Source organism: Lepidochelys kempii, chromosome 21, assembly GCF_965140265.1.
Source record: "Lepidochelys kempii isolate rLepKem1 chromosome 21, rLepKem1.hap2, whole genome shotgun sequence".
In the NCBI taxonomy this organism is placed as follows: Eukaryota; Metazoa; Chordata; order Testudines; family Cheloniidae; genus Lepidochelys; species Lepidochelys kempii.
The window spans coordinates 15,324-73,148 of NC_133276.1; the positions used below are offsets into that span (position 1 = coordinate 15,324).

Genomic DNA, 57,825 nt, shown 5'->3' on the forward strand with positions numbered 1-57,825 from the left:
CCCTCCACGGAACAATGTGACACAGTACCAATCTGGACATGTCTGCAAATACAAACAAAGAATCACTGCAAACCTACTCACAAAGCACCCAAGTACACAATCTGAAACATGACCTCACCTGCATACTGCTTCCTGAAGAGAAGACACACCTACTAAACATTAAACCCCCCCGAGAGAAGCACCCACCGACCCCAAACACACTCATCCACATATTGGTGGCCCTCCCCATGTCCCACCACAACAGGGGCCCATCGCTAACTAGGATGCTCCCATCCTCCTCAGAAAACCAACACCCAATAGAGAAGAAAAGGATGAAGCAGTGACCTGTGATGCAAACCCAGTGCTGTGTAAGAGAGGACATCTGAGAATGGAGCATCTCTAGTTACAGAGAGGATAATCCGCCAGCAATCAACCTTCCTCCCATGGAAACACAAGCTCCCTCCGTACAACAATCTCCTGCCCACCCCTCACATGCCCATTAAGAATGGGCACAGTTTAGACGACTCCTACCCCTAAACAAGAAGCTTCAATGACACAAATACTTCTGACCATCAAACCCTTCGGCAGATACTTATTTCACCAGGATGGGCTGCAATGGTGTCCCTAGCCTCTGTTTTCCAGAAGCTGCAATCAGGTGACAGGATGGATCACTTGATGATAACCTGTCCATTCATTCCCTTTGGAGCACCTGCCATTGGCCACTGTCAGAGGACAGGATACTGGGCTTGACGGACCTTTGGTCTGACCCACTATGGCCATTCTTATGTACTCAACTTTGACTGCCACTCCCAAGATCTTCTTTTCCTTTGTACACGGGCCTTTGCTCCCATACATCAGCATCCATCCGGCACCAATACACAGCTATGCCGTGACAGAACTAGTCACGACCCTCCACAGAATGAGGCAACATGGTACTGGATGTGGAAGCATCTGCAAATACAAACAAAGCTTGACTGAAAACCTACTCATGAAACTCCCAGATACACGATACAAAAGATGACCCCACCTACATACTGCTTCCTGAAAAGAAGGAACACCTACTACACATTATACCCCCCAAGAGAAGCACTCACCCACCCCAAACACACTCATCCACATATTGGTGGCCCTCCCCGTGTCCCACCACAACAGGGGCCCATCGCTAACTAGGATGCTCACATCCTCCTCAGAAAACCACCACCATGTAGAGGAGAACACAAAGTGGAAGCAGTGACCTGTGATGCAAACCCAGTGCTGCGTACAAGAGAAGAACTGAGAACGGAGCATCTCTAGTTACAGACAGGTCACTCTACCAGCAATCGACCTTCCCTCAGGGGAAACACACACTCCCTCCATACATCAAGCTCCCGCCCACCCCTCACGCGCTCATTCAGAATGGGGAGAGTTTAGAGGACTCCCACCCCTAAACAAGGGGCCTCAATGGCTCAAATACTTCTGACTATCAAACCCTTCAGCAGAGACTTAACTTTTGACAGCCACTCCCACTCTCAAGATTGTCTTGTCCTTTGTACACAGGCCTTCGCTCCCATACGTTGACAGCCGTACCGCAATGTCATGACAGTCACAGAGAAGTAGTCACGACCCTCCACAGAACAACACAACACGGTACCGGATCTGGATGCATCTGCAAAGACAAACAAAGCTGGACTGCAAACCGACTCAGAAAGCGCCCAACTACACAATATGAAACATGACCTCACCTGCATACTGCTACCTGAAGAGAAGGAACGCCTACTACACATTACACCCCCCTCAGAGAAGCGCCCCCCAACCCTAAACACTCTCATCCACATACTGGTGGCCCTCCCCGTGTCCCACCACAACTGGGACCCATCACTAACTAGGATGCTCTCATCCTCCTCAGAAAACCACCACCATGTAGAGGAGAACACAAAGTGGAAGCAGTGACCTGTGATGCAAACCCAGTGCTGCATACGAGAGAAGAACTGAGAACGGAGCATCTCTAGTTACAGACAGGTCACTCTACCAGCAATCGACCTTCCCTCAGGGGAAACACACACTCCCTCCATACATCAAGCTCCCACCCACCCCTCACGCGCTCATTCAGAATGGGGAGAGTTAAGAGGATTCCCACCCCTAAACAAGGAGCCTCAATGGCTCAAATACTTCTGACTATCAAACCCTTCAGCAGAGACTTAACTTTTGACAGCCACTGCCGCTCTCAAGATTGTCTTGTCCTTTGTACATGGGCCTTCGCTCCCATATGTTGACAGCCGTACAGCGATGTCGTGACAATCAAAGAGAAGTAATCATGACCCTCCACGGAATGAGACTACTCGGTACTGGATCTGGACGCATTTGAAAATAAAAACAAAGCTTGACTGCAAACCTCAGTTGTAAACTCTACTCACAAAGCTCCCAACATCACAATATGAAAGATGACCTCAACTACATACCAATTCCTTGAGAGGGAACAGCTACTACACATTACACCCCCCACATGGAACACTGTCATCCACATGGAAAATGGCTACACTTCTACATAGTGGTGGCTCTCCCCCTTTCCCTACACCACAGGGGCCCATCGCTAACTAGGATGCTCACATCCTCCTCGGAAAACCACCACCATGTAGAGGAAAACGCAAGGTGGAAGCGGTGACCTGTCATGCCAACCCAGTGCTGTGTAAGAGAGAAGAACGGAGAACGGAGCATCTCTAGTTACAGACAGGTCACTCTGCCAGCACGCTAAGGGGAAACACACTGCTTTCTCCATACAATGAGCTCCCGCCCACCCCTCACAGGCCCAGTAAGAATGAGCAGAGTTTAGAGGACTCCCATAAGTAAAGAAAGAGCCTCAACATTGGAAATGCTTCTGACCATCAAACACTTTGGCATATACTTATCTTTGGAAATTGGACAGGTGCTCTCCCTCTTGAGATCTCTTTCCCCTCAGTAGACAGGCCTTCACTCCTGTATGTTGAAATTGCTTACAAAATACAGCACTTGTGTGACAGACAAAGAGAAAAATATTCACAACCCTTCACGTCACAATGCGACTCGGTACCGGATCTGGACGCAGCTGCAAATACAAAGAAAGCTTGACTGCAAACACGGGTTATAAACTCTACTCACAGGATTCCAGACAACTGAGTAGGAGAAAATAGAGGAGGAGAATGCAGTTGAGGTTAAGACAAGAAACTCTTACTAAATACTACAGTCTCCTCAGACCAGTCCCCTCCTAACCCAGACAGGAAACTTCTATGCTTCTACAACAGTCCAACACGATGGACACGCTACCAATACCAGATGTGTGTTTAACAGAATCTCTGTCGGAAACAACCTCCAATGTCTTCCCTCCTAATGAAAATACAAATGATAACACATGAATCAAACACACTATGAACAACCTGAAATGAAAAAAACCACAATACACAAAAATAAGCACAGAAAAATAGTACACTAACACAAATACATGTCATCATTACCTCATATTAATGCTCACCATGACCATAAACACCCCTACAAGTGCCTATGCACATCTCTTTGAACCAACACAAAGCCGAATGACTTACTGTGACAAGACCCCAGCTTATATACTGCCTAAGCTCCACCCCTCCATTTCCCAGCATGCTTTAGAAGCCAAAGGCAGCTATAAATACAGACTCAGGCAACACAGAAACCCTTTAGTTCATGCCCAGCTTAGCAGTGGCAAGCACTGTTCATCTTGATGTATTAATCAGCCTTCCTTCTTACAATACAAATTTGCAGAAGACTTAACCTCTATCACCAGGTAACACTATAATTACCATGTTTCAGCTTCCTAAAAAGAAAATGCTACCTAGAGGGAAGAGGGGACTCCACAATAGGTCCAGTTGGAGGCTGCTGAAAGAGGTACCTCAACGGTGCTGGCGGGGTGCATTTGTACTGTGAGAGGCTATTTAGGGGGTAATGGAAAGATTATTTAGCTGATGCTTGAGGGCATACCACAGCCTCAAGCTCAAAATGGAGGGCAGTGTCACTCCCTGACACACTGCCCGGGCAGCTGCCACAAGCCAGAGAAACTGCACCATCCCCATGACCAACTTTAGGGAAAATGGCAACCTGTGCAAACTTGTACTTTGCCCCTAGCTACCTCCCCCCATCCCCTGCACACCCCACTGCCTCCTCCAAGTGCTTAATTTACATAGACAAAGGTCACAGAGCTCAGGCCCAGCATAAATTAAGCACTGTATGGGCAGCCAGAGAGCACTGGTTGCCAGGTAGGCACCCGGCTCTTAGGGCAACACCACCACCCCCAGCAGAATCACAGACGTAAGGGTCGCATAGTGTATTGCCACCCTGACACCGCCATTGCTGCTGCAGCTTGTGGTTCCTGGCACTCAGCATGCAGCTCAAGGTGGACTTTGTGCTGTCACACAGGGCAGACAGCACACAGCCCTCTGGCCACTCCCAGCTCACCAGAGGCAACATTTATATTTGGGGGGGGTAAGGCAATTTTAATCATGATTCCAGGGGCTATTTGAGCACCTGAAAACTCCAGGTTTCTTGCACATGATAACGTACATATAGTACTCTTGTCAGCTAAATCCTAATTTATATAGTTTAGAACAATCAGGAGACAATACAGCAAGACAGTCCCACTCCCAAGCCTGAAGGTGTCAGTTCTGGAGCTTTAACACAGATATCAGAAACACACATTTGCTATTTTGTACATTATCTTTAGTACAGATATATATACAAAGTGAGCAAATAAGCACATTTTAAGCAGACTTTATTTAACACACACTTTGTGTTACTACCATTATCTACTCAAAATTAAGTAAATGCTTTTTAGTGGAGTGAAAAATGATTCACTAAAATAAACATACATGATTGATGTGGTGTTTTCTCTTTTATTAAGAAAGAAAATTCATTTCTCTAAATATTTTTGCATTTATGTTTACCGATCAATCAAAATCATGTACATGACTCACTAACATTTGACAGGTTTCAGAGTAGCAGCTGTTAGTCTGTATCCATAGAAAGAAAAGGGGCACTTGTGGCACCTTAGAGACTAACAAATTTATTTGAGCGTAAGCTTTCATGAGCTACAGTTTATGCTCAAATAAATTTGTTAGTCTCTCAGGTGCCACGAATACTCCTTTTCTTTTTACTAACATTTGAGTCCATCATGGTTATTAGTATCGTACATGTAACCACATTTATTTCCATACAAATGTTAAGTTATTTTACAGATATCACTAAAAATACGATTTGAAAATAAGCGACCTTCAGCTGCAGTGGCTACAGTTGTGAGTAGATGCAGAATTTATGCTCTAGCAGGATACTATTATTTGATTGTCTGACTTTTATCATATTGTGCTTTATCATCGTTATTTTAAATAATTAATGACAATTAAGTAATTACAATTACCAGCCAGGACAGGTTAGGCATTTTAGCACTCATTTCTACCTTACATTTAATTATTTGAGTAGTAAAATTATGAAACGTACAGACCACAGAAAAAATAAACAACCAGCATTTTAACCCTTAAACTTTGAAATGCACCATGCACATACAGTCTCTGCGATTTTATTCTTTCAAAGGAAGTAATAACAAACAACAACAGTACAAGTGTGTATGCAAGAGAGAGGCTGTGTGTATTTGGAGAGTGAGAGACAGCACACTCTTACTTTAAGCTGAGACCTCACTAATCAGAAGGCTTGTTCAGTCCAGCAGCAAAACTCAGCATCGCCCACTCAGGACCCAGAGGCAACAGCACAAACTCCTCACACCCCACCCCCCCCAAGCTCAGCAGAGACCAGCTACAAAGACAGGGGGATTGTGACACCACAGCATCAGACTCTGCAGAGCGGACAAGAGGTTCCCAGGACCAGCTTGGCCAAGGGTTGCTCCAAGTGTGGGTAGGGGGCAAGAGCAGGGGCACTGAAACAGAGGGCATCAGGGAGCCATGCCCCATTACTTTTAATATTACTTTCTACAAGCCATAAGGGGAAGAAACACCTGTGTTTCTCGACAGGACAGTATTCAGGGCACACCTCATGTTCCCATGAGGAATGCTATCGATGACACACCTCTTGTTTCCAGAGGGGACAGTATTTAGGACACACTCCTTGTTCCCAGGAGGAGTGCTATTGTTGACACACCTCTTGTTTCTGGTTCGGGGGACGGGCAGTATTCATGTGACACCTGTTGTTTCCAGAGGGGACACTTTTCAGCACACACCCCTTGTTCCCAGGAGGAGTGCTATTGATGACACACCTCTTGTTTCAGGGGGGACAGTATTCAGTACACACCCTTGTTTCCAACAGGACTACAATTCATGACACACTCCTTGTTCCTGGATGGGGCAGTATTCAGGAGACACCTCTTACTTCCAGAGGACACAGTATTCAAGACACACTCCTTGTTTCCAGAGAACATTGTACTCATAATATATCTCTTCTTCCCAAAAGGAACGGTGTTCAGAACACACCTCTTGTTTCCGGGGGAGTATTATTGATGACACAACTCTTGTTTCCGGGGGGACAGTATTCAGGACACACCTCTTGTTCCCGCTAGGAGTACTAATGATGACACACCCCTTATTTCCTGGAGTACCACAAGTAATGACACACCCCTTGTTCCCAGGAGGAGTACTATTGATGACACACATCTTGTTTCCAGAGGAGACAGTATTCATGGCACACTTCTTGTTTCTGGAGGACACTGTACTCATAACACAACTTTTGTTGCCAGAAAGGACAGTATGCTGGACATAGCTCTCGTTCTCAGGAGGACTGTTAATGACTCACCCCTTCTTTTTACAGGGGACACTATTCGAGACTCACCCCTTCTTTCTGGAGGGGGCACTATTCAGGATAAACCCCTTATTCCCAGAGGGGACTGTACTCAGAACACACCTCTCCTCTCTGGGGAACAGTCTTCGGAACATACTTCTTGGTCCCTGTGGGGACAGTATTCGTGACACACCCCTTGTTTTTATGAGAAGTATTATTGATAAAACACCCCTTCTTTCTGTGAGGGGACAGTATTTGTAACACACCTCTCCTTTCCAGAGAGAACAGTATTCAGGACCCACCTCTTCTTCCCAGAGGGAGCACTATTGATGACACACTTCTTGTTTCTGGGGGGCACAATATGCAGGACACACCCCTTGTGCCCAGAGGAGACAGTATTCAGAACACACCTCTCGGTCCCACTGGGGAACAGTAATTGTGACACACCTCTTGTTCCCCTGAGTACTATTGATGAGACAGCTCTTGTTTTCAGGGGGGACATTATTCAGGACTCACTTCTTGTTCCCAGGAGGAGTACTTGCTGACACCGCTCTTGTTTCAGGGAGGACTGTATTCAGGACACACTGGTTGTTTCTGGGGGACGACAATTCACGACGTGCCCTTTGGTTCCAGGGGGACTACAATTCATGTCACGCCCCTTGTTTCAGGGGGGAACAGTATTCACTGATCACACCTTGTTCCCAGAGCAGACAGTATTCATGACACACCCCTCGTGTCCAGAGGACAGGCAACCCTAAGCACATCTTTTATTCCTAGAAAGGACAGTACTCAGGATACACCTCTTGTTCTCAGAAGGTGTACTATTAATGACACCTATAGTTTCCATGAGTAATACTGTTAATGATAAAAAGAAAATGAGTACTTGTGGCACCTTAGAGACTAACAAATGTATTACAGCACAAAAGCTTATGCTCTAATACATTTGTTAGCCTCTAAGGTGCCACAAGTACTCGTTTTCTTTTTACAGATAGAGACTAAGACGGCTGCTTCTCTGAAACCTGTCATTAGTAATGATACACCCCTTCTTTCGGGAGGAGACTCTATTCTAGACATACCTCTTGTTTCCAGAAGCGACTGTATTCAGAACACACCTCAAGGTCCCAGTAGGGACACTATGTGTGTCACACTTCTGGTTTCTGCAGGGTCAATATACACGACGCACCCCTTGTTTTTGGAGGGGACAGTATTCCTGACTCACCCCCTTCTTTCCAGGTAGAATGCTATTGACAACATATCCCTGGGGTTCCCAAGCACTGAGTCAACCCTGCATGGGACATTTTTTTGCTGCAGGAATGTGACCAAGACGACATTGAACACATCTTGTCACAGAAACAATTATATTGGGGAAAACTGAAATCACACCATCTGCAAAGCAGACTGCTACAGCAGGGAATTAAACTACTTCCTGTGTTACTGACTAACCGTAGATCATTATTGGTTTCTGAGAGGACAGCAGGATACTATTTGAGTGTTGCTATTAATATTTACTCCAGAAACAAGATGGCTGGGGCTGCACCCCAATGCACAAAGTTTCTAATAACTGCAGCCCTCCCACACATTTGAATCCTGCATGGAGAAACGCACTCTCTAACTAATTGCCTCCCATATGTGCCCCCCCTGGACTGGGGCAACCTCTCAGATCTAGGTTTCGGAGTAGCAGCCATGTTAGTCTGTATTCGCAAAAAGAAAAGGAGTACTTATGGCACCCTAGAGACTAACCAATTTATTTGAGCATAAGCTTCCATGAGCTACAGCTCACTTCATCGGATGCATTCAGTGGAAATACAGCAAGGAGATTTATATACACACAGAACACGAAAAAATGGGTATTATCATACACACTGTAAGGAGAATGATCACTTAAGATAAGCTAATACCAGCGGGGAGTGGGGTGGGGGAGAAAACCTTTTGTAGTGATAATCAAGGCGGGCCATTTCCAGCAGTTAACAGGAACGTCTCAGGAACAGTTGGCGGGGTGGGGTGGGGTGGAATAAACATGGGGAAATAGTTTTACTTTGTGTAATGACCCATCCACTCCCAGTCTCTATTCAAGCCTAAGTTAATTGTATCCAGTTTGCAAATTAATTCCAATTCAGCAGTCTTTCGTTGGAGTCTGTTTTTGAAGTCTTTTTGTTGTAATATTGCGACTTTTAGGTCTGTAATCGAGTGACCAGAGAGAATGAAGTGTTCTCAGACTGGTTTATGAATAATTCTTGACGTCTGATTTATTCTTTTACGTAGAGACTGTCCGGTTTGCCCAATGTACATGGCAGAGGGGCATTGCTGGCACATGATGGCATATATCACAGTGGTAGATATGCAGGTGAACGAGCCTCTGATAGTGTGGCTGATGTGATTAGGCCCTGTGATGGTGTCCCCTGTATAGATATGTGGACACAGTTGGCAACGGGCTTTGTTGCAAGGATAGGTTCCTGGGTTAGTGGTTCTGTTGTGTGGTTGCTGGTGAGTATTTGCTTCAGGTTGGGGGGCTGTCTGTAGGCAAGGACTGGCCTGTCTCCCAAGATTTGTGAAAGTGATGGGTCGTCCTTCAGGATAGGTTGTAGATCCTTGATGATGCGTTGGAGAGGTTTTAGTTGGGGGCTGAAGGTGATGGCTAGTGGCGTTCTGTTATTTTCTTTGTTGGGCCTGTCCTGTAGTAGGTGACTTCTGGGTACTCTTCTGGCTCTATCAATCTGTTTCTTCACTTCAGCAGGTGGGTATTGTAGTTGTAAGAATGCTTGATAGAGATCTTGTAGGTGTTTGTCTCTGTCTGAGGGGTTGGCGCAAATGCAGTTGTATCGTAGAGCTTGGCTGTAGACAATGGATCGTGTGGTATTGTCTGGGTGAAAGCTGGAGGCATGTAGGTAGGAATAGCGGTCAGTAGGTTTCTGATATAGGGTGGTGTTTATGTGACCATCGCTTATTAGCACTGGAGCATCCAGGAAGTGGATCTCTTGTGTGGAATGGTCCAGGCTGAGGTTGATGGTGGGATGGTGTTAAGGAAAAGTTAGTATATGTGACTCCATTTTGGTTTGGGGCCCACCATTGTCTAAAAACAAGCACATCATGCACCAGGAGGAGTGTTCCTTTGATACTGCATTCCTGTGAAAATCTTCCCCCCCCCCCCCCCCCCCAACCTTGTTTCCAGCCTGTTTTAACTCCCTGTTTCTGTTCTTTGTCTGTTCCTAACTCCCTGCCTCCTGGCCTTGATGTGGGCCTCCCATCCTGAAAAGAAAAGTTACTGATGCATTGCTTTAGGACCATGTAATGTAGTTGAAGTAATGGTTTAGCTTGAGGAATGTACCTAGCAGGGATAGGTGGTAAATAAGGGAAGGGTTTGTCTATTGGCTAAGGTTTCCGATGCATGAGGGCAATATGCTTTGCTAAAAAGTATATAATCTTTGTGTAACCTGCATGCGGGGTCCCGTCCTGATTAGCAGGGGGGCACCACGCTCGAGCGTAATAAACTTAGTATCTTTGGGAATTCTGCAGTTGTGGACTTTGTTCATGTGCCTCAGCCTTATACCTATCGGGTATAATTCGCAGCAGTTCCTGTGCATGACCTATCAGGTATAATTCACAGCACTTTGTGTGCGTGACCTGTCGGGTATAATTCGTAACAGATGGAAATAGTTGAAATCATGGTGGAATTCCTCAAGGGCTTCTTTTCCATGGGTCCAGATGATGAAGATGTCATCAATGTAGCGCAAGTAGAGTAGGGGCATTAGGGGACGAGAGCTGAGGAAGCGTTGTTTTAATCAGCCATAAAAATGTTGGCATACTGTGGGGCCATGCGGGTACCCATAGCAGTGCTTCTGATTTGAAGGTATACGTTGTCCCCAAATGTGAAACAGTTATGGGTGAGGACAAAGTCACAAAGTTCAGCTTCCAAGTTTGTCGTGACATTATTGGGGATACTGTTCCTGACAGCCTGTAGTCCATTTTTGTGTGGAATGTTGGTGTAGAGGGCTTCTACATCCATAGTGACCAGGATGGTGTTTTCAGGAAGATCACCGATGGATTGTAGTTTCCTCAGGAAGTCAGTGGTGTCTTGAAGATAGCTGGGAGTGCTGGTAGTGTAGGGCCTGAGGAAGGAGTCTATATAGCCAGATAATCCTGCTGTCAGGGTGCCAATGCCCGAGATGATGGGGCATCCAGGATTTCCAGGTTTATGGATCTTGGGTAGCAGATAGAATACCCCAGGTCGGGGTTCCAGGGCTGTGTCTGTGTGGATTTGTTCTTGTGCTTTTTCAGGGAGTTTCTTGAGCAAATGGTGTAGTTTCTTTTGGTAACCCTCAGTGGGATCAGAGGGAAATGGCTTGTAGAAAGTGGTGTTGGAGAGCTGCCTAGCAGCCTCTTGTTCATATTCCGACCTATTCATGATGATGACAGCACCTCCTTTGTCAGCCTTTTTGATTATGATGTTAAGAGTTGTTTCTGAGGCTGTGGATGGCATTGTGTTCTGCACGGCTGAGGTTATGGGGCAAGTGATGCTGCTTTTCCACAATTTCAGCCCGTGCACGTCAGCGGAAGCACTCTATGTAGAAGTGCAGTCTGTTGTTTCGACCTTCAGGAGGAGTCCACCTAGAATCCTCCATTTTGTAGTGTTGGTAGGAAGGTCTCTGTGGATTAGTATGTTGTTCAGAGGTGTGTTGGAAATATTCCTTGAGTCGGGGACGTCGAAAATAGGATTCTAGGTCACCACAGAACTGTATCATGTTCGTGGGGGTGGAGGGGCAGAAGGAGAGGCCCCGAGATAGGACAGATTCTTCTGCTGGGCTAAGAGTATAGTTGGATAGATTGCCAACATTTCTGGGTGGGTTAAGGGAACCATTGCTGTGGTCTCTTGTGGCATGTAATAGTTTAGATAGTTTAGTGTCCTTTTTCTTTTGTAGAGAAGCAAAGTGTCTGTTGTTAATGGCTTGTCTAGTTTTTGTAAAGTCCAGCCAGGGGCCAGCTGTGAGCTGTCCTCTTTCCCCAACTTCCCAAGCCTTTGAACAAGCAGGTACGGGAAAAAAAACCCTCCTCCCCATCATGAGCTTGTGTGAAAAACTCATGTCCCCAAAAACCGTCTCCTTGGACTAGAAAATGTTCCTCATTCCATCACTAGTGTTCCCTACCCACCCAATTAAAATGGTTTCTCTTCCATATAAACAGGAAGTAGCCCTCCTCCCATAACCACATTTATCCCCAGCCTTTAAGTGCCATACATTCCAGCAATAGTAACCTGTCTGAACATAAAATGCCCCAAGTCCCGTCAAGGGTGTATTCCGTGAAAAACAAGCAACACCCCAAATCCACTGTATACTGTCCCCCACAGAAACAAGCAATAACCCACATACTAATCAAAGTGACCCCCAGTGACATTTCCCAGGCTAGAACCTGAACCGCTCAACTCCTGTGTCCCTTTAACTCTGCTTTGCTAGTGAAAAGCAGCCTCTCCACACTGTGCTCAAACACATACATGAACATGTACAGTCGCTCCCAGCCACTCAGGAACAACATACAGGGTGACATGCACACATTTTCAGTCTTGGCCTTGGACCCCAGAAATGTGCATCTTTAACTGTCCAGCACACTACTGCACAGAAGCAGCTCATTATTAGTCTATCACGTCATCAAAGGAAATGATGATGCCCAAGCCTTCGTTAACCTAAGTAGAGATTCCCCAAATACATCGACCACAACACGCTGCTTCGACTCAACACAATGCAACGAGTTGATTAACTAGGAAAATATCACTTACGAGGATAAAATCACAAACCAATTCTGAATTTTATGGCCTTGCACATTTTATTTCTTTTGTAACCAATTCCTAAACTTCACCAAGCTAAATACCATTTCAAAGCCAAAAGATTTCTCACCCAACAGCTTTCATACTAACTGGAAAGACTTCCAGCCACGACCGCCCTCCCCACAGTTCAGTGATGCTCCTATTGTCCTGCAACCTATCTTGTTGCCGTGACTACAGACTGAGGAGGACAGCTAATGATGAGGTTGCTGTCTCTTATTTTTGGGTCCTCCTCCTCTCTTTGAGAAATATCCCTGACTGGGGTGCAGACAATCCATCACTGGCATAACTGAAATGCGAAGGATCTGTCACGTGAACTGTACACTTCTTATTTGCACCTTCTGTGCTCATGAAGTTTGAGACATCTTTGGGGATCACATGCAAATCCTTTGTTTACAGTCACCCCTGATCGCAAATAGTTGCTTCGGTACTTTATAGTTTTCCAACACCTGTGGCCAGTCCTTTATTGACATGGAGCAGCTCTTCTGTGGACATTCCCCAGAACCACAACGTATTTCAGTGACAAACATTTAGTAAAATATCACATCTTTACCCAGTGTTGTTCCACACATTGTCCCAAGGACAACGATCGACATTTTTCAAATGATACCTCGCAAACCACACTTTGTATATAACATATCCATATAACAGTGGTGAATATGGGGGTACAGGGTGTTACATAGGATACAATATTCCCCCAAAAAACAACTAGATTTCTACAAGTGATTTGACCAGGGGCTTGGACTAGATGACCTCCTGAGGTCTCTTCCAACCCTAATCTTCTATGATTCTAAGTCAATAGCGGCCTTCAAAACAGAAAATGGCCCACATACCCTCAGTAATGTTCTCCCTAAAACATGAAACACTCTGCCTTCTGTCACTGCCTTGGTTCCAGGGGTGGGTGGCCATGGTAAATCCCTCATCCCATTATTAGTGTCGCTCTCACAAAACCAGCAATATCTATTCAATAGCATCCCCCGCTTTCAAATCACGATGGCCACCATATTGTGTTACGACCATTTCCCCCAAACAAACAAAGGTCCTTGTGCCTTGCCAATTCAGTTCACCTAAAATAGGCAGTGTCCCATAGCCTCATTCCCATTTTTGAAAGACACACTGAGCCTGTGCTGCCACAGAATCAAGCCCCCATCCTCTACTCAATATGAGTCACATCTTTGGATCTAGGACAGAGGTGGGCAAACTACGGCCTGTGGGACCGTCCTGCCCGGCCCCTGAGCTCCTGGCCCGGGACACTCGCTCCCACCCCTCCCTCGTAGCCTCAGCTCACTGCTCCGCTGGCGCAATGCTCTGGGCGGGGGGGGCCTCTCCTGGTGCAGCCGCGCAGCCAGCCACCGGTGCTCCAGGCAGTGCGGTCAGGAGGCACAGAGCCAGGGGGTTGGATAGAAGGCAGGGGAGTTGAGGGTGGCGGTCAGGGGGCAGGGGTGTGGATGGGGTCGGGGCGGTGTCCCAGGGGACAGTCAGGAAGGAGGGGGGGTTGGATGGGGCGGCAGGGGGCAGTCAGGGGTAGGGGTTCTGGGGGCAGTCAAGGAGAAGGGGTAGTCGGATATGGCAAGGGTCCCGGGGGGGGGCCAGATGGAGTGGCGGGGTCAGTCAGGGGCAGGGGGTCTGGGGGCAGTCAAGGAGAAGGGGTGGTTGGATGGGACAGTCAGGAAGGAGAGGGGAGTTGGATGGGGTGGCGGAAGGCAGTTAGGGGCGGGGAGTCCGGGGTTTGTCAGGGGACAGAGAGCGGGGGGTGAATGGGGCAGGGGTCCCTGGGGGGCATCAGGGAACGGGGGGTTGGATGGGGCAGGAGTCCCAGGGGGACTGTCAGGGGGTGAGAAGCAAGGGGGGTCGGATAGGGGTCGGACCATACCTGGCTGTTAGGGGAAGCTGTGCCTCCCCAAACTGGCCCTCCAGACAATTTCAGAAACCCGATGCGGCCCTCAGGCCAAAAAGGTTGCCCATCCCTGATCAAGGAGCTAGAACCAAGGCAGGGTAACTGAGACAAGAGGAGTTATGTGAATTTTGATGATATAAACTAGCCCACACACTTCAAAACTCTACAATTCAATCCAAATTTTGTGAAATAATTACTTGAAAAATACAAAAGAAACAAAATGCATCCAAACCAAAAAGCACAGAAATTGAAACAGACAGTTGTTAAGTTTGTGTTGTGTAGCCACTCAAAGTCCCCTTTTCAAAAAGACAACATTGATTGCAGTTTTTTATGCTCTCAATCACTTTTTTCTTGGTGTGGAAAAAAATTAGTTCTTTCATTTACTTGTGAATCGTGGCATGCTAAGACTACAATTGGAAAGCAAATTGTGAGAGTCCTTTTGCTTAAACAAATTGAAGGGTTAACCATTTTAAATTATTTTTTCATATGTTAAATGCTTGCTTGTTTTTCTTTTATTTTACGGTGTGTAATTTTTATAACTGATAAAATTTAGTAACCCTAAAATGTTTTAAAATGTGATTAAGGTTTACTGCAAAAGCATTAAAAACCCAAACTTTACTTGCTTAACCACATGGCTTTCAACTTAGCTTAAATCAGAACTGATATTACACTACTGTTTTGTTAGCTACCTATAATTTGTCACATGACCTACAAGGATAGTTACAGAACCACACTTCTGTGTGTTGGTTTCATAATGATATTTTTCTTTCATGCACTGTTATTTTAGCATTGGGTTATAATTATTATTTTTTCCACTTTTTTCCTGTTAATGGCTTTTGGGTGTAGAAAATGGCAAGTAACTTCAAAAAGTGGTCCCAAAAACATCAGCTGACTGCTGACGGTTAAAAAAAAAACAAACACCTCAAAAATTCCACAAGGATAAATTACGATGCCAAATAAGCAAGTTTAACCACCGGTGCATAACATGTTAATAGTCTGTATGAATATGCAGCTTTAAATATGCAAGCGGTGAAACAAATGATGATCTTTACCCATTTTCAGTTTACAGCCAAAAATAGCTAATAAAAGCTGATGCACTGCTAAACATCTTACAACTTAATATCAGTTTTTAGTTTATAGTTACACATAAATTATGTCACCTCAAATCTACAATGTTTCTTGGAATTTTCTACTATTTAGTCAAATCAAATTTGGAAAGTCAAAGTTTAAAGAAAGGAGCTTTGCATGAAGCACCCTGATTGGAGAACTGTTACACAAATTGTGACTCAAAGCCATAATGATTAGATTACGTTTTCTTTTCTACAAAAAGCAAAATTTGTCTAATACATGTTTATTACATATATTATGTTTTTGCTCATATGGCGCTCCAGATACGGTTGACACAATTTTAAAGGTTGAATCAGGTTTGTGTATCATCTTTGATATCTGTAGAGACCAGGCATTTTACAAGGCGAAGGTGGGACAGATTTGTTAGTAATGGTCAAGTATACCTTCAATCCCCTCATCAAGAATAAGCAAACCTCAAAGACACAAAAATAGACCCTAAGTAAAAAGAACAACAACAACTGATATAAGACAGATACAGCCAGTGGAAATGAGAGCAGGGAACACATGTGCTTGGAACCAAACAAATCAAAGCTAGCTTAAGCGGGCAAAGTAAAAATGAATTTCCCTTGCATAAATCACAGTGAGTCAAACGTATAAGGAGAGAGGAAAAATCACCTCTCTCCTCCGCTCTTCACCACTCATAGCAGCAACAGCACCTGAAGAAACACAACTGGTGGACGGGTCCTAGCCTGCAGGCCTCTGGACAGTACAGACTGTGAAGAGCATACGGTAAGAAAAAGCTTAGCTTTGAATCCATTCAACTTGCTAAGTTAGGTATTGCTGTGCGTTTTATCTTATTTTCTTTTTAACCAGTTCTCACTTTCATGCCTCAGCACTTCTAATCATTTAAAACAGAGGATCTCAAACATTTTGGCCGGGACCCCTTTGAAAATATTGCAGGCTGTGACAACCTTCCTCCCCATACCGTGCCACCCTTACTTACGCACTGCCTTCAGAGCTGGGCAGCCAGAGAGCAGCAGCCGCTGACCTGGCATGGCATGGTACTGCCGCCCGTACTTCTGCACTGCTGCTGGCAGCGGTGCTGCCTTCGCAGCCGGGCGCCCAGCCAGCAGCCCCCACTCACCAGCCCCCAGCTCTAAAGGCAGCGCACAAGGTAGACTGGCAATGCCGCAACCCCCCTTGTCATCAGGACCCCCAGTTGGAGAATCGCTGACTTTTAACTACAGAAAGAAAGATTAACAATAAAACAATTTCATTAGCTAACCAGTGCATTTGGGACCTTCTACTTGAGATAACGTGGCTTGTGCGTATCATTTTCCATTAATGAAACAACAGCCTTTATATGAGCTCACACTGTCCACTCACGTCCCGGGCAGTACAAGATGCACATTGCAGGGGGTGGGGGGAGTCTGAGACTGGGAATTTGCTGCTCTTCTTCTGCAGCGTAACATGCGCGTGGCTGGTTGCCGGCATTCACGCTGTATAGCTGGGAGTAATTCACAACCTGGAGGCTGTGTACGAACTGACCAGTAGTGGTGCTTCTCACAGCAAAGCAGTGTAAAAAGCACTCCAGGTTGGAGAACTAAGGGGACGCATCTGTTCAACAGTCTAGATCAGGGCTTCTGCCCCACTGCGCAGGGGGCTGTGGGGGGCTCCAGGCTTCAGCCACCAGATTGGAGGGCTGGGAGCTTCAGCCATACAGGGCTGGGGGCTTCTGTCCCACAGGAGGCCGGTGCTTGGAGCTCCCAGCTTTAGCCCTGCGCAATGCCAGGTCGCACCAGGGTTCACAGACCCACAACTGAGAATTCCTGGTGTAGATTGTACGCTGTGGAATGTCACACATGGGTAAAATGTTTTTTGCATATTTATTAACTATGTGGCTAATGGCTTAATCTGTTAATAAAAAGTAAGTAACCTTTACAGTTGTCAGTTTTTTAGAAACCATTTGTTTACTAATTTGCTGTAATTTAGCTACAGGCCAAAACTGTTGTTCTGGAATGACTGCAACAACGGTGCAGTTATTATTTTAGACAGTTTTATGTTCTAAGCTTTAATAATTTATAGCAGTTTGCTCACGATCACAGGTCCTTGTACTATTTAAAGCAATCTTAGTTTTACTAACTAGTACTCTAAATGAAAAAGTATGTATTATCAAGACTTATAGCAAACACCACAAAGAAATGCTGCTTGCTTTGATAAAGGATAAAGCTCACTCTATATCATCCCCACACACAGAATGAAACAGAGAAGCTGACCTGACAGCTAGAGAAGAAGGCATGACAGCCTCCCTGGAGGAGGCGGGGGAAGGATTATAAAGCAGCGTTGCCCCCATGAGTGTTACTAAAACACACTGGAATAATTTTTTGATGTAGCATCCCTGTAAAAACAAGCTACAACTGTACAAAAACCCATTGGTTGCATGGGCTTCATGCTTAGTACAAAGACTCTACTAAGGGGAATACAAAACCCCTAAAAAAGATATATATAGCTCAACCCGCTAATACCTAACATGGATTGTTACATCAGCAGATATAAAAAGAACCCTTAGCTTATGTTGCAAATTTGCATTTTTAGGTAACGGTTTAATGAAGTTAAAGGAAACATTTCTATAGCTGCTTTTTCCTACCCATTTGGGTAGAAGCTATTCCTATGAAAAATAATGGAGCAGCAGCACCAGCAACTGTTACTGTTCTATTAAAACAACTCTTGAGCAAATGGAGTTTGCTCCCATACATCAGTGGTTCTCAACCTGGGGTACACAAAGTATGTCCAGGGGATCCACAAAACGTTTAGACTGAAAACCGACTGGAAATTTATTTTCTGTATATATAGTTGAATTCTGTTCAAAGGGGCCACACCTCCACTTGAAATTTTTTAGGAATCCACAAATGAAACAAAGGTTGAAAACCACTGGCATAGCTAACAGACTGAAATCAAAATGCACACTTTGCATTATAAGAAATTTCCACAGTAATTGCTGTGACAAGTGTACACCAAAAATTTCATATCGCCTATCATCCCAAGTCTACTAAATAATTCAACAACCATACCTTTAGATATTTTGTCAGCATTACTTTTAAGTTAAACAACAAGAACTTGGATATGAAACTGCCAATATTACAAAAGGCTTTGCAAGCTACCCCTAGTAAAGCTATAAGGATAGCACCCTTTGTAACTACAACTGGGCTTAAAATGACACTGCCAGAACACTTACTGTGCACTAGCATCAATTTAGTACAGCAAACCCTCCCCCCCGCACCAATGGGTCTTACAGTTAAAGGAACAACTAAAAAGTTTAATTAGGGGTAGCCAAAAATGTAGAGCTGCAACGGCAAAAGGGAGACCAACCATTTGAACTGTAAAAAACAACTGAAATAGCATCATAGTAAAAGTACATATTTAAAAGGGACACACCTTGCAACCTAGCTGGGAAAATCCCTACAACATTATTTAATAAAACCACCAACACCCACAGCCCTAAGGTGTTCTTGCTGCACATTAATCAAGAAAAAAAAAGGGGGGAACAATCGTCTCCACATTAAGCAATTAAAAATATTGAAAGAAAGAACATATATTAATAACAGCAGTATTATTACAGAACACGTTTATTACTGGAGTATTTTTCTTTGTTGTACTATGCAAATAAAACCAACAATGCAGAACTCCCAAACAACAGATTCTGCAAACTCACAGACTACACGTAAGTGGTCAGGCAAAGCAGAGGCCAACACAAGCTACTACGCCTGCCACCTACACACTCAGAACTACAAAACAATGGGGTCGAAAAGCTGCGTAATAGCATGTCAATACAATTACACTGGTAAAACAGACTTCACAGTATAATACTCTCAATGTTTAAAAGACATGGTACGTTTCTATTTCCATGTAAATGCAAGAGAGTAAAATAGTTAAATCCTGTAAAATCGTGGTACATAATCTTTTACTAACTAAAACTCAACAAAACCAAATCTTGGGAAACACTCCAAAATGCAACCCAAATGTAGAACATCCAAAAAGGAATACTGAAATTAACTTGGTTCCTTAATAGTGCATTAATGCCCATTTTTGAAAGATACAACCTCCCAGGAATATACATTAGAAGAGCAAGGACATTTCAGTGACTTATTGGCAGTACTGGGTGTCAGTCTCTGACTTGCAATCCTCTGCTTCTCATATTTACAATCTAGCTCACCAAAGACTTCATCTAAGGTTTCTATTTGAATCCTGCATCACTTTGCTTATCATAATCTTGAGTGTGAGAGAGTGAGTGAGATATGTGGCGGTTCAATACCTAATTGAGACAGATGAGACAGAACACAGCTTTATGCAAGCAAGCAGGCTGGTCAGCTGAGATGGGCTGTTCTGCCCCCCCCGCCTTCCACCTTCTCCTTTTATTATATTTCTCCCCCCTAAGCATTACACACTGCTACCGCAAAAAGATACACAAAGGAATGTATGACGTTGATTAATATACTTATTTATCATCCTTTATCTACTACAATCCTGGTTCTCAGGCCTTGAGCCCAGGCTAAGAAAGCTTCCCACAGTTGCTGTCCCAACAATCAAGTTCTCATGGTTCATATCTAGCCCTTGTCCTTGGATAGAGCAATGTGTGCATTGCTTCTACAAAACAGTCAGGGTGTGCCCTGCCTGCTTCCAGGTGGAATAGCTAAACATGAACCCTTCAGAGATATACCAGAATCTCCTTACATATCATTTTCTAAAGGCCATGTAGTTAAAAGCAGGCCTAAAGTCAGGATCCACCAAACAAGTGTTTCCCATCTTCTGTATCTAGGGTTCCCAACCATCTAATCACACAAACCCAAACACCCTTGCCCCGCACCCTACCCTGCCCCTTCCCCAAGGCCATGTGCCTGCCCCGCCCCTTCTCCAAGGCCCTGCCCCCACTCACTCCATCCCCCCTTCTTCCTTTGTTTGCTCTCCCCAACCCACACTCACTTTCACGGGGATGGGGCTAGGGATTGGGGTGCGGGCTCTGGGCTGGGGCAGAGGGGTTTGGAGTGTGGGAGGGGGCTCTGAGCTTAGCCTGGGGCAGGGGGTTGCAGTGCATGAGGGGGTGCGGGCTCTGGGAGGGAGTTTTGGTGCAGGAAGGGGCTCAGGGCTGGTGGTTCAGGTGCGGGAGGACGTTCGGGGTGCAGGAGGGGGTGCAGGCTGCTGGCTCCCGGAGGGGGCTCAGGGCTCCAGCCAGGTGGCGCTTACCTTGAGCGCCTCCCAGTCGGCAGCACAGTGGGTGTATAGCAGGCTCCCTGCCTCCCCTGGCTCTGTGCGGCTCCCGGAACCGGCCAGCACTTCCCTGCGGCCCCTAGGGATGGGGAGGCAGGTGGCTCCACACACTTCCCCTGCCTGTAGGCACCGCCCCACAGCTCCCACTGGCCATGGTTCCTAGGCACTGGAAGCTGTAGAATCAGCGCTCGGGGCGGGGGTGTTGGATCATATTAAAGAAGTTCTGAATTAAAATCACAAATGAGTTTGATTCCCCATAGTTCAAATTCCAGGGTATTACTAATTAAGAGGTCTCTTGGTTTTTGGTACTCTTTCTCTCCCTCTATGTGTGAAACTTGCAAGCTGCTAACTGTGTTAGTACATTCTAAGACAGAGTCTGTTCTCAAAGCAGTTCACAGAGATAGAGACTCAAAACAATACTCTAACAACAGAAACAGCACCCAGAGACTTTCATGCCCTTTTGTTGTATTAACAATTGTGATTAAAATAGAGATAGAGGATGTATGTGGATGGATGCTTGGTGTGGATAATAACTGAATGATCAGGGAGGTGCCAGCCTAAGAATCCAGTGTCCATCGGCTGAAGAAGGCGTCAAGTGGAAATAACCAGACGACCCCCCCGGAGGGCAGACTGGAATCCACCCAACAGCCTCAAGGATGGGAGAACCAAAGAACAAGATAACATCTTGGAGCCGTCAGGAATGTGCTATCTGCTGATTGATTCAGCAACAGCATGATGAAGCAATTCCCATAGACTGGCATAGGAAGAAATTCCTATAAAAATAGACTCTAAAAAGTGAGAACTTTGGGGGTCTGATTCTGCAAACCAACTTCCACGAGCATCAGATGAGCATCTGACAAGGCCCTGCTCCCTCCTCATGTCCAGGCCACCTGGCCAGTGGCTTGGCATGAGCAACTCTAAGGCTGGTAACTATGATAACAACCTTGCAGAACCTGTGTGTGTGGGTGTGTATGTGTGTGTATATGAATGAATGTGTGAATAAATATGAGATTGAATGGAATGTTATAGCTATAACTAACTGCTTACTATGATTCTTTCTGTATTCACAATAAATGTGGTATTTTGCCTTTTTCCCTTTAATAAGATCCTGCTGGTTTTTATTTTATTGGTACAACAGGGGCAGCACACCGAGACCCCCTGCCCACACCCGCCTAGGGGCCGCAGGGATGTGCCAGCCGCTTCCGGGAGTCGTGCAGGGTCAGAGCAGGCAGGGAACCCTGCCTCAGCCCTGCTGGACTTTCATCAGCAGTTTAAAATCTCTCAGACTGGCTTCAGTAGCCTCTGGGAGATTAAGCCCAATTCCGGGAGACTCCTGGCAAAACCAGGAGGGTTGTCAACCCTATCCATATAGTAACTCCTCACTTAACATTGTACTTATGTTCCTGAAAAATGCGACTTTAAGTGCAATGATGTTAAGCAAATCCAATTTCCCCATAAGAATGAATGTAAATAGGGGGGGGTTAGGTTCCAGGAAATTTTTTTTTTGCCAGACAAAAGGCATTATACACATTTTAAACAAGCACTTTAATACTACAATCATCACTGTAGCAAGACAGCAAGGCAGGGCCTCTGCTGTGCACCACTGCAGCTGCTTTGCAGGCAGCTGGTGGCCTCGCGAGCGCTTGGGGTAGAACCCTATTCCCGAGCAGGGCCATTGGGCCATAAAGCAACAGTGGATCACTGGGGGTGGGGGAGTAGTGTGCACGTGTTGTGTGTTTACAAACATACGGTACATACAGTACAGTACTATAGTTGGGAGATGCCCCCGCCTTACCCCACACAGGCACAGCCCACTAGCACTGGAGACAATGAGGCAGGCAAGGAGGCTGAAGGTGCTGTAGTCTAGGAGAAGCATGTTGCGCAGCAGCAGCGGCAGCTTCCCCTACTCTGCAAGTACCGGGGGCGGGGGGCTCAACCCTTGGCCCACCCACTCCACCCCTTCCCCCAAGCCCCCACTCTTAACCTGCCTCTTCTTCCCCCCCCGCTTTATGCCACACTGCCGCATCCTCACTCCTCCCCCATCCCTCCCCTGCCTCCTGCCTGCGGCAATCAGCTGGTTTGCAGCATTCAGGAGGCAGGGGAGGGAGGGGGAGCCTGCATGCCGAGTCCTCACTCCTCCCCCCTCCCTCCAAAACGCCACAGGCCAGCTGATTGCCGCAGGCAGGAGGGGGAAGGCGCTGATCCCTGCCGGCGGGCAAGAGGCACTGTGGGGGAGGGCGGGGGGGCATAGGGGAGCTGCCAGCTGTGGACCAAGCTTCGCACAACGAAGCATTGCACAACTTTAAATGGAGCACATTCTGTAATTGAGCAGGGACGTAAGATCGAAACAACTTTAAGCGAGAGGACATTAAGTGGGGAGTTACTGTATGTGTATTGTCTGTCTTACAACCTGAATCTATTTCCTTGCATAACTCAAATGCTCATGAGGCAAATTAAACATGAACGGCACAGCAGGAGAAAAGCCTTCATTAGAGATGAAAAACAAAAGACTGGTCTAGTAGATGCAGAGGAGGGGAAGATAAGCAACCCACAGGCCTGGCCTGACAAACTACAGATTTCAACCAGCTGGATGGGAAAATGTTGTAAGAATAATTTTGGGGTAAGAAATATGTTGCCAAATAGGAGTTGAGTTTAGAGGCTACACTGCAAGTTACATAAACCCAAGTCCAGTAAATCTTTAAGTTTGTTTCCAGTATTTCTGTGTAAATATACTTGCTTTCTCTAATCTCTGCTATCATATGAACCTCTATAAAGAAACCTAAGTACAGTGTATTAGGCAGAAAGGTGCTCTAACCTGTAACTAGTAAACTAGGGTGTACAATTCCTTTGTAAATGGCCGCCCTGGTAATTCAGTGACTGTCCAGTACATAAGGGCCTGGGACACTATAGAGAGACACTCAGAGCACCTGGGGTGTGGAGTATGCCTATTGCTAGACTGCATCAAGGACAGCAAAGCACACACGGACTGCAAATGAAGTGCTTCTATTTCTTGGGGCTAGGAGAGGCAAGGAGCTGACCCCAGACAGGCACATACAAGGCTTTCTCCAAACCCTGTGTATCCCTGAGAAGCATCACACACGATTTAAAATGTGCAAAATGAGACAGAGAAAAAAAATCATACCTTTAGAAAACATGACCTATGACAAAAGGGGAAAGGTTTAATCTAGACAAAAGACAGCTCAGGGGAGGATACAGAAAGTCTTCAAATATATAAAAGATTCTTCTAAAGAGGACACTGATCAGCTGATTACTTGTGCTCCTAGCCTCTGTGGACATGGAGAGCAGGTGATTTCCAACAAGGCAAAGTGAACTCACCTATTAACAGAAAACTTTCTAACTATAAAGGTAGTTAGCACCAGAATAGCGTGCGTGAGGATGTTGTGAAATGCCCATCACTGGAGCTTTATAATGACAAGTTAGGTATTTGTCTACCAGGAATGGTCTAGATATACTTATTCCTTCTTCATCATAGTAGAAAAAGACTGTGTTACCTCCTGAAGGTCCTTCCAACCCGACATTTCTAAATGTCTGCAATCTGCTTTCCTATAGCACCATTGTGCTCTTCTAGAAACATTGTAAAGAATGCTTTGCCGATTAAATTCTTGACAAACTGAATTCTGCCCTATAATAACTACAAAAACGATATACCTTGCCCAGCATGCTAGTGCTGAGTTTAGAGGTAAGCAGTAGCAGCTTAAATCTTCAAAGAGCACTAACAGCCTAAACTTGTGTGTGTTATGAGATTAAATAGTTCATGGCGTAAATATGATGAATGCAGAAAATCCAGTTCAAACCTGCTTTGCACATGAAGGAACCTGTTGACAGGGATGCGGTGTCCCATAATCCTTAGCCTAACCCCATGCAGAGCACAAGGAATACCAGCCATGCCACAGAAACAGACACGGTGTAACCTCTGAGCAACAGAAACACACTTCTTTGATAAAATCTAGCACACTATCCCTTACTGAGCAAGAAGTCCATAACCTGGTCTGCCACCTCTTAACCCTCACCCTTTCAAACTGCTTTGGGATACTTTGGATACAAAGGAAATTGGCGATTTAATTAGGACTCCTTCCCCTCCCTAACAGAGGCTATAGAGGCTTTCATTTAAGCTCTGAAACACTGCAAACATTCTCTCAGCACTTCCACGTAGGATTCATACAAGGTTTATGTGCTTGGCAACATTCAGGGTACACCCAGAGTGTTGTGCTGGACCTGTGCACACACAGCTCCTTTCAAGGGCATCAACCTTGGAATCTTGCCCAGATGTCATGAATCGTGGGAAGCCTCCCAGGACTGGGCTCAAGGCCCGAGAACAAGGAATGCTGTAGATAGAAACTGGTAAATAAGAATGTTAAACAAAGCCAGTGTATTCCTTTTATCTGTTGGAGAATGTAATGCAAGGGGGGAGAGAAAGAATAAAGGGGAAGGTGGAAAGCTGACAGGCAGAAGCCTGTTAGCAGACCAGCCACTTGCTCGCTAAAAGCTCTGTGCTGTCTTGTCATTGAACCGCCGCAACTGGCGCCCAACATGGGGCCCTCAGCACTCACCTCACCCGGCAAGGGTTTCAGACGCGTCACTCATCCGCTTCGTGGATCCCGGTGAGTATTTTTCATTGTGGTAAGTATGGGAAGCTCCCTCTCTGCTTTGCAAGTGCAACACCACAGTGAGCTACAGTATTTGCTGTGTAAGGCTCAGCATGATTGCCCCACTCGAGAACTCACTCTCCTGCTACAGGAGGTGAGTGCCCAATGCCCGTGGTATCCTGAAGCTGGAACCCTTAAGCTAGCGGACTGGGAGCGGTTGGGCCAGACATTGCATAAAGAGCCTCGGGCACCCGTGCAGGCTCTACATGCCTGGCACCTCTGCCATGACACGATACAGCGTGTCGCCTCGGACAGGCCCTCCCTCGTGAGGCTGGTGATCTCGCCACGCCCGTCCGCTCCTGCAGCCATCCCCCCTCCTGGCAATGTGACACAGCGTGTCGCCTCGGAAAGGCCCTCTCCCGCGCCAACAGAGGGGCTGCCGATCCCGCCACCCCCGTCCGCTCCTGCAACCATCCCTCCCCCTGCTTCGCCCCCAGTGCCTCTATTACCACCGCCTCTCTGGCCTTCCCCACCGGAGCCGGTGTGTGATCACCATCCCACCGTGGTGCCCCATGTTCCGGGGCCCCCCGGAGGGTCGTCCGCGTCTGCTCAGCGGCTTTCGCTAGTGCAACAAATGGTCCATGCAGCGAAGACTCGCTCAGATCTTACAGCAGAGGAGCTGGCTGAGCTGGTCTCAGTTTGTCCGGTGACCTGGCAGGATGATGGCCAGGGCAACCAGGTTGCAAACTGGGTCAGTTTGCCTTACTCGGTGATCAGAGAGGTAAAGAAAGCGATTTGCGAGTTTGGTCTGACCAGCACGTATGTGCGTGGTGTCATTGAAGGGCTAGGTTCTGGGTATTCCCTGGTCCCTGAGGACTGGAAGGCACTGCTGCGCATGATGCTGACACCTAGTCAGTATGTTATTTGGCTTAGTGAATTTCGGCAAATGGCGGAATGCCAGGCCCAGGTGTATAGAGAGCAAGGTATCATTTTTGAGCACTTGGCAGGGGAGGGCCAATTTGCTACTGTCCAGCTGCAGTCTCAACTCCCTCGGGCCGTCTTCCCCATTATTTCCACGTGCGCCCAGCATGCTTTCCGGAAGGTCCCGGATTCAGGCAAGCCTATCAAAAGCTTTGCCAGTATCCGTCAGGGTGCATCAGAGTCCTTTATGGATTTTACCAACAGATTGCAGGAGGCTATCCTCCGACAGGTGGATAACCCTGCGGCAGCTCAGGAGATCCTGTTAAAAATGGAGGTTGAAAATGCGAACAAGGATTGCCGCCGTGCTGTCCAGGCTGCACAAGCCTCTGGAATTCTAGAGCTCTCAGACATGCTGCGGGCGTGCCAAAACATCGGCACCCAAGCCCATAAGGCTGGAGTTCTGGCTGCCGCCCTGCGGAAAAGCGGGAAGGAGGGGAAGTGTTGTTACCACTGTGGTAAGGAGGGTCACTTTCAGTGGGAGTGCCGCTCCTCGGCGGTGCCCGCCCGCCCCTCAAAGAAGTGCCCCAAGTGTCGGAAGGGCTATCGCTGGGCTAATCAGTGTCGTAGCGAGTCGGGAAACCGCGCGACGGGTTCCCCCCAAACCCAGGGCCAAACGGGGGTGTTTCCCACTCAGACAACTGTTCCTCTGCTTTAAAACCCATAGACTCCATGAAGGCGGCGACTGCCGGAAGCGCAGGGCTTGATTTGATTATGCAGGAGGACGCTGATTTTCAGTTGCCGGGGGAGGTTTGCGCCATACCTACCCAGGTGACAGGACCTCTCCCTGCTGGATTTGTGGGTCTGGTTCTCCCTTGCTCACATGCTGGGAAACAGGGCTTTTTTGTCATCCCAGGGGTCATTGACGCCGATTACAACGGCGTTATTAAGGTTCAGGTGTGGACACATCTTCCGCAGTCGCTCCTGTGTGGACGGTCAATTGCGCAATTGATTTTAGTCCCCTATCAGGTGCCAGCTGCAGAGGATCGAGCCCGGGGCAGAGGCGGCTTTGGATCGACGCTGGCTCAGTCGCCATCTCACAGCACGTCCTCTCCACTTGTTGCTCTAACAATGTCGGTCCGCCCCTCGAAACCTCAGTTAACGCTTCTCTTACATAACGTTCCTTTTACAGGGCTGGTGGACACTGGAGCTGATGTTACGCTGATTCATGATCCGGAGTGGCCGGTCGGTTGGCCAACAGTTCCTTCTAAAGAGGTGTGGGGGATCGGGGGTAGCAAACCCGGGTGCCAAAGTCTGTCTTGGGTCATGGTCTCTAAACCAGGAGGCCATGCCCTTGCTACAATCCACCCTTTTGTACTCCCTGTCCACCTCAATATTTGGGGCCGTGACTTACTTACAAAGCTGGACACCACCCTCGATATTAATATATAATGGCCCGAAATCCTCCCTCCCCCACCTTGCCATCCGCATTACCATTAGTATGGCAATCCTTAGAGCCTGTATGGATTGACCAGTGGCCCCTCCCCCTAGAAAAGCTGAAAGTGCTTTATTCACTTGTACAATAATATTTGCATGCACAGCGCTTGGAGAGCTTTACTAGTCCTTGGAATTAGCTGCTGTTATTTTGGCCTTTCAATTTTTTGCTGATTGTCCCTTTAATTTGATCGTGGACACGCATTATGTTTATCAGGTAATTGATCATTTACCCCTTGCCCTTATTACCCCTCAGGTCGATGCGGACCTTCTTCGCCTGTTTTTGTCCTTACAGTATCTCATCACCACTTGTAATTTCCCTTATTTTGTTGCTCAGATTCGCAGTCATACCCCTCTGCCTGGACTGCTTACTGAGGGCAATGCGCGCGCTGATCGCGCGTTACGTGGTGAGGTAAATTCCCTTTTTTCTGACCCCATTGAAAGCCATGCCTTTTTTCATCAGTCTGCCTCTGTTTTGGCCCGGCAGTTTCACATTCCTGCTGATCATGCACGTTCTATTGTTCGTTCCTGCCCCCACTGTGCCGCTGCTGCCCCTACCTTTTTTTATGCCGTTAACTCCAGAGATGCCACGGCGAATCAGCTGTGGCAAATGGATGTCACTCATGTGCCACAATTCTGCCCCTATTAGTTTTTACATGTTTCCATTGATACCTATTCGGGATTCCTTTGGGCAACCCCACAGCGTGGGGAAGCCACTCCTAAAGTTATTCACCATTTGCTAGGCTGTTTTGCTGTTATGGGTCGCCCGAGCCAGATAAAAACAGATAATGCCCCAGCCTACTGCTCCACAGCCCTTTCCACCTTTTGTGTCCAATGGGACGTCCGTCTCACACACGGGATCCCTTATAATTCCACTGGCCAAGCCATTGTTGAATGTGCAAATCGCACGCTAAAAACCTTGCTCGACAAACAATTAAAACAAGGGGAGCTGCGTCTCCGAACCTTAGGAGACATTTAGCAACAATTGCATATCCTTTTGTTCACTTTAAATAATTTAACGCTGAACGCAGATCAGCAGACCCCCACGGATCGGCATTTTCACAAATCCGAGGTACTGGAAAGACCGCGTGTCTATTACCGTCAGCTGCCTGATCCGCAATGGTTGGGCCCAGTGCCTCTAATTACTTGGGGTCGGGGATATGCTGCTGTTGCTCTCCCTGCAGGACCGTTGTGGGTTCCGGCTCAGTATGTGCGACCGGCACTGAAACAGCATGGCGTGGCACCAGGGGCTGTCGAACCCCATACCGGAGTTTCAGCTGACCTTGGAGGAGAACGCGGTGCCTCCCGGGTCGACAACGACGGGACGGAAATGGAGGAGGTGTAGCGTCCCAAGCCAGCCCGTGACATGGGGAGCAGTAAAAGCATTGGTCGCCGCGGCTCAACGAAGACTGGCAGCAAACCAACAGCCAGAGACTTCTGAGACTTCATTTGTGGCAATTCTTGCCCAGAATTGCTAATTCTGTATTGATTGCATGCCTTTTGTACCTGCTATTTCCTGTAGGGGTTGGCTCGGGAGCACTTTCTCCGTTACGAGCCCGAATGACATATAACCTATGGGAAAGATTCGCTTCAATAGCAAATGTTACCCACTTTTGTTTATCTGATTTTGTAGCAGCTGAAGAACTGTTAGGTACCTGCCTTATTCCAGTATGTCATCACCCTGAGGAAATTGGAAATGAGATGATGCTCGCTGCTTACTCGAACCTCTCTTCCCAGTATTCTAGCATGGCTAATTGGGGCCCGGCCAATTACACTTTACCTTCTTAAGCTCATTTTTTGCTGTTGCTGTGTGCAATGTATTTCCTTTTTGTTAAGGCTTTGTCGAGACCCGCCCTGGCAGGCTCCACGAGTTATGACCTTGTCTGTGCGGGAGTTAATTGGCTTGCAAAAGCAAATTGATGGCTACCATGAGATGGCCGAGCACAAATAAACAAAAAAGGAGGGGATGTAGGATTCATACAAGGTTTATGTGCTTGGCAACATTCAGGGTACATCCGGAGTGTTGTGCTGGACCTGTGCACACACAGCTCCTTTCAAGGGCATCAACCTTGGAATCTCGCCCAGATGTCGTGAATCGTGGGAAGCCTCCCAGGACTGGGCTCAAGGCCCGAGAGCAAGGAATGCGGTAGATAGAAACTGGTAAATAGAATGTTAAACAAAGCCAGTGTATTCCTTTTATCTGTTGGAGAATGTAATGCGCGGGGGGAGAGAAAGAATAAAGGGGAAGGTGGAAAGCTGACAGGCAGAAGCCTGTTAGCAGACCAGCCGCTTGCTCGCTAAAAGGTCTGTGCTGTCTTGTCATTGAACCGCCGCACTTCCACAATTTTGAAGAAACAGACACAACCAGACTTTGCTCATCCACATTCATTAACAGACAGGACGTTCAAGTATTAATGCACATTGAGCTGTTTGCACCAGGTTTCCTCTCTGACACTTCAGCCCGTGTTACACCTATCCTTACCCCTCAGACAAAGCAGCAGGCCCAGGATAAACTTGTAGATTTCCTCTCTAGCACTGGGATATTTGCTAGTGCAGAGACCACTACCGCTACCCCACCCGTACTCACATGCCCCACAGCCCTTGGTGTGGCAGCTTATGCTCTTGCCTTGTCCTGGGCGCCTCTGTCCTCAGCCTGTGGTGTACTATGTCCTGCAGCAGCATCTGCTCCAGCCTTGGCCATTTGCCAGGATAGACACCACCCCTCTTGGCAGATGCCCCAGGAAAACACTCTCCTATTTTGGTATGGGCGTTGTAATGCTAATATTGTCACTTGATATATCTTTTTATAACAAGCCATGCAACAGGGACTACAAGGGCAGAAAAAACACTATGAACACAGAGGTAGACATTGACAAAGCAGCTAAAGAGAGATTGGTGACATCATCAATCTCTCACAAGCATGTAGGACAGTATGACTTTATTTTGTGGTTAAGCTCTCTACAACCTATCCCCACAGAACTCCAGCTTGGAGACGGAGCAAAGAAGGGCTACAGACACAGATACCCAACCCTAGCCATCTCTGGACTCATCCCGGATTGTCTCCCAAATCCCGAGCATTGTTCAGCATATCTCCTGTCACATAACTCGCTAAGCCTGGCCTCAGAATCTGTCTTCATATTGCTGTCGTCCTCCCCCTTGGGGCTGCAGTTCTGCTCCTCAGATTTGTCATTCCTCAGCAACACACCATCATGTCACCTTCTGCTAGAAGACACACCTCACCCAGAGGAAGGAAAAAGCCTCCATAACCAGAGCACACCCAAGCCAGGGAGGAATTCTCCCACCCACACCACAGCTCCAAGGACAAGCTAATCACATTTCAAGCATCCTCCCCACCACACTATACACTTGAAAGGTCTGAAAACAATTTAAGAAGCTCCATCACACAATGCACTTTGGTTGCACTAAGTCAGCTTCTTTAGTGGTCTGTCACTGAACAAAAAAGAAACCCAGGACAGAGCACCTGATCTGACCATTCCACCAGGCTACAGCATACCTTCCAAAATCCAAGGACCAGGACAGCCCTACACCTAACAGAATCAGGAATGGACTACATCTGAAAATAAATTAGCACAGCGGTTCTTAAACTGGGATCTGTGGACCACTGGGGGTCCATGAGGATACTCCAGGGGGGTCCGCAAGTCATGTCCGGGGCCGCCAGACCCACTGATCAACTCTCCTCCCCCTCCTTCGCAGCACCTCTTGCACACCACGGAACAACTGTTCAGCAGCATGTAGGAATGGGAGAAGTGGAGATGGGGCACACTCAGGGGAGGGAGCGGAAAGAGGCAGGGAAGAGGAGGGTTGGGGGTGGGGCCTTGGGGGAAGGGGTGGAGTGGGGGCAGGGCCTGGGGCTGAGCGGGGTTTGAGAACCCCCAGGGAAAAAATTAGAAGCTGGCTTGGGGATCTGCAAAATTTTTTAAATCAAAATGGGGGTCTTCCAGTTGCTAAAGTTGAAGAACCGCTGAAATAGCACATAATGACCAGTGTAGCTCTGGGCACACCAGGTCCCATATGCCAACCCCTGACAGTACCATAGGCTCAGCATAAGTCTGATGTATTTACCACACAGAAAATGATCCATGCTGTCTGATCTTGGAGAGCAAACTACTCTGCCCTGCCAAGAGGCGTTGCCCAAGATGTTGCTGTTGGGAGGGCACAACAGCCTGGACAATGACAAAAAAAGGCCATCATGACCTCAAACTCTCACAAACAGCCCAGAGCAACAGGATCTCCCCCACAGACACACAGCACTACAGTAGCCAAGCAATCTGCACATCAGTCCTCAGGGCAGTACACCTCCATGGCACCATTCACATCCTAAGGAGATGGGATTTCTCTCTCTCTCTGTTTTCATCCATCTAGACTGTGGCTTATTAACAACAGAAAAGATAATGACCCTATCAGTCTTGGCAAACCTGCTGAAGGAGGACCTCAAAGAGGGGTCACAGGTAGCCAGGCAACCAAGAAACAAGCATGCTGCTGGCCTCAGATCCCCAAGAGTAACCAAAATGCAAAAGGGAGAAGCAGCTTTAGTGAGTGAACTCACCGGCACCTGCCTCCAGGGCCGGCCTTATGTAAAATAATCCCCTAGGCCAGGCTGAAGGTGGAGCAGAATTGGGGGCTGGAGCTGGGCAGGGCTGGAGCTCGTCTCAGGGCACAGCTGCGGGGGGTGGGGGTGGAGCACTAGTGCAGAAAGCACAGGGGGTAGGGGCAGACTGCAACTGCAAGCCCCTGCCTGCCTCTCAGCCGTGACAATGGGCCAGCAATGAGCTATTACAAGCCCTAAACACACACATTCCACAATAGAAAACCTTAGTAGCCCACAGGGCTAACATCAGACTCACGGGGCTGTAACCTGGGGTCCTGGCACTCAATTAGGGTCAACTGCAAAGAACGGGGCAGACAATCCCCAAACCTGGGGGATATTCCAATATTTAGTAGCGTTCCCTCTCCACCTAGTTACCTTCTCTAATGCCAATCTGCTTACAGGTTTTGATGGACAGGTCTGGGTTCTTCTGGATCCCGCCACACTATTCTTAGGCTCATCGGTGCCCACACTGATAATACCCATGACTTTCTCCAGTCATGGGACCTGATGTAGCAAATGTAAGATTAGCATCCCCTTGGTACTGTACTTTGTTGGGGCCCTGAATGACCTATGACCACGATATCTTCTCTGCAGTGGTTTAGCAATGTGGCTGACTGGGTTCAGTACAGCCCAAAGGACTCACAAGTGGGAGGAGGTGGTAAATCCCTCCACAGGTTTAACACGCGGGAGGTTATAAAATCCCCAAACCCTTACTCCCTGGCTTGAGGACACAGTTCAGGGAGTAGGTGGTCCCCAAAACAATTTCCCTGACTGACTAAAACATGGTGCACTCACAACCTCCATGAATGATCCTCAGGTTCAGAGATGACTCTGGGCTCCTCAGTCACTGCAGAGGGGCTGATCTCTGCAGGCAGGGATCAGGCTGCTTCTGCTCTCAGGATTTCCCCTCACCACAAAGGGGTGCAGGGCTCAAGGTGCAGATTACACAACTGTACTAAAATCCAAACTGTAGCCTCCTACCCCAGAGTCCAGACACACTCACAGCAGGAGTAGGGCCGCCTGGGGGGGGGAGGGGGAGGGAGGGAGGGGGAACAACACCACGGGACAAGTGGGGCAATTTGCTCCAGGCCCCGCAGGGGCCCCCACGAGAGTTTTCAGGGGCCCCCCACAAGACTTTTCGGCAGCAATTCGGCGGCGGGGGATCCTTCCACTCCATGTCTTCGGCAAAGTGCCCCGAAGACCCAGAATGGAAGAACCCCCGCTGACAAAGACCCCAGGCCCCCTGAATCCTCTGGGTGGACCCTGAGCAGGAACAGCCCTGGACTAGCAGCCAGAGCAGAGCTGACTATGTGGTGACTGGTCTCCCCTAGGGAGCTGGGAGGCGAACTCAGCCTGGCTGGGGAACTTTCCCAGCAAAACTCTACAAACTGGGAGTCATCAGTGGAGAGGGAAAAGCCGAGCTGAGGGATCTTGCTTTGCACCAGATTTAGGTCCCAAGGGGGTACCGGATCCCAGACATGGGGGTAGAGGCGCTCCAGGCCCTTCAAGAACTGCACCATCATAAGGTGGGCAAAGACTGACCTGCCTTGAAATGGAGGTTGGAATGCCAAAATGGCCATCAGATGTACTTTGACTGAAGACAGCGACAGGCCCTGGAGCTTAAGGTGCAGGATGTCTTGCAGCAGGGTCTCTTCTGCAAGGATGCGATGGTCCAAGACCTAACAAGTAAATCGCTTCCACTTTGCCACATAGGTGGCTCGGGTAGAAGGCTTCCTGCTGCCCAGCAGGGCTTGCTGGACATCAGTGGAACATCACTGCTCCTCTCCACTCAGTCACGCAACAGCCAGACTGTCACATGCAGCGCCACAAGGTTCGGGTGCAGCAGACTGCCGTGATTGTCGGACAGCAGATCCAGCCCAACAGGCAGCTGCAGGTAGATTGCTGTCGACAGACTCAGCAGCATGACAAACCAGTGTTGTCGTGGCTACGATGGGGCCACAAGGATAACCTTGGCCTTGTCTTGCTTGACCATCAGGAAGACCCTGTGGATCCAGGGTACCGATGGGAAGGCGTACATCAGCACTCCCAACCACGAGATCAGGAAGGCGTCCCACAGGGAGCCCTTGTCTCTGTTCTACAGAGAGCAAAACACAGGGAACTTCCTGTTCTGCCTAGACGCAAACAGGTCCACCTAAGGACTCCCCGACCTGCGGGAGATGAGGCTGACCACCTCCAGATGGAGCGACCATTCATGGCGAGATGAGAAGGTCCTGTTCATACAATCCGCCAAGACGTTCTGGGCACCCACCAGGTGAATGGCGTTCCCTAGGCAAAACTCCCAGAGGCTGAGCGCTTCTCGAGAAAGGGCCAAAGACCTGGCGCTGCCCTGCCTGTTCACGTAATACATTGTGGCTGTATTATCCATCAGGACCTGCACCACCTTGCCCTTCAAGTAGGGCAAGAAAGCCTGACAGGCCAGGCAAACCGCCCTGAGCTCCCTGACATTGATGTGGAGAGCCAAGTCGGGTTGTAGCCAACAACGCTGGGTGTTGAGCTCACCCAGGTGGGCTCCCCAGCCCAGGCCCGAAGCATCCGATACCAGGGTGAGCAATGGGGTGGGGGACACAAAGGGAACTCCTTGCAGCACTGACTCGGGATCCCACTACCAGTCTAGCGATAGTAGGATATGGCTTGGTACTGTGACCGCTTAGTCTAGGGGGTGCCTGCTGGGAACATAAACCGAGGCCAGCCAGACTTGCAGAGGCCTCATATAAAAATGGGCATGGCTGACCACGTACGTGCACACAGCTCTGTGGCCCAACAGAGACAGACATGTGTGGGCCGTAGTGAGCGGGTGGGCTTTTATGTGGGAGATTTAACCCTCCATGGCCTGAAAACATGCTCTGGGAAGGAAGGCTCTGGCCCACATGGAGTCGAGGACCACTCCAATAAACTCTTTGCATTGGACTGGCATTAATGTGGACTTTTCTGTTTATCAACAGGCCCAGGTCACTGCATGTGGAACGCACCAGGTCAAGGCTCCTTTGCACCTGCTCCGGAGATCTGCCCTGGATGAGCCAGTTGTTGAGATATTAAAAGATCTGGACCCCCCCAGTGTCGGAGGTAAGCCGCCACTGGTGCCACGTATTTCATGAACACCCTGGGGGCCAAGGACACATCAGAGGGTAGCGCCGTGAACCGAAAGTGTTGCCCAACCACTACGAGGCACAGGAACCATCTCTGTGTCCTGGAAACATGGAAGTACACATCCTTTAAGTCGAGAGCGGCACACCTGTCCCCCGGATCCAGGGAAGGGATGATGGAGGCCAGAGAGACCATGCGGAACCTCAACTTCTTGAGAGACTTGTTGAGGCCACGCAGTCTGACGCCCCCTTTCACCTTCGGGATTAGGAAGTAACGGGAGCAGAATCCTCTCCCTTCCATGAGAGTCAGCAGCATGCCCTTGTTGCCAAGAAGGCCAATGGCAGCAGATCGAGGGACGTGATCGTTCCCCTCTATTTGACATCGGTGAGGCCTCATCTGGAGTACTGAGTCCAGTTTTGGGCCCCACACTACAAGAAGGGGGTGGAAAAATTGGAAAACGTCCAGCGGAGGGCAACGAAAATGATTAGGGGGCTGGAGCACATGACTTATGAGGAGAGGCTGAGGGAACTGGGATTGTTTAGTCTACGGAAGAGAAGAATGAGGGGGGATTTGATAGCTGCTTTCAACTACCTGAAAAGGGGTTCCAAAGAGGATGGATCTAGACTGTTCTCAGTGGTAGCGGATGACAGAACAAGGAGTAATGGTCTCAAGTTGCAGTGCGGGAGGTTTAGGTTGGATATTAGGAAAAACTTTTTCACTAGGAGGGTGGTGAAACACTGGAATGCATTACCTAGGGAGGTGGTGGAATCTCCTTCCTTAAAGGTTTTTAAGGTTGGGCTTGACAAAGCCCTGACTGGGATGATTTAGTTGGGGATTGGTCCTGCTTTGAGCAGGGGACTGGACTAGATGACCCTCCTGAGGTCCCTTCCAACCCTGATATTCTATGATATCCCGAGGAACCTCCTCCACTGCCCCCAAGATCGGGAGCTTTTCGACCTACTGAAAAACGAGATGCTCATGAGAAGGGTCCGGCAAGAGAGAGGGCAGGAGGGAGTGGTGTCCAAGAATTGCAGGGTATATTGGACCCAGTGGTCTGATGTAACCCTGGACCATGCCAAACAATAGGAGGAGAGGCGGTCGAGGAAAGGGCAGGAAGGATCTGGGCAGATGACTGGTGCATCGCTCCCGGGCACACACTCAAAATCAGCACTCTTGGCCCCCTTGCCATTTCGCTAGGCCAAGCTGCGCAGGGCAGTGGGGCGACGACTGGTGGCGACTAGCGGCAGCAGCTAAACCCGGTGTCTTGTTTCCTTGTAAGCCCATGACAAAGCTGCCACCGTCATGGTGGCAGCGGGAGCCGGCACGGCTGTCTCGATGCCTGAGGAATGTGCATCTCCAGAGAGTGGAGAGTCATCCACGTGTCCTTCAGACCATGCAGCCGCACATCCATCTGGTCAGAGAACAGGCCGACACCATCAAATGGGAGGTCCTGAATACAGGCCTGCGTCTCCTGGGACAGGCCTGAGGTCTGGAGCTAGGAACCGCACCTCATCACCACCGCTGAGGTGACCACCCTGGCAGCTGAATCGGCCACATCCCAGGCTATTTGGAGGGAGCACCGAGCTGCCACGGTGCCTGCCTCTACCAAAGTTGCCAACGCCTGGGCCATCTCCTGGGACATGGAGTCTTTGAACTTGAGAAGGGAGTCCCACAAGTTAAAACTGTAACGGCCCAAGGTGGCCTGGTGGTTTGCCACCCAAAACTGGAGGCTGGCTGTAAAATAAACTTTGTGACCAAACAAACAAGTCCAACCGCTTAGCATATTTATTTCTAGGGGTGGAACTGGTGGGGCCCTGCTTATCTTTCTCCTTGGCCACAGACATGACCAACCATCCGGGTGGTGGGTGGGTGTATAAGTACTCAAACCCTTTCGCAGGAGCAAAGTACTTTTTCTCCGCCCATTCAGACGTGGGCGGAATAGAGAACAGGGTCTGCCAGATGGACTTGGCAATATTCAGGACCCCTTCATGGACCAGAAATGCAACATGAACTGGGGTGGCCACCGAGAGCACATTGAACAATGTGTCCGTCTGCTCCTCCATTTCCTTTGCCTTGAGGTCTAAGTTCAAAGTCACCCTACGGAGCAGCACCTCATGCTCCTTGAAATCGTCTGGTGACCTAGCTCTGGAGGGGCCCGCCACTGCCTCGTCCGGGGTGGAGGAGGATGATTGGACCACGGGGGGAGGCCCACCGGCGTCTTCGCCCAATGGGGAGGGAGGCGTGGGGGGAGGGGCCACCGGCTCCTCACCCGCAACAGTGTTGCAGGTGCCAACTTTGGCCTGTCCGAAGGTCAGTAAGAGTGGGGCAATGGCATGACAGGAACCTCCCAGGCGCTCCAATAAGGCAGTTGGCTCTGCTGCCAGGCTGGTCCCGATGCCACAGATGCTCACTCCAAAGCCCAGTCCCTTTGCTGCCTGGGCAAGGAACTGAACTGCGCCTCTGATTCGGAGAGGTTGTTGCCCTCCGGTGACGTCGGGGCCGTCGAGGACCATATTCAGGAAACACCTCTTGGTCCAAGGAGGAGAACTATTGATTACACACAGCTGAATTCCAGGAGGAGTACTATTCATGACACATCCTTTTTTCTCAGGAGGAGTACAATTGACAACACACTTTTCTGTCTAGACGGGACAGTATTCAGAGCACACACCTTGTTCCCAGAGGGCACAGTATTCAGGACACACCCCTTGTTTCCAGGAGCAGTACTATTGTTGACACAACTCTTGTTTCTAGGCAGGACAGTTTTCAGGACACACCTCTTTTGTCCACAAGGAGCACAACTGATGAGATACCTCTTGTTTCCGGAACAAACAATATTCAGGACATACCCCTTGTTTCCAGAGGGCACAATATTCCAGACACACCCATTGTTTCCAGGGGTAATATTGATGACACACCCTTTTTTCTCAGGAAGTACAATTGAGCACACATCCTTGTTTCTGGATGGGACAATATTCAGGACAAACCTCTTGTTTCCAGAAGTACAATTGACGACACACCTCATTTCTAGATGGAACAGTATTCAGTACACACCTCTTGGTCCAAAGAGGAGCACTATTGATGACACACCACTTCTTCAGATGCAGGGAGTGAAAATTACAGATGCAGTCATTATATAATGACACATGAAGAGAAGGGAGTTACCTCACAAGCGGAGAACCAGTGTTGACAGGGCCAATTCCATCAGGGTGGAGACAGGTACCCAGAAATCACCTACTACAGGACACGCCCAACAAGGAAAATAACAGAACACCACTGGCCATCACATAGAGCCCCCAGCTAAAACCTCTCCAGGACATTATCAATGATCTACAACCTATCCTGGAAAATGATCCCTCACTCTCACAGACCTTGGGAGGCAGGCCAGTCCTCACTTACAGACAGCCCCCCAACCTGAAGCAAATACTCACCAGCAACTACACACCACACCACTGAAATGCTAACCCAGGAACCAATCCCTGTAGCAAACCTCGTTGCGCACTCTGTCCCCATAACTACTCTAGCGACACCATCAGAGGACCCAACTGCATCAGCCACACCATCAGAGGCTCATTCACCTGCACGTCTACTAATGTTATATACACCATCATGTGCCAGCAATGCCCCTCTGCCATGTACATTGGCCAAACCGGACAGTCCCCATGTAAAAGAATAAATGGACAAAAATTGGACATCAGGAACGGTAACATACAAAAGCCAGTAGGAGAACACTTCAATCTTCCTGGACATTCTATAATACATTTAAAAGTAGCTATACTTGAACAAAAAAACTTCAGAAACAGACTTCAAAGAGAAACAGCAGAACTAAAATTCATTTGCAAATTTAACACCATTAATTTGGGCTTGAATAGAGACTGGGAGTGGCTGGCTCATTACAAAAGCAGCTTTGCCTCACCTGGAATTAACACCTACTCATCTATTATTGGAAGTGGACTACATCCACCCTGATTGAATTGACCCCGTCAACACCGGTTCTCCACTTGTGAGGTAACTCCCTTCTCTTCATGTGTCATTATATAATGCCAGCATCTGTAATTTTCACTCCATGCATCTGAAGTGGTTTTTTACCCATGAAAGCTGATGCCCAAATAAATCTGTTAGTCTTTCTTTTTTATAGAGCTACAGTGACACTGTGTGGCCAGTCGTGATAATGCACAGAACATTTCCCTCATTGAGCAACAGTGACTCTCGGTGGCCATGCGGGCTAATGCACAAAGCATTTCTCTCATGGAGCAACAGTGACACTGTGTGGCCACCCAGGGTAATCACAGAGTACTTCCTTAAGGAGGGACCCTGACACCAGGCTGCCACTGGGGGGGAAATGGACAGAGCGTTTCTCTCATGGAACAACAGTGACACCGGGTGACCAGTTGGGGTAATGCACACAGCATTTCCCTCATGGAGCAACAGTGACCCGGGGTGACCAGTTGGGGGGAAAATGGACAGAGCATTTCTATCATGGAATAACAGTGATACCGGGGGGCCAGCCAGAGGAATGCACAAACCATTTCCCACATGGAGTAGCAGTGATGCCTGGTGGCCACTCGGAGTAATTCACAAACCATTTCCCTCAAGGAACAACAGTGACACCAGGTGGCCAGTCAGGGGAACGCACAAAGCATTTCTCTCATGGAGCAACTGTGACAGTGTAAAAAGAAAAGGAGTACTTGTGGCACCTTAGAGACTAACCAATTTATTTGAGCATGAGCTTTCGTGAGCTACAGCTCACTTCATCAGATGTTTACCGTGGAAACTGCAGCAGACTTTATATACACACAGAAATCATGAAACAATACCTCCTCCCACCCCACTGTCCTGCTGGTAATAGCTTATCTAAAGTGATCAACAGGTGGGCCATTTCCAGCACAAATCCAGGTTTTCTCACCCTCCACCCCCCCACACAAATTCACTCTCCTGCTGGTGCTAGCCCATCCAAAGTGACAACTCTTTACATAATCAAGTCGGGCTATTTCCTGCATAGATCAAGGTTTTCTCACATGTCCTGGCTATTACCAGCAGGACAGTGGGGTGGGAGGAGGTATTGTTTCATGATTTCTGTGTGTATATAAAGTCTGCTGCAGTTTCCACGGTAAACATCTGATGAAGTGAGCTGTAGCTCACGAAAGCTCATGCTCAAATAAATTGGTTAGTCTCTAAGGTGCCACAAGTACTCCTTTTCTTTTTGCGAATACAGACTAACACGGCTGTTCCTCTGAAACCTGTGACAGTGTGTGACTACTCAGGGTACTGCACAGAACATTCACCTGATGAAGCAGCAGTGATGCCCAGTGGCCACTCAGGGGAGTGGCACAGAGCATTCTCCTCATGGAGTAAAAGTGACACCAGGTGGCCAGCCAGGGGAATGCACTAAGCAATTATTTTCCTCCTGGAGCAAGAAAGTGACACTGGGTACCCCAACCGGGGAATACACAGACCATTTCCTTAAGGAGCCACGGTGACACCGGGCAGCCAGTCAGGTAATGCAAATTTCTCTTGTGGAGCAACAGTGACACTGGGTGGCCACTCAGGGTAATATACAGACTCTGTTTCCCCTGGAGCAGCAGTGACTCCTGATCACCAGTTAGGGTAATGAGTAGTGTGCATATGCCCTGGAGGAGCAGTGACAGCCTGTGGCAGCCCCAGCGGGCTCCCCGGGGAGGGGGGGGAGTGGGGCTGAGGTGGGGGACAGAAACTTGTGGCAGCTGCATTCCCCCCACCCTCCATGAGGCCTTGGCCCTCTCTGTGGCTCTCCCTCACTCAAGGAAAAGTCCGGCCTCCTCCCCTCAGAGGCTCCGGCCCTTCACCAGGGTCAGAGGCCAGAAGCTTAAAGTCAGAGCCAGGCAGGATGGGGCAGCTGCTCCTCTAGGTAGTGCAATGATGCAGGCTGCCAAAATGTTCCCCCATCTTGTCCTTGTACTGGCTGGGGGTTCCGGGGCTGTGGCTGCTCCTCAGTTCCCTGCCGCCCTTCGACAACTCACAGACCGTAAGAGCCGCTCAGGTGCGGGTCCTGCTCCAGCTAGATTCAGAGGCCTTTCCTCGGGGGCCGACCCCGTACTGACAAATTCTCTCCACCGACAAGAGTCTTTGCAGCCCTCCCTCAATACTTAACTTAAGCACATTTCCATTTGCTCTGACTCTGCAGATCACTGTCTGGCTTCAATCCCTAGTGATGGGCTCAGGGTGGCTGCTCCTTCTTAGGTCTCTGCCACAGATTGGCCATTCTCTCATCTACCCAATCTCATTAGGAACTGAAAAGAGAAAGAGAGAACACTTTTAAGCTAGGCCACCACTGGTGCATGTGGCTTCTGCTCATTGGAGCCCCGTTCTTTATTCCTCTCCAGCCCACCCAGGGCCTAAAACGCTCATCATAGAATCATAGAATATCAGGGTTGGAAGGGACCCCAGAAGGTCATCTAGTCCAACCCCCTGCTCAAAGCAGGACCAATTCCCAGTTAAATCATCCCAGCCAGGGCTTTGTCAAGCCTGACCTTAAAAACCTCTAAGGAAGGAGATTCTACCACCTCCCTAGGTAACGCATTCCAGTGTTTCACCACCCTCTTAGTGAAAAAGTTTTTCCTAATATCCAATCTAAACCTCCCCCACTGCAACTTGAGACCATTACTCCTCGTTCTGTCATCTGCTACCATTGAGAACAGTCTAGAGCCATCCTCTTTGGAACCCCCTTTCAGGTAGTTGAAAGCAGCTATCAAATCCCCCCTCATTCTTCTCTTCTGCAGGCTAAACAATCCCAGCTCCCTCAGCCTCTCCTCATAACTCATGTGTTCCAGTCCCCTAATCATTTTTGTTGCCCTTCGCTGGACTCTCTCCAATTTATCCACATCCTTCTTGAAGTGTGGGGCCCAAAACTGGACACAGTACTCCAGATGAGGCCTCACCAATGTCGAATAGAGGGGAACGATCACGTCCCTCGATCTGCTCGCTATGCCCCTACTTATACATCCCAAAATGCCATTGGCCTTCTTGGCAACAAGGGCACACTGCTGACTCATATCCAGCTTCTCGTCCACTGTCACCCCTAGGTCCTTTTCTGCAGAACTGCTGCCTAGCCATTCGGCCCCTAGTCTGTAGCAGTGCATTGGATTCTTCCGTCCCAAGTGCAGGACCCTGCACTTATCCTTATTGAACCTCATCAGATTTCTTTTGGCCCAATCCTCCAATTTGTCTAGGTCCTTCTGTATCCTATCCCTCCCTCCAACGTATCTACCACTCCTCCCAGTTTAGTATTATCCGCAAATTTGCTGAGAGTGCAATCCACACCATCCTCCAGATCATTTATGAAGATATTGAACAAAACCGGTCCCAGGACCGACCCTTGGGGCACTCCACTTGATACCGGCTGCCAACTAGACATGGAGCCATTGATCACTACCCGTTGAGCCCGACAATTTAGCCAGCTTTCTACCCACCTTATAGTGCATTCATCCAGCCCATACTTCCTTAACTTGCTGACAAGAATACTATGGGAGACCGTGTCAAAAGCTTTGCTAAAGTCAAGAAACAATACATCCACTGCTTTCCCTTCATCCACAGAACCAGTAATCTCATCATAAAAGGCGATTAGATTAGTCAGGCATGACCTTCCCTTGGTGAATCCATGCTGGCTGTTCCTGATCACTTTCCTCTCATGCAAGTGCTTCAGGATTGATTCTTTGAGGACCTGCTCCATGATTTTTCCAGGGACTGAGGTGAGGCTGACTGGCCTGTAGTTCCCAGGATCTTCCTTCTTCCCTTTTTTAAAGATTGGCACTACATTAGCCTTTTTCCAGTCATCCGGGACTTCCCCGGTTCGCCACGAGTTTTCAAAGATAATGGCCAGTGGCTCTGCAATCACAGCCGCCAATTCCTTCAGCACTCTCGGATGCAACTCGTCCGTCCCCATGGACTTGTGCACGTCCAGCTTTTCTAAATAGTCCCTAACCGCCTCTATCTCCACAGAGGGCTGGCCATCTCTTCCGCATTTTGTGATGCCCAGCGCAGCAGTCTGGGAGCTGACCTTGTTAGTGAAAACAGAGGCAAAAAAAGCATTGAGTACATTAGCTTTTTCCACATCCTCTGTCACTAGGTTGCCTCCCTCATTCAGTAAGGGGCCCACACATTCCTTGGCTTTCTTCTTGTTGCCAACATACCTGAAGAAACCCTTCTTGTTACTCTTGACATCTCTGGCTAGCTGCAGCTCCAGGTGCGATTTGGCCCTCCTGATAACATTCCTACATGCCCGAGCAATATTTTTATACTCTTCCCTGGTCATATGTCCAACCTTCCACTTCTTGTAAGCTTCTTTTTTATGTTTAAGATCCGCTAGGATTTCACCATTAAGCCAAGCTGGTCGCCTGCCATATTTACTATTCTTTCGACTCATCGGGATGGTTTGTCCCTGTAACCTCAACAGGGATTCCTTGAAATACAGCCAATACATCACTCCCAAGGAACTACAGACCTCCAGGAAAGGGACAATCCCAGACAATTACCAGCCACAGGCAGAGCTGTACCCTCCCCAGGACACATCCCATGGAAATGAGAAGCATCTCTCTGTTCTCAAGGAGGCACCTCACTATGTAGATATTGGAGAGAGATATTTCACAAACACACACCTCCTCCTCCAACATCACAAGAGACCTCCTCAGCTCCACTGCCGAGTGAAATGTCTAGATTGTGCAGCTTCCTCCAGATGCTCCTCCTCTGTCTGGGGCTGCTGCACGGGCCTGGAGCAGGCCTCTGCAAGAACAGCAAACCACCTATGGAAGAGCCGTCGCTGCCAGAAAGGCTATAGGTGCATGAGATCTTCCAATACCTGCCTCCCTCTCCCATCCGTACTACAGCACCTCCATTGCAGTAAAAGACACAGACTGAACACTGATGGGTCAAATGGCCATTTACGCCCCCCTTTTGCCAGCTCTAACACGCTTTCCCGCCCCCATCCTGCCGGCTCTTGACTCCAAGACTGTGAGGATACACAAACAGCACCCGTGCCCAATTTCTGTGAAGGGAGACAGAACCAGAAGAGGCAAGAAGAGGGAGCATGCATGTCTGTGTTGGCCACAGAAGACAGAGAGAGAGAGAAACATGGGAGGAAGAAAAGCATCTCACTGTCTGGACTGACCTCCTGAATCCAACCTTCTGCTGGGGAGAACACTCCACTCCTGGTCAGAGAAAAAAGCAGCCCCTGAAAATAAGAGCCTTGTCTCCCTCATAACCAGAGCTAATCTTGAATCTCTTCCTACACACCAAGCGCCAGCTAATGAAAAGTCCCAGCCCGGAGCCAGGTGGACCGTGGCAGAGTCCTCACAGCTTGCCTTCGCTTTCCCTCCCATGAGGGGAGTGGACTCTGACCCGCCACTTTTCCCTTGGTACTAAACCCAACACAAGAAGGGGACAGTAAAATTAGCATCTCAGTTGGCAACACTGCTCTTCTTGCATCTCCCACACTCCAGGGTTCTGCCCTCAACCCCCTTGCACTATGCCTTTATAACTACAAATAGAAAACACCTGTTGCAACGGCACCTGAAATAGTGACTTTGTGGAGGAGACTTGCCTCTTCCTCAGCCTTAGTCCCACAGATTCCCAAGCCCAATGAGGAAGCTCACGGCCTGTGAAGAAAACTAGAGTGAGTACAGAATGAGAAATTCAAAGCATTGACTGCTTACTCACAGTCAGTTATGCGGAAGGCAGAAAGCGGAGGACTGATAATCTTCGCTTACAAGAATGTCCAGGCTGCTCAGGTCCACCTCTGCCAGCGTCTCCTTCAGCTGCTGCTCGACGATTCCTCTGCAAGCATCACAATTAAGCCAAGCAGGAGCCATCACTCCACAAAACTCAATTGGTGTGCAAAACCTTGCCCTCATCCCTCCCATCCCATCTACATCGGCCCTGCTTGATGAACAGAGACTCAGTCAATGCTGACAGTGACGCTCCACTCTCCAGCGCACTCCCCCGCATGATTTTTGTACCCTCCTACTTCTTCATGGCTCCCGAGACCTAGCCAATGGGGATGCACACTGAGCATGTCTGCCCGTGTTCTATGAAGGGAGACCGAACAAGGAGAGACAAACACAGACAGACAAAGTGTGTCAGCCGACACACTACAGTAGCGAAGAGAGAGAGAAACATGGAAAACATGGAAGGAAGGCAAGAAACTCACCAGCTACAGTCATCCTCCTGGATCCAACCTTTTGGTGCAGTGGACACACCTCTCCTGGTCAGACAGATGAGCAGCCCCTGATAATGGGAGCCTTGTCTCCCCCGTAGCCACAGTTAGTCAGGAACCTTTTCTTACAAACACAGATCTAGCAAATGGCATGTCCCTGCCTGGAGCCAGGTGTGCCGTGACCAGACTCCTCACCAAAGCAGACACTTATCTTACTGACAGTGATGGCTGCTCTGCTTCCAACTAGACGGCATCGTAATAGCCTGGCATCAACAATGCTCACTGTCTCATGGCTCTTGTACACTTTCCATCTCACAAGGGGGGTTGGCTCTTACCCTTGACACTAAGCACAACACAAGAGGGAAAAACAAAAGTTATCATCAGAATCTGCAATGTTGTGTCGGTTCTTCTTCTCCCTGTCCCATTACACCTTCACAGATACCATTAAAAAGCACATAACATACACTCAACCTGTGGAATTGCTGGCCAGAGAATGCTGTGAAAGCCAAGATTATAATAGGGTTCAAAAAAGAACTAGGTAAATTCATGGAGAAAAGGTACATCAATGGCTATTAGTCAGGATGGGCAGGGATGGTGTCCCTAGCCTCTGTTTGCCAGAATCTGGGAATGGGCGACACAGGATGGATCACTTCTCGATTACCTGTTCCATTCATTCCCTCTGAAGCACCTGGTATTAGCCAGTCAGAAAACAAGATAGTGGGCTAGATGGACCTTTGGTCTGACCCCGTATTGCCATTCTTACGTAAACCCACACTTACTCACAAAATAGGGAAATTCTCCTCCCACACCCAGAACAAGGAGGAAAACTTTTATGAGAAACCAAGCCTCACCTAAAGGGAAGCGGCCGTCTGTACTCAGACTCTACCATGCATTTATCTAAGCCCTGGTCTACACTGGGGCGTGGGGGGGAGATCAACCTCAGATATGCAACTTCAGCTACGAGAATAGCGTAGCTGAAGTCGACGTATCTTAGGTCAACTTACCTTGGCGTCTTCACGGCATGGGGTCGACTGCCACCACTCCTCCGTCAACTCCGCTTGCACCTCTCGCCATTGATTTATCACGTCTAGACTAAAATTGACCCCCGATAGATCGATCACTAACCGGTGATCCGGCGGGTAGTGTAGACATACCCTTAGGCTTCAGCCGTGCTGCTAAAAGTCGTGAAGTGTAGCCGCTGTTTGTCGTCTCTCCTGCCAACAAAAAACGTCTACTTCCAACGAGCAGCATTTGCATTGTGAGCAGGAGAGCGCTCCTGCCAACAATGTGTGGTTCACACTGGTACTTGTAGTGGCAAAACTTTTGTCTTTCGGGGGAAGGTGGGGGGGATTAACACCTCTGAAAGACAAAAGTTTTGTCCTTCAATGCCAGCATAGACATACCCTTACAGGCAACTCAGCCTGCAGCTGCCCTGGAACAACAGTAACACCGGGTGGAAGGGCGGGGTTATGCACAGAGGATTTTCCCCATAGAGCAACAGTGACACTGGGTGACCACGGAGTAATCCAAAAAACATTTCCCTCATGGAGAAACAGAGACACCGGATGGCCACTCCGGTTAATACACACAGCACTTATCTCATGAAGCAACAGTGACACTGGGTGGCTAATCCAGGTAATGCACAAAGCATTTCCTTCATGGAGCAACTGTGGATTACCCTGAGTGATCACCCACTGTCACTGTTGCTCCATGAGGGAAATGCTGTGTGCATTACCTCGAGTGGCCACCTGGCGTCACTAAAATATTTCCCTCATGGAGCAAGAGTGAAACCAGGTGGCCAATCCAGGTAATGCACAAACCATTTCCCTCATCAAGGGAGAGAGACAACAAGGGGCCACTCAGGCTAATGCACAACACATTTCCCTCATGGAGCAACAGTGACACTGGGTGGCCAGTTGCACGAATGCACAAAGCATTTCCCTTATGGAACAACAGTGACAATCATAGAATAGCAGGGTTGGAAGAGACCTCAGGAGGTCATCTAGTCCGACCCTCTGCGCAAAGCAGGACCAATCCCCAACTAAATCCAGGGCTTTGTCAAGTCCGACCTTAAAAACTTTTAAGGGAGGAGATTCCACCAGCACCACCTCCCTAGATAACACATTCCAGTGTTTCACCACCCTCCTAGTGAAAAAGTTTTTCCTAATATCCAACCTAAACCTCCCGCACTGCAACTTGAGACCATTACTCCTCGTTCTGTCATCCGCTACCACTGAGAACAGTCTAGGTCCATCCTCTTTGGAACACCCTTTCAGGTAGTTGAAAGCAGCTATCAAATCCCCCCCTCATTCTTCTCTTCCGCAGACTAAACAATCCCAGTTCCCACAGCCTCTCCTCATACGTCATGTGCCCCAGCCCCCTGATCATTTTTGTTGCCCTCTGCTGGATGTTTTCCAATTTTTCCACATCCTTCTTGTAACATAGGGCCCAAAACTGGACTCAGTACTCCAGATGAGGCCTCACCGATGTCAAATAGAGGGGAACGATCACGTCCCTCGATCTGCTGGCAATGCCCCTACTTGTACATCCCCAAATGCCATTGGCCTTCTTGGCAACAAGAGCACACTGCTGACTCATATCCAGCTTCTCGTCCACTGTAACCCCTAGGTCCTTTTCTGCAGAACTGCTGCCAAGCCATTCGGTCCCTAGTCTGTAGCAGTGCATGGAATTCTTCCGTCTTAAGCGCAGGACTCTGCACTTGTCCTTGTTGAACCGCATCAGGATTTCTTTTGGCCCAAACCTCTAATTTGTTTAGAGCCCTCTGTATCCTATCCCTATCCTCCAGCGTATCTACCTCTCCTTCCAGTTTAGTGTCATCTGCAAACTTGCTGAGGGTGCAATCCACACCATCCTCCAGATCATTAATGAAGATATTGAACAAAACCGGCCCGAGGACCGACCCTTGGGGCACTCTGCTTGATACCGACTGCCAACTAGACACAGAGCCGTTGATCGCTACCCATTGAGCCCGACGATCTAGCCAGCTTTCTATCCACCTTCTAGTCCATTCATCCAGCCTATACTTCTTTAACTTGCTGACAAGAATACTGTGGGAGACCATGTCAAAAGCTTTGCTCAAGTCAAGGAACAACACGTCCACTGCTTTCTCCGCATCCACAGAGCCAGTTATCTCGTCATAGAAGGCAATTAGATTAGTCAGGCATGACTTGCCCTTGGTAAATCCATGCTGACTGTTCCTGATCACTTTCCTCTCCTCTAAGTGCTTCAGAATTGATTCCTTGAGGACCTGCTCCATGATTTTTCCAGGGACTGAGGTGAGGCTGACTGGCCTGTAGTTTCCCGGGTCCTCCTTCTTTCCTTTTTTAAAGATGGGCACTACATTAGCCTTTTTCCAGTCGTCCAGGACCTCCCCCGATCGCCATGAGTTTTCAAAGATAATGACCAATGGCTCTGCAATCACATCCACCAACTCCTTTAGCACTCTCGGATGCAGCGCATCTGGCCCCATGGACTTGTGCTCGTCCAGCTTTTCTAAATAGTCCCGAACCACTTCTTTCTCCACAGAGGGCTGGTCACCTCCTCCCCATGCTGCGCTGCCCAGTGCAGCAGTCTGGGAGCTGACCTTGTTCGTGAAGACAGAGGCAAAAAAAAGCACTGAGTACATTAGCTTTTTCCACATCCTCTGTCACTAGGTTGCCTCCCTCATTCAGTAAGGGGCCCACACTTTCCTTGACTTTCTTCTTATTGCTAACACATCTGAAGAAACCCTTCTGGTTACTCTTAACATCTCTTGCTAGCTGCACCTCCAGGTGTGATTTGGCCTTCCTGATTTCACTCCTGCATGCCCGAGCAATATTTTTATACTTTTCCCTGGTCATTTGTCCAATCTCCACTTCTTATAAGCTTCATTTCTGTGTCTAAGATCAGCAAGGATTTCACTGTTAAGCCAAGCTGGTCGCCTGCCATATTTACTATTCTTTCTACACATCGGGATGGTTTGTCCCTGTAACCTCAATAAGGATTCTTTAAAATACAGCCAGCTCTCCTGGACTCCTTTCCCCCTCATGTTATTCTCCCAGGGGATCTTGCCCATCAGTTCCCTGAGGTTGTCAAAGTCTGCTTTTCTGAAATCCAGGGTCCGTATTCTGCTGCTCTCCTTTCTTCCTTGTGTCAGGATCCTGAACTTGACCATCTCATGGTCACTGCCTCCCAGGTTCCCATCCACTTTTGCTTCCCCTACTAATTCTTCCTGGCTTGTGAGCAGCAGGCCAAGAAGAGCTCTGCCCCTAGTTGGTTCCTCCAGCACTTGCACCAGGAAATTGTCCCCTACACTTCCTGGATTGTCTGTGCACCGCTGTATTGCTCTCCCAGCAGATATCAGGGTGATTGAAGACTCCCATTAGAACCAGGGCCTGCGATCTAGTAACTTCCGTTAGTTGCCGGAAGAAAGCCCCGTCCACCTCATCCCCCTGGTCTGGTGGTCTATAGCAGACTCCCACCACGACATCACCTTTGTTGCTCACGCTTCTAAACTTAATCAGAGACTGTCAGGTTTTTCTGCAGTTTCATACTGGAGCACTGAGCAGTCATACTGCTCCCTTCCATACAATACTACTCCCCCACCTTTTCTGCCCTGCCTGTCCTTCCTGAACACTTTATATCCATCCATGACAGTACTCCAGTCATGTGAGTTATCCCACCAATGGGCAGCCTCTTGGGAGAATGCACAAAGCATTTCCCTAATGGAACAACAGTGACACTGGGTGGTCACTCGGGGTAATGCACAGAGCATTTCCTTCATGGAGCAACTGTACATTACTTGAACAAGAAAACTTCAGAAACAGACTTCAAAGAGAAACAGCAGAACTAAAATTCATTTGCAAATTTAACACCATTAATTTGGGCTTGAGTAGGGACTGGTTGGCTCACTACAAAAGCAGCTTTGCCTCTCCTGGAATTGACACCTCCTATCAATTATTGGGAGTGGACTACATCCACCCTGATCGAATTGGCCGTCAACACTGGTTCTCCACTTGTGAGGTAACTCCCTTCTTTTCATGTGTCAGTATATAATGCCTGCATCTGTAATTTTCACTCCATGCATCTGAAGAAGTGGTTTTTTACCCACAAAAGCTTATGCCCAAATAAATCTGTTCATCTTTAAGATACAGCTGGATTCCTTGTTGTTTTTGTGGATACAGACTAACACGGCTACCCCCTGATACTTGACACCCAGTGTCACTGTTCCTCCAGGAGGGAAATGCTGTATGCATTACCCCAAGTGGCCATTTGGTATCACAAAGCATTTTCCTCATGGAGCAAGATTGACACTGGGTGGCCACTCGGGTTAATGCACGAAGTATTTCCCTCATGGAGGAACAGTGACACCAGGTGGCCAGTTGGGGTAATGCACAAACCATTTTCCTTATGAAGTGACAGTGATAATGGGTGGCCAGTCTGAGTCATGCACAAAGCATTTCCCTCAGAGCAACAGTGACCTGTCAGAGTAATGCACAAAGCGTTTCTCCCACAGCGTTACAATGACATCCGCTGGCCAGTTAGGGCAACGTACAGAGAGAGCCCTCGAGTAGCAGCGAGCACAGGGGTTAGGACCCAGGAGCCTGAGCTGGAGCAAGTCAGTCCAGAGTGCTGTGCATAGCCCTGGACCCTCCACATGCCCTGGGTGATGCAACCTGGTGAGTGGAGACACAGGCCGAGGGCTACTCTCAGACCCCTGCTCACATCTTCTACTGAATATGGCCTGCTTCAGAGAGGACGACGAGACTGGCATGACCACTGATGTAGAAGGAAGACTCCTGAGGACGAAGCATCTCTTGTTACAGTCAAGTTGCTCTCCACGAAGTTACTGGACTTCAGGAAGATTCCATAGCACCTGACAACTCCTTGGGAGGGCACAAAGGATTCCCCCATGCTTATCGTGCCCCAGTTAGATGCAGAGGTCTTTTCTGAGGGGCCCACCCTGTGACGGGTTTGACCCCCATTCTGGGATGCCACCTGATGTACTGGGATTTCACTGAGCCTGCCTGCTGCACTAGCCTGGCCTCCCTCTCCCTGTTTTGCTGACTTAGGCTCTCCAGCCTCTGGTAGCACACACACACAAGCTGTAGAATCACACAGAGTCTGTCAACAGCTCTCTATGAGAAGACTCAGCTAGGAAATCACCCAGCACTCAAGTGCAGTTCCCCTCTGGAAAGTACACCCAAAATAATATTGTCTTGGGCTGTAGAGAAATCTATACAACATAAGCTCATAAATTCACCCCCTCCCTCAATGTGGAGGAAGATATGTACAACTGTTGCCCCCCAGTTAGAAGTTGCACAAACTGGGTTTAATAAACTTGTTTTTGTTTATTATTAACTATAGGAAAGATTTTAAGTGATTATAAGGGATAGCAAACAGAAGAAGGCAGATTACTAAGAAAATAAAACAAACATGCACACTAAACCTAAAATCTTAAAGAGACTGGATTCATGAAGTAATTTCTCACCCTAAATGTTGTTTTTAGGCAAGTTGCAGGGTTTCTGCAGCTGAGATTTCCAGTTATTTCTCTTTACAGACCAGACTCCTGTCTTAGTCTGGACTCAGCCCTGGACTTTCCCCCACTCAGTTCCTTTGTCCCTTCAGGAACTTTTAGCAAGCTTTCTACTTGGACAGGAAAGCAATGGAGAAGAGACCTGTTTGCGTTACTCCCCAGCCTTAGGTAAGATTTACATAAGGCGGGAATCTTTTGTTTCCCAGTCTTGACCTCCCCCTCCTTTCAGTGGAAAATTACTACAAGTCCAAGATAGTGTTTAGTACCAGGTGACAGGACCACCTGACCTAGTAGCGTCACAGCTACATCCCAGCACGCATCTCAGGAAGGAGAGAGATTAGTGTCTTCAAAGTCTTATTGTTTCTTCCTAATGGCCCAGCAAGGCTGATGGCATGCTGTCTGGTGGGAGTTTCCCAAGTATACACCTGGTTTTAATGGTTACATAGTCAATATTTCCAACTTTAGATACAGAAATGATACATGCATACAAATTGGATAATCACATGCAGTAAATTATAACCTTTCCAATGATACCTTAAAGACTATCTTGCATAAAATATATCACTTATCTCACTGACAGTGGCAGCTGCTCCACTCCCAAATGTATGGCTCCTGCCCCATTTCAACAAGGCTCACAGTTTCCCTGCCCTCGCTCGCTTTCCATCGCATGACTGGAGTAAACTCTGTCATTTGACTTCTTTCCCCTTGGTACCAAACCCAGCACAAGGGAGAAAAACAAAGAAGTTAGCATCTCAGTCAGCAATGTGGCATAAGCTCTTCTTCTTGCATCTAACACACCCCAGGGCTCTGCCCTCAATCCCCCTCCCATTACACTACAAGTAGAAAGCACCCCGGCAATGATACCCGAAATAGTCACTCTGCATAGCAGACTCTGGTCAAACACACCAAACCTGTAGGGAAAATGCAGACATTGGGCTTGTTTTTTGCTTAACTGGCTTGAGAGTTGCTTCTTGGTGAGTTTTTGGCTGCTGGCTTGTTGCTTGTTTACCTTGCAGCTTGTTACTTTTTTTTTTTAAAAATCGGCTCCTGGCCAGCAGGGGCAAGCAAGGGCACGGGGCAAGGAGAGGCAAAGTGGGGGAGAGAGTCAGGGGTGCACAGTGGGCCCACCACACTCCCAGACTGCACGCCAGGGGGATCTAGTCACAGAGTGTTCACGTTCTTACAGATTCCTTGTTTTGAAATGGGATTAGCTTGATTTTTGGTTTATTGTGAAAGTTGGGGTGCTTATTTACCCCGTGAAAGATGGCAACTGTGAGTGTGATACCTTCCCCAGCCTTAAATACCAGAGAGCCACGTATCCAATAAGCAAGCACACTGCCTGTGACGAAAACAACTACAGAGGAGGAATTCCAATCACTGACAGCTTACGCAGAGGCAGAAAGGGGAGGACTGTTCATGTCTCCTTAGAAGGATGCCCAAGCTGCTCAGCTACACCTCTGCCACGGCTCCTGGACAATTCCTCTGCAAGAGCAGCTGCAAAAGCCAAGCATGAGCCATCACTACACAAAGCTCTACCGGTGCTTGACATCTTTCCCTCAGCCCTGCCTCCCTTTCCAAACCCATCTACACTGCCCCCACTTGACAACCAAGTCAACACCGACTACCACGCATGATTTTCATCTGCTCCAACTTCTCCAGGGTTCCCGAGACCTCACCTGTCGGGATGCAAACCTAGTACCCCGCCTGCGTCCTAAGAAAGGAGACAACACGAGGAGAGGAGAGAGAGAGTTGGCCAACACACGAGAGTAGAGAGAAAGAAAGACAAAAACATGGGAGGAAGGCAAGCAACTCAACACCTGAAGTCATCCTCCTAGATGCAACCTTCTGCTACGGAGGACACACTGCTCCTGGCCAGAGAAATGAGCAGCCCCTGAAAATGGGGACCTTGTCTCCCTCATAACCACAGCTAGTCAGGAACATTTTCTTACAAACCCAGCCTTAGCTAAAGGAGCATCCATACCTGGAACCAGGTGGGCCCTGAGCAGAGCAATCACCAGAACAGACACTTATCTCACAGAGTGGCAGCGGTTCTGCTCCTAGTTAGACGGCTTTTGCGTGGCATCAACAATACTTGTGGTCTTGTCACTGTCACTCACTTTCCATCGCATGAGGGCAGTAGACTCCGGCACGCAACTTCTTTTCCCTTGGGACTAAACCCAGCACATGGGAGAAAAACAAATCAGTTACCATCTCAGTCGGCAACATCTCGTTGGCCCTTCTTTTCCCCTCTCCTGCATGGCGGGGCTCCGCTCTCAACCCTCTTCCCATTACACCTTTAGCATTACAACCAAAAAACACCCCTTGCAATGGCACCCCACATAGTCACTCTGCACAGCAGACGTGGCCCCTCCTCAGCCTTAATACCACAGAGCCTCGTACTCAACAAGGAAGCACACAGCCTGTGAAGAATACTACAGAGAGGACAGATGAGGAATTCCAAGCACTGACCACTTACTCACAGCCAGTTAAGCGGGAGGCAGAAAGCAGAGGACTGTTCATGTCTGCTTAGAACAATGTCCAAGCTGCTCAGGTCCATCTCTACCACTTTCTCCTCCGGCTAGGGCTCCATAGCAATTCCCCTGCAAGAGCAGCAGCAGAAGCCATCGCTACACAAAGCTCTATTGGTGCCTGAAATCTTCCTCTCATTCCTGCCTCCCTCTTCCATTCCATCTACATTGGCCCCACTTGATGAACAGAGACCAAGTTAATACCGACAGTCACCGCTCCACTCTCGCACCCACTGCCCTGCATGATTTTCGTCCCCTCCTACTTCTTCATGGCTCCCAAGACACAGCCTGTGGGGATGCACACCTTACACACCTCCCAGTATCCTATGAAGGGAGAAGGCACAAGGAAAGGTAAGGACAGAAAGGTAAGGGGGAGGGTGTGTGTTGGCCAACATATTAGAGAAGAGAGAGAGACACAGAGAAAAAACATGGAAGGAAGGCAAGCGACTCACCACTTGGAGTCATCCTTCTGGATCGAACCTTCTGCTGCAGAGGACACACCGCTCTTGGCCAGAGAAATGACCAGCCCCTGAAAATGGGGACCTTGTCTCCCTCGTAACCACAGCTAGTCAAGAACATTTTCTTACAAGCCCAGCCCCAGCTAAAGGGGCGTCCCTACCAGGAGCGAGGTGGGCCGTGAGCAAACCAATCACCAAAACAAACACTTACCTCACCGAGGGTGGCGGCTGTTCTGCTCCCAGTTGGACGACTTTTCCGTGGCATCAACAACGCTCACAGTCTCGTTGCTCTCTTTCCATCGCATAAGGGCAGTAGACTCCGACGCTTGACTTCTTTTCCCTTGGGACTAAACCCAGCAGAAGAGGGAACAACAACAAAAATTAGTATCTCCATCTGCAATGTCGCGTTGTCTCTTCATTCCATGTCTGCCGTATCCCAGGGCTCTGCCCTTAACTCATCTCCCATTACTACTTTAGAACTGCAACTGGAAGATACCCATTGTAACGGCACCCAAAATAGTCACTTTGCTCAGGAGACTCTTGTCCCTTCCCCAGCCATAATCCCAGAGCCTCGTACCCAACGAGGAAGCACATGGCCTGTGAAGAAAACTACAGGGAGTACAGATGAGGAATTCAAAGCACTGACCTCTTACTCACAACCAGTTATGCAGAAGGCAGAAACATGAGGACTATTCATGTCTCCTTAGAAGGATGTCCAGGCTGCTCAGGTCCACTTCTGCCACCTTCTCCTCTGGCTAGGGCTTCTGAACGATTCCTCTGCAAACTAATAAAGCTAAGCAAGAACCATCACTACACAGAGCTCTATCGGTGTGTTTAATCTTGCCCTCATCCCTGCCTCCCTCTCCCATCCCATCTACATTGGCTCCACTCAATGTACATAGACAGTCACTGCTCCATTCTCACACCCACTGCCCTGCATGATTTTCGTCCCCTCCTACTTCTTCATGGCTCCTGAGACCTAGCCTGTGGGGATGCACACCTACCCATGTCCTGTGAAGGGAAATGGCACAAGGAGAGGAAAGGAGAGAGTCAGTCCATGGGGCTGATTGATGAACAAGTTCAGTAGGCAATTTGAGGTATGCGCATCAGTGGCTTAGTCGTATGAATGACTGTCTATCATAAAATATCAGGGTTGGAAGGGACCTCAGGAGATCATCTAGTCCAACTCTCTGCTCAAAGCAGGACCAATCCCCAACTAAATCACCCCAGCCAGGGCTTTGTCAAGCCTGACCTTAAAAACTTCTAAGGAAGGGGATTCTACCACCTCCCTAGGTAACACATTCCAGTGTTTCACCACCCTCCTAGTGAAAAAGTTTTTCCTAATATCCAACCTAAACCTCCCGCACTGCAACTTGAGACCATTACTCCTCGTTCTGTCATCCGCTACCACTGAGAACAGTCTAGATCCATCCTCTTTGGAACACCCTTTCAGGTAGTTGAAAGCAGCTATCAAATCCCCCCTCATTCTTCTCTTCCGCAGACTAAACAATCCCAGTTCCCACAGCCTCTCCTTGTACGTCATGTGCCCCAGCCCCCTGATCATTTTTGTTGCCCTCCGCTGGATGTTTTCCAATTTTTCCACATCCTTCTTGTAGTATGGGGCCCAAAACTGGACTCAGTACTCCAGATGAGGCCTCACCGATGTCAAATAGAGGGGAACGATCACGACCCTTGATCTGCTGGCAATGCCCCTACTTATACGTCCCCAAATGCCATTGGCCCTCTTGGCAACAAGGGCACACTGCTGACTCATATCCAGCTTCTCATCCACTGTAACCCCTAGGTCCTTTTCTGCAGAACTGCTGCCAAGCCTTTCGGTCCCTAGTCTGTAGCCGTGCATGGGATTCTTCCGTCCTAAGTGCAGGACTCTGCACTTGTCCTTGTTGAACCTCATCAGACTTCTTTCGGCCCACTCCTCTAATTTGTCGAGCGCCCTCTGTATCCTATCCCTACCCTCCAGCGTATCTACCTCTCCTCCCAGTTTAGTGTCATCTGCAAACTTGCTGAGGGTGCAATCCACACCATCCTCCAGATCATTTATGAAGATATTGAACAAAACCAGCCCGAGGACCGACCCTTGGGGCACTCCACTTGATACCGGCTGCCAACTAGACATGGAGCCATTGATCACTACCCGTTGAGAAGCCCCAGAGAGGAAGGCAGGGGAGGGCAAACTTTTTGGCCTGAGGGCCACATTGGATTTCCAAAATTGTATGGAGGGCTGGTTCGGGAAGGCTGTGTCTCCCCAAACAGCTAGGTGTGGCCTGGCCCCTGCCTCCTATCCAACCCCCCTGCTTCTTGCCCCTGATGCCTGCCCCCCCCCCCGCCCCCTCCAGGACTCCTGCCCCATCCAACGCCCCCCGTCCCCTGACCACCCCTGAACCCCATCCAACCCCCCCGTCCCCTGACCACCCCTGAACCCCACACCCCTGACTGCTGCCTGCCACCCTATCCAACACCCCTCCCATTCCTGACTTGCCCCCCCAGGACCCCTGATCCCCGACCGCCCCCCGCTGCCCCATCCAACCCCCTCTCTCCATCCTGACTGCCCCCCAGGACCCTTGCCCCCATTCAACCCCCC

The 57,825-nt window shown here is 48.6% G+C and overlaps 2 long non-coding RNA genes across 2 annotated transcripts in view; one reads left to right on the plus strand and one right to left on the minus strand.

Annotated features, from left to right (window-relative positions):
• LOC140901394 (uncharacterized) overlaps positions 1-919 on the minus strand; it is a 2,727-nt gene extending 1,808 nt beyond the window's left edge. Inside the window, exons 1-2 of the long non-coding RNA XR_012155837.1 lie at positions 775-919; positions 1-42 (exon numbers count right to left, since the gene is read on the minus strand). The exon at positions 1-42 is cut by the window's left edge and continues 736 nt beyond it. This is a non-coding gene — a long non-coding RNA (uncharacterized lncRNA). The remainder of the gene's footprint in view (positions 43-774) is intronic.
• Positions 920-25,321: 24,402 nt separating this feature from the next.
• LOC140901233 (uncharacterized) lies at positions 25,322-30,105 on the plus strand. Its single transcript, XR_012155803.1, has 2 exons — positions 25,322-25,405; positions 27,501-30,105. It is a non-coding gene; the product is annotated as an uncharacterized lncRNA (long non-coding RNA).
• Positions 30,106-57,825: the final 27,720 nt, after the last annotated feature.